Raw genomic sequence first — 72,089 nt, 5'->3', positions numbered from 1 at the left:
CACAGTAAACAAAATGAAAAATACAATATTATGAGTATTCGGCGGTGCGGTAATCACGGCTGAGTGACGTTCGCATATGGGTCTGTGCGCAAAATTATCTCGAATATTATTATCTCTACGTGACTGTTGTCCACGGGCAGGACAGGGGTTCTGATAATACTTCCATAAGTTGTCATCGTTTTCAGTAGATTATCGTCCAAACGAAGACTTATAGGACAAAAGAAGGGAAAAGGTTAGTCGTCTGTTTCTTCAATCTAGCGACAGCAGTGCAGACGGTGCACTCTTGCCGTGAAACTGCATATGGGAGTTCTACAACGATTTTCGTGCAGCGGCTGCAATGTGGACGGCGAGTTTAAATGTCGAGGAGGAATTCCCGCATTGTAGAAAGTGGAGTCAGCGCATTGTACAACCGGCGCAGCATACGTAAACATACGTATATAACAGAAAGCACGGAAACGATGAAGGAGGGGGAAATAAAAAATTACCGACGATTACGTTACTTCCTAATGCGAAATTTGAGCGCAGCAAATAAGCTGTTTCACCTTTTGGATAGATTGAGGCAAAGAAATCGAGCAACACATGTATGCGCTATCACAGAATTTTTTTTTTATTTTTCACACGTATTCCTTTAACAAAGACTCCACTAACAGTTCTTGACAGTCATGAAGGAAGCTTTGTGGTCGGAGAAATAGACTGATATATGTTCGACTTGGTACACCAATGCTTGATTCTCAAAGACGAGATCTATACAAGTGCCTCGCGAGGTTGTCACAGCCGTGGGGGAAGCAGAGGCTAAGCGCCGCCGCCGAGAAGACCCTGCCGTTCGCGCCGCCGAAGCGGAGGCTCATTGCCGCCGTCGAGAGCAACCAGCAGTAAGCGAGGCTGAAGCAGAAGCTCATCGCCGCCGCCGAGAAGACCCTGCAGTTCGCGCCGCCGAAGCGGAGGCTCATCGCCGCCGTCGAGAGCAACCAGCAGTAAGCGGAAGCGGAGGGGGGCGGCGTGTACACCCAGCGGCAAACGATGGGGGCAGAAGCGCGCGCAGCAAGCGGACAACACGATAAAGGGAGGAGGGAAGAGATAGCAGCGACTGACTGATGCCTTTGACTGATACTCTTTCTGCATGGCGGCGACGGTGTTCTATGCAGTCACGTTATCTTGACTCTCTAGCGGCGTCAGCGGCATCCAGCGGTATCAGTCGGTCGCTGCTAGCGCTGGGGGGATGAAAGGGGGGCGGAGCTGGTTACGAGGCCGACGCCGACGACGACGCCGACGACGACGCGAAACCCAGGAACGGACGCCAAAGAGCTGCGCTCTAAAAGAGAAGGTGAGTTTGTTAACCAGAAATGCCTCTGATTGGCTGCCCTACACTGGGAGACGGGGAAGAGGGAATAGAAAGATCAGGTAGAGAGAGGAGGGCGGAAGTAAATACGCGGCGAGTTCGCGTACGCGCATGGAGGGCCCATGCAGGATACCAGCAAACTATCGGAGGAGACGAAAGATCTAATCAAGAAACGCCAATGTATGAAAGCATCTAACCCTACAGCTAGAATAGAACTGGCAGAACTTTCGAAGTTAATCAACAAGCTTAAGACAGCTGACATAAGGAAGTATAATATGGATAGAATTGAACATGCTCTCAGGAACGGAGGAAGCCTAAAAACAGTGAAGAAGAAACCAGGAATTGGCAAGAATCAGATGTACGCGTTAAGAGACAAAGCCGGCAATATCATTACTAATATGGATGAGATAGTTCAAGTGGCTGAGGATTTCTATAGAGATTTATACATTACCAGTGGCACCCTCGACGATAATGGAAGAGAAATTAGTCCAGAGGAATTCGAAATCCCAAACGTAACGCCGGAAGAAGTAAAGAAAGCCTTGGGAGATATGCAAAGGGGGAAGGCAGCTGGGGAGGATCAGGTAACAACAGATTTGTTGAAGGATGGTGGACAGATTGTTCTAGAGAAACTGGCCACCCTGTATACGCAATGCCTCATGACCTCGAGCGTACCGGAATCTTGGAAGAACGCTAACATAATCCTAATCCATAAGAAAGGGGACGCCAAAGACTTGAAAAATTATAGACCGATCAGCTTACTGTCCGTTGCCTACAAACTATTTACTAAGGTAATCGCAAATAGAATCAGGAACACCTTAGACTTCTGTCAAGCAAAGGACCAGGCAGGATTCCGTAAAGGCTACTCAACAATAGGTCATATTCACACTATCAATCAGGTGATAGAGAAATGTGCGGAATATAACCAACCCTTATATATAGCGTTCATTGATTACGAGAAAGCGTTTGATTCTGTCGAAACCTCAGCAGTCATAGAGGCATTACGGAATAAAGGTGTAGACGAGCCGTATGTAAAAATACTGAAAGATATCTATAGCGGCTCCACAGCCACCGTAGTCCTCCATAAAGAAAGCAACAAAATCCCAATAAAGAAAGGCGTCAGGCAGGGAGATACGATATCTCCAATGCTATTCACAGCCTGTTTACAGGAGGTATTCAGAGACCTGGATTGGGAAGAATTGGGGATAAAAGTTAATGGAGAATACCTTAGTAACTTGCGATTCGCTGATGATATCGCCTTGCTTAGTAACTCAGGGGACCAATTGCAATGCATGCTCACTGACCTAGAGAGGCAACGCAGAAAAGTGGGTCTAAAAATTATTCTGCAGAAAACTAAAGTAACGCTTAACATTCTCGGAAGAGAACAGCAATTTGCAATAGGCAGCGAGGCACTGGAAGTCGTAAGGGAATACATCTACTTAGGGCAGGTAGTGACGGCGGATCCGGATCATGAGACAGAAATAATCACAAGAATAAGAATGGGCTGGGGTACGTTTGGCAGGCATTCTCAGATCATGAACAGCAGGTTGCCATTACCCCTCAAGAGAAAAGTATGTAATAGCTGTGTCTTACCAGTACTCACCTACGCGGCAGAAACTTGGAGGCTTACGAAAAGGGTTCTACTGAAATTGAGGACGATGCAACGAGCTATGGAAAGAAGAATGATAGGTGCAACGTTAAGGGATAAGAAAAGAGCAGATTGGGTGAGGGAACAAACGCGAGTTAATGACATCTTAGTTGAAATCAAGAAAAAGAAATGGGCATGGGCAGGACATGTAATGAGGAGGGAAGATAACCGATGGTCATCAAGGGTTACGGACTGGATCCCAAGGGAAGGGAAGCGTAGCAGGGGGCGGCAGAAAGTTAGGTGGGCGGATGAGATTAAGAAGTTTGCAGGCATGGCATGGCCACAATTAGTACATGATCGGGGTTGTTGGAGAAGTATGGGAGAGGCCTTTGCCCTGCAGTGGGCGTAACCAGGCTGATGATGATGATGATGATGATGATGATGATGATGATGATGATGATGATGATGATGATGATGATGGAGGGCCCCACCATGTCAAAGGCGTTCGCACAGGCCAGTCGCCCTCAAGAAACACAAAATTGCCTTCGCAGCCAAATGCGGGCCGAGGAGCGATGAGGACGGTACTCGAGTAGCGCCTGCACGGACAACGGCCGATGCAGTCGTCGTCGCAATGCGAGAGATAGTGTCTGTCTTTACGACTGAAATCGATGACAGTGGCACAATAAATGTTCCATATACTCTTCGACGCCGCAGACGTCGCATGCAACACTGTCGGTTATTCCAACCGATGCAGTGTAAGCATTCGTGAAAACCACTCCCAACCACAGCCGGTATAGAAGCGATGCTTCACCTCAATGAAGCCCGAGTGGTGGTCGGATTAGGAGCGAGGGCGTGCAACCCGGCGCGACTTATATTTGGGGTGTTCCAGTATTTAAGAGAGAGCTTGCATGCCAGGTGACGAAGGTGCCTTGAAACCTCTATCCTGGAAAGAGGAATGGGAACGCTGTGTTGTTCTTGACGTGACTCTCGAGCAGCTTTTTCTGCGTAATGAGTTCGAACAATGTGCAGCCGATGAAAATGCGTCAGCATAGCGAAATATCTGCATCAGAGCAATTATAATTATCATTATATAATTATGCCTCTATATCTTACGAAGAGTGCGATAAAGCCCTTATATACAGCATCGCTTTCATTGAAGTACGAGTTGCCCCAATTAGCATACAGCTGCTGACAATATTTTCTCCCTTATTCTTGTTCTCAACACCTCCTTGTTTTGACGCAAGCCCCCTGTCTACGGAGATGTACATTATGCTTCGGGGTTGTGAGCAGACAATTACAATTTGTACATAGCCTAGGTCATTTCACTCCAATAGCAGCCCCCTCAAATTTGTCTTTTTGTCACTCCTGAATATATATATCCACATGCGCATAGCGCACGGAAAAAATAACATATTTGTATAATCAGTGCCTTTTTAGCTTCATCGCCTCGGTACACAGTCCATGTCGTGGTTACAGATTTCAACAAATAAGTGCGTCTCATGGAGCGTCCTAATTCCGTTGACTTCTGCTAATATTGGTGCTGTTATTATCAGTCGAGAGAGCGCGCTTCAACGGTCACCCAACTCGGCAAGTACGCAGTTTCCCCTTGCTACCTTTTGCATAATTAGATACCTTCCATTAGGCACGGTTTATTTCTAAGGAGTAGAGTGCTTTGAATGGACAGCTCCCAAAAGCCTGCTCGGGAGAGAACTATGTTAGTGACAGGAGAGAACTATGAGAGAACAATGTTAGTGGCAGCGAAGGTGTCATTGATCGTTTCGCCTTCCTTCCGGAAAACGCTACAGGAGTGTGCGAAGCAAGACAGCTGTTTTTTTTTTCTCTAGCATCCGCTAAGTGACGCGGCTTTGTCCTTGTCTGCGGTGGTGCCACGGTATGAAGTGTTGACCAGACCGTAATTTTGCGTGACAGCCTCATGACATTCCTGAACATGTGCATTTATCCAAGCAAGTAAAAAGCAAGCCAGCAAAAAATGACATCATCATTCGCTGCTATAGAACTGTGGAATGGTTTACCCATCAGCATTAAATCTTCATCCTTTCATACATTTAGTCATGCCGTTAAGCTGTTTTATATGTGTAACTAAGTTTACGTCATTCATTACACTACATTTGTTAATTGTGTGTATTGACAGTTTTCTTTTTCTTTTGCACTATAGGCTTGTATACATTCAATTTGTTTTCATTGATATTATTTTTCTATGTCGTATTTTCACGATTGTGTGCATTTCTTTTAGTTAGCTTGCTCTTCTTTAATACTTCTCTACATTGTTATTATTAACCGAGGGTCCAGTTGCAGTCTTTGACTTTGGGACCCTCGTCTGTATATTGTCTGCTACCCATTCATTGTGCTTAAAGAATAATAAACTGAAACTGAAACTGAAGTCAGCAGCTTTTCTTCAACGCGCTACACTAGCTCCGCAGAATATTTTCACCTTTCTCAAACAAAACTTCGCGCCTGACGAAAGCTTGAACTGAGAAGTGGTGACGGCAGTGTGCGTTTATTTTTATTATTTTTGTGTAATAATTGAGAACCTTGCTATCCGCGTTTTCAAGTAAAGGAATACGGCTGTCTTTATATTCCTTGTTAGTAGATCGCGATCATGCCTACATTCCTTCTGGAAATCACGGTGGGTCACGAGATAAGCGCACACAGCGACGTACCAGGGCGAAAGAGGAAGTCATTGCTTCTTTTCTTTTTTAGCCAAAATACGGTACATACAGCTCATTACAAATATACGTACTATTCTACGCGCCTTGCCCTATTTTCCCACATAGTCCCCGCATCGGTTCAGACGATTGTCCCATGGCAGCACTAAATTTGAGATGCCCCTACCGTCACGTGGCCTCCCCGAACGCTCGTAGTCATGCATGTCTTCACGGCCTTTTGCAAACTCACAACACCACCACTTCCTCACACTTCTCAAAGCAAGACACCTTCCTCCATTGTGGATTGCATTTCCCTGTGGATTTCCATGGGTGTTCGTCTCTTGCTCCATAGAAAATGAATCACAATTCGTTGCTCGTACGCCGTGGACGTGTGAAGCACAACAGCCATCATCAACAACTGACAGCAGCACCGTGCCATGGAGCTTTTGGCAGATAAGGTCAGGCCGGTCCACGAAAAGTCAAACGATGGGAATGGATATGTTGACTTCGCATTAACAGTCATCATTTGGCTAAAAAAAATACGGGCAAACACGTTCTGATTCGCCCTCGTACTTGAACATTCTGACCCCATCTTTTTTTTCTTTTTCTTTTTTTGAAGCTGTGCAAGGAAACAAAGACGTCACCTATAAAAGCACGTGCTGGCCTCATCCTGGAGCTATGGTACCATTGGTAAGAACAGCTAAATTCTTGTCCTGATTTTCGGCGCACTGATGTAGGCTCATCAGAAATTCTTTAGGTAGCGTTACCGCACTGACGAGCTCACACCCTGCTAACACGACAAAGCAGGTTTTGGGGTACGCACAGCAGGCTACGCCGTAAGCTTGACGTTTTGCCACTGCTGCAGCGTCATTTCTGCAGTCATGGCAGCATAAGGAGCCGTCACAAGGTTTGAGATTTATTGGCAGAAATTCGTCTCTGTGTTTTTTTAACGTTCTTTCTGGACAGCTTCTGTGTTTAAATAATGTGGTAGGGTTCCCAATAGACAAAATGGTAAAATCTACATCGACATTTGAGTCTATCTTATTTTTTCTTCTTCTTTTTTTAGAAGTCTCCTTGGTCGTTTAAAATGCCGCGACTCGTCTTTCGTAGCGTCCCTTTGTAGTTGTTTCCTTCCCGTGGGAGTCCATGCGTCAAGCTGACTTCACTGGATACAGATGTCACATAGCCGCTAAAGGAGCAGCGGAAGAATACATACGCCAGTGTGCGTCGCACAGAATTAATGTGGATCAGGGCCTGCTCTGCTTAGTCGCCGGCTCACGTCTCCACGATCCTGACGGGCCAAGTCGTGCGAGGAAAGTCAACGAAACACGAATGAAAACAGGGACACCGTCCAACTGTCTCTCTCCCGCCAAAACAATCCGAATAAATGCGCATTGTTTTTTTCTTCTTTCTTTTGCATACAGAAAGGGAGATTTCCTTTTCGAAGTTTCGGACGGATGAGCACCAGCAATGTGTTGCTCCAAGAACTTTTTTCGCTTGCCCAGGCGTCCGTTTTCTTTAACGCTCTATATATATCTTCAATATACTTCTTCCAATTTCCCCTCTAGCAGCACGGATTCGCAAAGCTCTTTCATTCATGAAATCTTTTTGCAAGTAGACAACCTTTTCGCCAACATCCCGTTTCTCTAAACGGTTGGCCGGCGCTGGTTGTTATGAACCACTTTCCGTAAGGACAAGCTGATAAATCTGGGGCATCCCGCTATGTCGGAAGCATGGGCCACCCCGCTCGGAAAGAAACCGCAAATGCTGCGCTTCGAGTTCGAACAGATCAAACAGAAAGATAATTATACATGACGACTCAAGAATGATACGTTCGCTACGCCATTACTGCAGTTGCTACACTAGGAGGGCCTCCACATTTCTAGTTAAGTGCACGTGTGTGCCGCAGGGCAAACGGTACGAAGAAAAAAAACGAGAGGAAATAGAACGCTGGCGTTCACGGAACCACTTTGCTTGCTGAATTCGAAAAATATAAACACCGAGTGTTCTAAGTATAATTCATCTGAGACACTTGGTTATGGCCCCGTGTCAGTCGATTAAATTTTCACTCGGCATTCGCACTTCCATAACAAATTATTTCCCTTGCGTTTTCTTTCTTTCTTTGCGCTACAGTATGTACTTTCTGATTGTTAAGAGGAGGTTCTACGTCATACCGCACTCTGACTTCCTTACAAAACTCCGCTGAAAACCCGGCAGTGCTGGCATTAGGCGAGTCAGAAACTGGGCCAATATTCACGCACGCAAAATAAAGATCACTTGCGCTAGAATTGTTTCTATCAAGGAATTCCAACCAAACCTTATGCTGAACATGTTATGCTGGAGATGCTATTAGCGAAGATAGTTGGCGAGTGGCAAATAGAACTTACGAACGAAAAGCTTGTGAATTCGGCCCCTGGTTTCCATAAAATGCGTTGGTGCTGTGAATGGGGCCAACTTGAGGTAATCTTGAGGTAACAATACGGATACGGATACTACTGCGGATACGGATACTAATACGGTAACAATACGGATACTACTTTCAGGCAACAATACGTATACTTGAAACGCATTTAAATCATCGCCGTTGTAGTGCTATGCTGCTATGCGTGGCACGCGCGTGGACGATTAGAAAGCCTCTGAACACGCGAAGTGCCTCTGGCTCCGAAAGCGACGGACCTCAGCGGACGCAGCTTCACACCCCGCTCAATCAGCTCTTGCAGGGCCACATTTGTGCCTGCATGGCGCTGCTGGCATCGGCGTTGTGTGCACACATACGAACGTTTCTGCTGAACGGACGCGTACAGCATCACGCCGTGGTAAGTGGCAAGCCAAAGTTATGTAACATTTTCTTTGGACGCCGAGCGATATGCTGACGGCTTTCCTTCCGTCTCATCTCGTGCGCCATCGAGGTACGCAGCCAGCAGCAACGCCGCTGACGACACCCTCCGTCACGCAAGCGCTCTGAGACGCGTTCGGGGCAACGCTAAACCTTAATATATTGCCTTCAATGCGTCGCCCTGGGGAGAAACTGACAATCTTATTTTCTACTCCTATAAAGGGCACGGAAGAGAAGAATGCTTTGAGACGTATTAATAGATTGTCCTACCAAAATACAAAAAAAAAGATTTCTACTGCGAGAAGACGCCTAGTAAGCCAGAAAAGGAAACGAAAGTCTGGGGGTGGGTCACCAGTGGTGACGCCATCTTGAATTTCTTACGCCGTTTCGCCGCGACGTCTCAGATTTTGTTGCCGTGTGCTCGTGTTTATCGACTAAAATTAATTGCATTGTTTACAAAAAGAGCCATGGGTACAGACTGACCTTAGGACGTTTCAAGAACTTATGCTGAACCACAACGGCCAAAATGCGTAAACAATACTTTGCAATCCATGACGTCACGTTGACTATATATATATATATATATATATATATATATATATATATATATATATATATATATATATATATATATATATATATATATATATATATATATATATATATATATATATATATATATATATATATATAGGGGTTTTCTTCAAAGTTCAGCACGCAGGACCCAACGTAACATACGCAGGAAAGAGACGACGAACTTTTTGGGAGATCTACTTTTACTTAACGTTTTCGGCTGGTGGACCAGCCTTCGTCAGAGTACAGTGACTGTACTCTGACGAAGGCTAGTCCACCAGCCGAAAACGTTACGTAAAAGTAGATCTCCCAAAAAGTTCGTCGTCTCTTTCCTGCGTATATATATATATATATATATATATATATATATATATATATGCTTCTGACACGAAATTTAGGATTGAAACTATCAACCTCCCTCTTCTTATGATCGTACGTGGTATTGCCTAAAAAAATCAACGAAAGTAGAGTTCTTCAAGAATGATTTATCAATCGAAACCGATTGATATGCAACGTATGTAAACATACGTAACATATGCAGACAACTCATTAGTCGGCGTAATCTCTAACAAATGCACTTATATCTAATACGTGCCTGTGACTCTCAGTGAGTTTCAGTGAATTGAGCCGGACGTCAGTGGAGACCGGAATATCAATATTTACAAGCGCGAGCAAGTGTCTATTAAATTTGTGGCGCAATATGGCCATCGTATCTTCTCCTAGAACTTTGCCTGCGATCAAAAATAATAGCGAAATCGTTCCGTTACAACAAAACTCCCCTTGGCTTCGACGTGATGACGATGCGGCATTTTATTCCGGGGCCGTGGAGCAAAGAAACAAAGATGAAGAAAAACTGGGAGCTAGGACCACAGCTATAAGGTAAGGCAGATATAACAAAACGTAATAAATGAGCGGTGCGCAAGAAAGTTTAGTAAAAAAATTTGCTGCAACGGAAATTATGTACCGAGATTGAAGCCGGGCTGTCGCCATCTCTGGAGGGGCACGATAAACCATTAGCGTACAGAGAAGAGAAAAGCTTTCATTTACACTTTCCATGTGTTGACACGACCTATTTTCCCGAATAGATAATGGTCGACATATGTCTGTGTGTTACTTATTTTAAATTGAAGCTCGAACGTCTCGGTGAATTTTATTGGATAAAACATCATCAATAGCCAGCTGAAGAAAATACTTCCGTCGGGAACAACTAGGTCTTATACTTAACTGAGCCTCGTATTTACGTTAGCACCGCCAAAGCACTTGATCTCTAAGCGGACACCACCCGATAAGGCTTTTCTTCAAAGGTGAAGCAGGTGCAAGAAGCTGCGAGAGCTTCCACTCCAGCAAGTTCATTCTTTTTAACCTCTTAGGTGGTAGTTCAGTTTTCGATGCTTTTCCATTGCGAACACAAGACGTTGCGAGCTGATAAGCTTCTAGTACAACGATAACTAGGAAGCGGTCTTATTCAAGTGCGTACGCGTGCAGCATATTTACCAGAATAAATATGTGAGGCTTAGCGTCTTCGAAGCACAACGTCAGTTATAAAAGACGCAGTACAGCTGAGGCTCCTGATTCAGTTCGACAGTTGGCTGTTCTTTAATGTAAACCAGAAGTTCAGGTGTTTTCTTGCATTCCCCCCATATCGGAACGTCCCCTCCGTAATTGGGAATAGAACCTCCAGGTCTTGAGGCAACAAATAGACACAACGCTAGGCTAGGCTAGGCACGGTGCACGCGTCACCTTTTTAACGTGATACCTTTATGGAGCACGTGTCGCAGAAAATCCGGCGTCCGCGTACCGCGTCGGTGTCCTGAGTCGGCATTTGACGTCGCTTCGGCAAAAAGAATTTCAGACCAAATTCCGAACCACGCATACCCAACCACTTCTGTACCACCAGAGTTGCTCATACCTTGTCTTTCACTCTTTACAAAGTTATTCCTCGTAATTTTGAGAACGGCAGCCCACAAACAAATGTAATGGGAAGAAACACCGACAGCACATTTCCTTTACCTTAGCTCTTCTCAGAATGAAATGTTAAAAGTGCGAAACAATAACAGGAGATCAACGCAGGAAAGAGGCCGCGATTCTACCAGAAAGCTCGCCTTCGTGCATAGCGTTCGCAAACAGGGTTTCCCGGTAAACGTCACGGTTACATAAGCCGCAGTTGCCGAGAGGCATGGAAAGCAGTAAGGGGTCTTTGAACGCTATCACGTTTTATTCTTAAAGGGGAAGCCTAAGCGTCCTCTAAATTTTTATAGTGAGCGAACTAGCCTGTGAAAAATGGGCGCAAATATTGGCCGGTCCTGGAGCCGCCGGCGTGTCGTATCCGACTTTGTCGGCCGCTTCTCGCCCAATATTGGGTGTTAAACCTATTTTTTATCTATATTATAAAGATTTTATTAATGTTTGGTGCTTCCTGTGAAAAATATTTTAATGGACTTCTTATCATACAAAAATTTTGTAGTTTAGATGAAAAATTTTCGAATAGTTGCACAACAATCGTATACTACTAATGTTTCTGGAACGGTCGGGGTCTACATGTGATGTCTTATTTCATTGACTCAACCAGCAATTCCAAATAGGACTCTTTGCAAAGCCTCGTGCGTGAGCTTCCAAAGAAAACTTCTTAAACTGCTTCGTAAAGTAATTGTGTTCATCCTTCATAGGCGAACTGTAACCAGATTTAACTGCACCTGATTTTGAGTACCCACCGAAGCTTCATTTATGTGCTCATATACGCTACAGAAGTTAATAAAACGTGCCGAATTAAATAGATAAAGCAGAATTGGTCACCTTTTTAAATTATGCTACCAGAAATAAATATTCCAGTTCTCTAAACCGTAACTTCATAAAGTGTTTAAAGTGGACATACAAAACATGACAAGCAACAGTTCCCAAGTATTTCTCACCTCGCTGGCATGGAAATATTGTCCAGGTCCAAAGCTTTAATTCACAACACACCGATTTTCTCTGAAGCCAAGTATAGAACGCCAAATATGCTGCGATCAAAAGTTCTGACAACCGTAGAATGCACTATTGCAGCCCCTGCTACTATTACGGGCTCAAGAAGTCTGTAACTTCGGGCATCAATATACCCGCCGTGGTTGCTCAGTGGCTATGGTATTGGGCTGCTGAGCACGAGGTCGCGGGATCGAATCCCGGCCACGGCGGCCGCAATTCGATGGGGGCGAAAACACCCGTGTGCTTAGATTTAGGTGCACGTTAAAGAACCCCAGGTGGTCAAAATTTCCGGAGTCCTCCGCTACGGCGTGCCTCATAATCAGAAAGTGGTTTTGGCACGTAAAACCCCAAATATTGTTATTATCGGGCATCAATATTTGATTATAGTGCGAAGTTCGCCAAATATTATAACATATCTTGAGGGCGCCAGCAAAAATTTCACTGTCATCCTTCATATTTTTTTAAACTGCATTTTACGCCAAGCAGAGACAACACAGCAGCAAATCATGCAGAGGCAGCAGTTCTAAGCAGTGAGGCAGAGGCGAACCTGTTTGCAGCGTGAAAGATGAAAATACCGTATAAAGAGGGTGGTTTGCAGTCCCGTGGAGAGTTTTCTCATGCTGGCTTCCCATTTTTCATTTTCTGCGGCTACGTTGTTTGGGTGCATGTAACAATATGTTTCGCAAGTCTCCACTAGCCTTGACTACGCGCGCCCTTCCTGCTAGTTTTTATTGCACTTATGATACGTCCGTGACGCCTTCCGAGGCCTTAGAAGCGGGTCAATCACCCTAATTCGACTTACGGTTATAAGCAGCAAAAAAATCATTCGCACTTTATGAACGCCAATCATTTCGTGATGCAACATTTCGTACAGCCTGCTCCGGTTCTTCTTTGGTCACCGTCACGGTTCGTCTGCCTCTCGGAGAAACTGCTTTCGCATTACTCCGTACTTTACCGTGTATTGTGTCAAGTGACCTTCGTCCCGTAAAAAATTGCCCCTGCTGACTCCACAGTGGCTCAGCTTGGTTCCTATGTAGTTCTCGTCACACGCCTCAAACCGCTTCTTAATCACGAGTGTTTCTGGTCTTCAAATATAGGCCCCAAACCGCTTCTTAATCACGAGTCTCTCTCGTCTTCTATTCGGGGCCTTAAACTGATTCTTAATCAGGAGTGTTTCTCGTCTTCTATTCTGGCCCTAAAGCCGCTTCTTAATCACGAGTGTTTCTGGTCTTCTATTCTAGGCCTCAAACCGTTCCTTAATCACGAATGTTTCTCGTCTTCTATTCTGGGCCTCAAACTGCTTCTTAATCAGGAGTATTTTCGGTCATCTATTCTGGCCCTCAAGCCGCTTCTTAATCACGAGCGTTTGTAATCTCCTATTCTTGACATAGTCGAATTCCGCCATCATGTCGATCTCACCGTCTTGTTAGTTCTGGTTGCCTCAAAGCGCTTCTACGGTCTATCCGATTGCCCCAAAATGTTGGCCAATGCTGAATTTGACAGTATGGCGGAGTCTGACAGTATCCGGAGCTGTACCGCTGAACGTTCTGAAATTCAGAAAATGTTGTGAAATCCCGCCGTGTTCGCATTTTGAGCCAATCAGAAATGCCATAGCAGACCGGTTGGCTAATCAGAACTGACAGGACGGCGGGTCAACGATAGGACGGAATTTGGCTGTCTAAGTAGTCCCCCAGCACAGTGAACGTGCTACAGCCGCCGAGGCTCATGTCACAGTGATGACGAAGACATTGAAGATATACCCGAAAACGGTACCGACGCACTGGGTGCTGTTTGTCTTGTCAGCCGCTAAAGATATCGGGTACAGTCTGTAAATATATTACGGGCTTCTCTTCTGACCATAAAGAAAATTGAGGAATATACCTCGTTAATTATTGACTTGACAAATTCAGTTTCTTTAGCGTGACACCTTATTTGCTGTCTCTTTTTTAATGAAACAGCAATTAAGAGCCCGAAACTTGGTTCGCTCTGTTGGTTCCTCGTCTGTCCTTTCCCTGATGGAGTCGTCGTCATGCCTCCGTCGTCGGTGTCATGTCGGAGTCATACTGCCGTCGTAGTGCTTGTCATGCCACGCCTTTATTCTAAGCTATGCACACAGCTCTCTTCCAATAAAGAAAAAGACTTTGCCCACTGCGCCTACTGAGGTTCAAACTGAAGGCTCAGAGAAAGCACAGTTGAGCACCGAATTTGCTGTTCACGGAGCCATGCATAGTGAAACATTTAGGCTTGGCGATTTGTACAGAGTTTTGCGCGTCACGCTGAAGGCGGGGCTGTCTGTGCCTGCATTTTTAAGGCTGCAGCAGGGAATCATGTAACGGACAAGAACACATTGGGTGCAGCATGAACACTAGTTATAGTAATACATCTCATTTAAGCAGCAAAACAAATATGAAGCAAAACCAATTAACCTGATGGAGGGGCTGAATGGGGGAATGCGTAATATATTGCAGCCAAGCGAGTGTTACGGTTGCCGCACCAACGTAAAGTTAACAAATCCTTGAATTCTTGAAATGCGACGCGACATTGCTATTCAACAGTTATGCATATATATGACGCGCATCACATTGACTGATGGAAGTAGCACAGTGTCATTGCATACTGTCCTCTGGCACAAAAGAAGAAAGAGAGAAGTTTCTTTAAGAAACATAAACAAGAAGGATATACGAGTTACTGAAAACATCACACGCCTCTTTTGTGACAAATGAAAAGTCCTGCAATGCGGTATCATTGTATTATTGTCATACCCTTTTCGGTGAGACCTCTTTTTTGTTCAGTTAGAGATAAAAAACAAACAGACAATATATCATCAGATCCTTTTACATGAAAACTATTAGAAGGTGTTTCAAGGGGTAACAAAGACAAACAAACCGCCTTTACAAACGCCGCTCATACGAGAACCAAATCAACACGGCAAACATTGACTCGTTTTTCACGTACATAAGCGTCAGCGCAACCAGGAACGCCGAGCAAACAACCGTCATAAAATTGTCGAAGCGGGAAGCCATTGTCCCGCCGGCACCTGACGAATGGTTCGCGGCGCTGTCTTTGACGCTGTTAACAGCAGCGGCTTCGTTGAATTATCACGGGGTCCGCTGACCTTACAACACGGCCCGCCGGCGTCGTATCAGAACGTTTCTTTTTTCCGCGCTCGTTCTGTTTATTTGTGGCTGCTGCAGAAAACTAGAGGCCATTGCCCATGGTGGTGAACTTATCGTGGCAGTCGAACTCTACATTCCATTCTTCCTCCGCAGGCGCCACATTTTTTTGCATTCGTCCACACGTGGTTATACTTATGCCGGTGCTTCGTTTCGTTGTTTCGTATTCGACTGTACTATCGTCGAACTTGCCAGGATTCGCTAAAACCGAGAAAGTATGCTAGTAAGTAAAGGGAGAAAAGTGCGATGAAAGATGAGCTCGTTAGTCACAGTGCCACCCAGGGCGCGTTGACACTGTGTGTCTTTGAATAAAGTGAACGCCGCGGGTATACGCGAAGAGCGCGTCGGTGTTTTTCGCGCGTCTTACATCATTTAAGTTGGGTGCCTTTCTAACGGGCCGCAACCTCATTTGTCTTCGGCCAGTGCTCGTCGCCGCGACCGTGATTAACGAGAGCGACTTCGTCGGTGCCCAATTTTGCGCATGCGGCGCGTTACTGGCAGGCATCGTTGCCTTCTGGGCGACGGGTTCCTGCTGGTCAGCTGGAGTGCACCATCATTTCCGTTTGGTGGTACCACGTGTGCTTATTCATTGGAGTACATAAGTACTTGATACTATGATTTATTTAATTGAAAGCTTAAGAAATATATATATATATATATATATATATATATATATATATATATATATATATATATATATATATATATATATATTTAATGGCAGAAAGGTGGAGAGGTCGGCCTGAGTGAAATGCCTCTAGCCTGCTACTCCACGCTGGGGAAGGGGTTTGGGGAATAACAGAGACAGGATGTGAAGAGGAAGGAAGGTGGTGGTATGGTGAATATTATGAGGGCTGCACAGCATAATGTTTCTGTGTCATGCGTACGTGTACACTTCACAGCCCAACACAGTCATCTTCGCGGGCAGAGGTGCAAGTTAATGCAGCGTAGTGAAGAGACTGTCTATAGCGTTGATAATTTTTGCCGCTGTTGGCGCCACTGGCGTATTTAAATCGGATAGTAGCAGCTCCAGGGCGGCAATTATTTGTCGCAGCATTGCTTTGAAAACTTAAGCTTTTAAAACTGCAACCGGAAGGGCCGTGCGTAGCGAGCTGGACACATAAGTGCGAACAAGAGAGAGTCACGTAATCATCGAAATATCCTTTGATGAACACTTGATAATCCCGGTGCGATTAACAGTGGCTCAAACGAGGAATGTCGCTGGAACCAACCTTTCGACTGGTGGACTTACCTTCGTCAAGGCAGCAGTAGCTTTCCTTAGCTGCGCATACGTGCGGGCAGCTCACCCTCTCCCACTCTGAACAGAGTAGTGGTAGGAGAATAAGCTGGTGCGTATAAGGTAAAGTATAAAGGGAAGTCGAAGTGTTAAAGAGAAGAAAAATAAATAAAGGAAAGTGTCAACCAAGTGTCCACGCTAAAGAAGGCAAGGTCGGCGTACAGTGTTATTGAAATGATTCCATGAATAAATATTGGCTATAATTTTATTTTTCTATTCCCTTACTTTTCGTATTTATTATTCACATAATTCAGATATCAACTGTATCGTATTTCGCGCGGGATGTTACCGTTACAAAACCCTAAGCGGCACTTTAGAGCCTGGAGTTTTCAGCGTGACAGGCAGTGGCCGGCGAGGTAGGCAGCGTCACGCCGGCGATGCCACAATCGTCGATGATTTGCCCTCTGTATAATTCAGCGCGTTGAACGTGGGCCACGGTAGCGCGAGCGTACAAGTTCCCGTCGCACAAGGCGCAAACTTAACACGCTCGCTTCAATGTACCCGAAGAGTAGGCCAGTATAACGCCAGTATGCTGCCTGTCAGCCAAGCTATATATCGCGCGATGCAATCTGGTCTAGCAGCTTCGGCGTGACATATGTCGTGTTCTAGTGTCGCGTCCGCCGCGCCAAAACGCGCCTAACGTAGCCGGTCTCACTGACTGCGCCAGACACTGAACTATATGAGCGTCCACTTAACTGCCGGCAACTTTTGCAAGGCGGGCTCTGCCTGCAGCAAGCAGCACTCCTCCTTTTCCTCCCCTGTGACTAAGTGGCCTTATGTAGTATTCTTGCACAAATTTTTGAGGCTGACTGCCAAAAACGATCCCTCGTTCTTTTGCCAGGCTGTCCAACCTTAGCTTTGTCTTTTCCGTTATAATCTTTAACCCTACGCTCTCTTGAACTTTGTCGGTTAAGGTCCTCGATCATTTATTGCAAGTTTTCTCCAGGGTTGCTGATCAGGACGATGTCATCTGCAAACCGTAACCTTCTGATTTGCTCTCTTCCAATTGATCATCACGCCTAATCCTTGCCACTCTAACAACATGCATATTTGCAAGCATGCGGTGAATAGCATTGGAGAGATTGAATCTCCTTGCCTGACTGACCCCTTTCTTGATCGGTGTTTCTTTTTTTCTCGGTTTTCGTGTAAATAAATATTACTCAGTTCCCAAAGGACGACGATGACTGCAGGACAGGTCAAATGCAGTGACGCGAGCCTTATATGGACTGCCATTGTGATAAGAGAGAGAGGGCAAGCAGCGCAACCAGACAAGCATACGGGCTACTCTGCACTGGGGTAAATTAGGAAAAGGTCGAATAGAAAGAGACTCTCACGGAGAACGTTGGTGCTTTTGTGGGGAGACAATGTGGTGGTAACATCGTGAAGGTCGAGAGCACTATGCCGCTGCACTCTCTAGAGATAAATAAATAAATAAATAAATAAATAAATAAATAAATAAATACGAGAACGTCGTGTGTGACGTCGAGCTCCAACTCCCATGTTCTTCACACCAGCCTACGGTAACTACGACACGGGCCAACTGTGAGCATCGAGCGGTTTTATTGTTGTAGAAACTAACCTAAGTAGTACATTTTACAGGAGTTCCTTGCCCGGCTATACCAATGAACCATGCATTCACAAAAAATTGTGGATCAAATTTTGTAAGAAACAAAAAATTTTTTTGTCAACTGGTCGCTGCCTACGCGAAAACTTTACATTCGTTTCCAACTAGAAAGATTTCTAGTGTAAAACACTGAGACGATAATCTAGTGACCGTGAACAATGGGAGAATGTATACGCATCCTGATATTCTCCTGGATTCCTGGTGTCGGCTTCGATTAATTGCATCGAGGTTGCTCAAGAAGCGCCTCGCAGGAGCGGCCATCTAGCGGACACTCCGCAAACGCGCCACCTGGCGAACGTTTGCACTTTGGAATCTGCAGGCCATACCGGTGCGCCGTTGTTTCGTGGCCGCAAAGTAGTCCCAAGGTGCGCTCGACCGCACCGTAACAAGCCCTGATGTGTCTTCATGCCAGAGGGAAGCTAATTACGCGGTGTCTCGGGCGGTTTGCGCCAAAGCATGCAGAGAACGACCGTTCGTTCGTTCTGCGGAGCCTGGAGGCGGTAGTTGCGGCGCCAATTAGCGTCATGAGGCGCACGATGGGCGCTCCCCTCAGAATTCACGCTCCCCTACCTACGCTGCGGTGGCCGCATTCTCTACTACGGAGCCTGCTCCGAATAGCGTTATCCCTGCACGAGATAACGCTACTCATGCTCCGTGCTCCCAGAACTCTTTATGGCGGTTCACAAGCGCACGTGCCGGGAACCCCACTACGTTATCACTCAGACGTATCTTAAAGTTTTTTTTTGTCTTTGGAAACAGCTGACTTCTTAAGCCGCAAATGATTTATAACAAACCTTGTCATCAAGTAGAATGAATTCGTCAGGTCGGTGTTCACAGTAACCCGATGTTTTTTTTTTATTCGAGGAAAAAAAAAAGCCACATTTATTTTTCGCGGGTAAATCGCACTTCCCTGCACCACAAGCGAAGTCTATGCCAATGACATGCACTCAAATCTTGATGTCGCTTTCTGATTTGTGCCTTATTTGATAAGTCATACATCTGGACACAACATTGCGCGAAAATCTGTTGGTACGAAGCAACAAGACCAAAGTAACCACACCATATATGAGCTGGTAGTTCTAGTAAATTTAGCCATGTTGCCAGGTGGAAGTATGCTTCTTTAGTAATTTTATACCCCGAGGTACTGCATAGAATCAGGAACAGTATGATTTCTTACATAATCTACTCGTTATCATGACACCCAAGTATTCTGTATCTAAAATGTGGTCACTGCAAGTTACCTTGGCAGCCAAGAAACACTTGTCTTGTCAATTAAGCGACTCTATTCGAGCAAGTACTATTTACGAATTCGTGCCCAATAATCCCTTCGACGAAACGTTACGTCATAATGTGCTGCGGCGTCTGCGCTTTTATACAACTGCTGAGTAGTATTGAAGATGAATAATTAAATTTGACTAAATCCTGGGGTATTAGCATGCTACAACCACGACATACGTGATTATGAGGTACGCAGCAGTGAGGAACTCCAGATTAAATGGACCACCTAGGGTTCATTAACGGACGCCTAAATGTAAGTTCACAAGCGTCTTTGCATTTCACCTCCATTGAAATGTGGCCACCGCGGTGGAAGTTCAACCCGCGACCTTGTGCTTAGCAGCGCAACGCCATAGCCACTAAGCTATACCGCGGCGGGTGGTATTGAAGATGCCCCGGAACGTTGTAACGTTTTAAAAATACTCATTTATTAACGTTGAGATTGTGCACGGTTCGTGGTGCAGTATCATGCTCACCCTGTAGCAGATCGACGCTACAGTATACATAATCTTTGAGCAAAACAATATTAGGTATTTTTTTGTGGGAGACACGTGCGAAAGCAAATGTAAATTGCCGACTGTGAATATTGACACGTGTACTTATCTTTATCGGGCAACAACGTTTCGCCGCCTAAATGTAATCGCACAGCGTGGGACGCGCCTGCATGTATCCGAAGTTTCTGGAAAGTTCTCGATGCTTCTATCCGTTGTCTGTTGTCGCCGAACCTTATGCTATCTGATTTCATCACCTGACGCGAATGGTGTAGAACTTTGCGGAAGGCACGCGGGTCCGAACGATTAGTCTGGAACATTCGACGACTGCTCTATAAAAGCCGACGCACTTGACCCGCTGATCAGATTTTCGACGATCGCCGACCGTGTTCGCCGCTATCGTTGTGCTATAAGTGTAGCCTGTTTTTGTGGGCACAGGTTCGCCCAATAAAAGTTAGTTTTGTCTTTCACAGTATTTGCTACTGTGTTCTTCAACGTCACCACCACGTGACAATATACAGTACGGTCCTACGGGTCGTTACATAGTAGGAACTAGAACAGGACAAAAAAAATATTTATCTCATTGTAATGCTTTCTCTGTCTCCTTGAATGCGCATCCAGGCCAAATCATTACGGATTAGGTGCGAATCATGATGCCGCTTTTTTGCGAGATTCCGCGAGGATTTGGGCCGTGCGTTTTGCAGCATTTTATGAGCATGTAGGGCCCTATATAACGTAAAACTATTCAAATGTGTTTTTATTCCGATATCCTGACGTCAAATTTGCATAACCACCGACGCAAGCGTCGTTTGGTCACCCGCAAGGTTGTCTGAACAGACCAATCAAACGCTCTCTTAGTTCATAGGGAGTCACATTTGTTTGTTTGAAAAACGAATAACATTGCCTACACTGAGCGGCTTGTCTTACCTAATTAGCTGACAAGAGGCGAGGAGCACGCTCAAGTGGAGAGGGATTCGATGGGGCCGAGCCACTGCACTGAAAATCGATAACCGGTTGAAGAGGGTGGTTCCGGCATCTGCGATTGGTCCGCTTTCCCTTACTTAGCGCGTGGGGTGGCTGGTCGAAAACCGCGGCTGCATGCAACAGAAGCTTAAGAATGCCGCGAAACTGATCCTCAGTAATGAAGAGTTGGCAAAACGAGGTCGTAAATGTGCCGAAAGTGCTCGAATATGTTACAGAGCCATGCAAAAAAGTTTTATTATACGCAAATGAGCCCAAGCTCTCCGGCAGGTCAAATAGCCAGTGCCTGAGCGATCAGCGGCAGCCATCTTGTGCTCCTTTCGGAACGGGGCAGCATGCGGCTATTCAGAAAAAAAAAGTCAGTTTTGTTTTACATATTAATGCATTTTTAACGCGCACACGTCATTTTGACGCCGTGAGTTTTTGCGGTTTTGAGACGTCGCGTGACAGGCAGGTGAAGTGGGCGCAGTCAGAAAACGTTTGACCAATAGCCGAGGGCTAATGGCGAAAAGGCGCCGAATCAGAAATAACTATTTTACTTTTGTTCGGTCAAATGATGCATAATGAGTGAGTAGACGTCATATCAGATGGGGAGCTATCGCGATTTTCGTGACGTCGCGTGAAAGATAGGTAAAGTGGGGGCGGTCCAAAAACGTTTTTCACCAATCGCGGAGGGCGGATTGCAGAATTGGAATAGAAAAAGTTTTGAATAAATTTACGTTATAGCGCCCGTGCACTGCCAAAGTTGGTCTGTCACATATATAGCTGGGCGAATATTTTCCCCTCCTAGGCCGCAGCAAGTAGCATTCCTGTTATTTATTAATGCCAGTGTTTAGCTTCTTTATTTTTTATTTTTTCGTGTTTGTTCATGCCGGGCTTGCAAGAATAACTGTTTTGTGAGAATACCGGGAATTCAAGCTTCAACCGTATCGCATCGTACCGATTGTTCATTCAAGCTCTCTTCACACTCAGCTGCTCAAACCGTACCACTGCTTTAAAATGTTAGCATTAAGCGTGGTTAGCTCTAGCACAGACATTATTAAAGCTTCTGAAAGTAACTTACAAATTAGTTTTCACTGGTTCCGATCCAATGTCTCAGTAAGAGGAAAGGGATAGTATTGGGGCCCTATAACGTAAAACTATTCCAATATGTTTCTATTCCGATCTCCTGACGTCAAATTTGCGTAACCACCGACGCAAGCACCGGGCGGTCACCCGCAGAGTTGTCTGAACAGACCAATCAAACGCTCTCCTCGTTCATAGGAGGTCACTTTTGTTTGCTTGAAAAACGAATAACATTGCTTACACTGAGCGACTTGTCGTATCTAATTGGCTGACAAGAGGCGAGGAGAACGCTCAAGTGGAGGGGGATTGGCTGGGGCAGAGCCAGTGCACGGAAAATCGATAACCGGATAAAGAGGGTGGTGCCGGCGTCTGCGATTGGTCGGCTTTCCCTTACTTAGCTTATGGTGGCTGGTCGAAAATCGCGGTGGCATGCAACGGAGGCTTAAGAATGACCCTAAAGCTGACCCTCAGCAAAGAAGAGTTGGCAGAATGGGATGGTAAGCGTGCCGAAAGTGCTCGAAAACGTTTCACGGCCACGCAAGAACCTTTATTATACGCAAATACACCCACGCTCTCCGGCAGGTGCGAGTAGCCAGCGTCTCAGCGATCGGCGGCAGCCATCTTTTATTCCTTTCGGAACGGGGCAGCCTGCAGCTATTCAGAAGGAAATTCAGTTTTGTTCGGCATATTAATGCATCTTTATCGCGTACACGTCACTTTGACGCGGCGAGTTTGTGCGGTTTTGTTACGTCGCGTGACAGGCAGGTGAAGTGGGTGCGGCCCGAAAACTTTTTACCAATAGCCGAGTGCTAATGGCAAAAAGGGGTCAAATCAGAAATGACCGTTTATCTTTTTTCTGTCAAATCATGCATAACAAGTGTGTACACATCATATCAGATGGGGAGGTATCGCGGTTTTCGTCACGTCGCCTGACAGACAAGTCAAGTGGGGGTGGTCAAAAAAGGTTTTTGACCAATCGTGGAGGGCTGATAGCAGAATTGAAATAGAAAAGTTTGGAATAGTTTTACGTTATAGCGCCGTTGGACTCGAAGCTTAGCAAGGTTTTTTTTTCTTTTTTTGCATTCGTGGGTACCACGTTTTCTTTTTCTCTGTTCATTCCCCACGTCGATACATTTTAATTACGAAAACCCAGACCAATAACGTCAATGTTTGGTGCTGTTTTTTTGCGCAGGTGTTCTTTCTGGAGAAGTTAACTTCTTTTTTCGCAGCAGTCTCCGTACTCTTAGATTCGTCATAAGAAACTAGGTTCCGTTCACTTAATTAACTTGGAGTCGCTGTGCTTATACACAGTCTAAATTCAAATACGATCAGATTAGAAACGAAATGTCACTGCGCCGCAGGTGACGCAAAGAAAAAAAAAAAAGGACAGCCGCTCTGCCACCGAAGAATTGTTATGCGCACTGTAACAAAGGCTCTAAGGTCTAAAATCCTAAAAGTGCTTACTTTTCAAACGAGTATTCTAAGGCTGACATCCTGCATGTCTGCTATTTTACTTTTTAAGAGAGTGCAACACGCTTCGCCTCTGGCACTCTAATTAAGGCAAATGAATATGGGTGTACAGAGCGCTGACAAATTAGCTTCTAAAAATCCGTAATTTTTTAACACAAGAAATAATACTAAAAAAGGTGCAGTAAATGTTCACCGAAGCGATAGTAAAGTGGAGATCTTTATGTATAGAAAATTTCGCGTGCTGCCATAACATTTGAGAGCTACCAAGCGTAATCAGGCGACACTCATGAACCGCTTCTATTGGATGCCTCTGCGAACCTCTAATTAGAACTTTCGCAAGCACCATATCGAGACGTCAAATTAGAAGATCATCGCGATGTTTGGTAGGCACTCAGGCACATAGTGCCTTGGGGAGTTTGCTTTGGAAAGCCAGTCGTTAGTCCAACTTATCTTAGCTGCTTGCTATTCTGTGCAGCATGATGCAGGCTCTTAGATTACGACAGAGATAACGCAACCGTGAATCAATGCCGGCAACAGGAGAAGCTTTCGCAAGGTGCCTTAAAACACGCTCAAAAGTTGTTAGGGCGCCCCTAGTTTGGTTATCGACGAGCGTCATTGTACCAGGAGTACAAAATGTTTGGTCATCAAACGTGGAGTGCGTATGCAAAAAGAAGAAAGAAAAAGAGTCATAACGGCATATAAGTCAACCTTGATTTATTAAGGATATTATTCCTATCGCTTTCTAGTTCGGAAGGCAGTTTCTTGTGAGATTTACATTTCCCCTCCTGAAAGATAGCGTACATTATTACTACCTGGATAAACGACTTCATGTAGCAGTGTGCTGTAATAAAGGAGTCATTATGGTCTTGCAAAACACTAAAACATTTAAGATTGCATGCCCTCTTAGTGCGAGCAGAGGCCTTTAACCTTCATTCGTGAGCAGAAAATTTATGGCGAAGTTTATAGCAGTGCCCTGCGCATGCGACGAGTTAGAGCCGTAGTTTTATGCCACAAGTTCGGCCCATTGCAACATGCGTACTTTAAAGCTTCCACGCTGTGGCGGAAAGACCGCAGAAAAGGTTGGACAGAGCGACCACACATTTTCACCTACTTTTTCTTAATTTCAGGCAGTGTGCATAAAATTCACTTCTCAGCCAGAAGGATGTTGTGGCTGTTGATCGCTGTCATACCGCGTCTGATTTAGGGCTGTTTGTCGAACTGTGCTAGGCGCCACAGTAGTACCCAACAGCTAATGGAGCGGCCTGTTCTTAGTGTTTAGTGTTCTCAGATTCTATCATCTGATATCGCGCTTGCTTGCACCTCTGAGATAGCATTTACATGTCCTGCCACTTTCTACATGTTGCAGTTTTATCGGGGGTCTGTCTTTAGATAAAAACTCCTTTTCCGCTGTAATGAAAACAAAAGTCCAAAATCATATTTAATAACGACTTTGATTTAAGACTGTGCCCATTTTAGACTGTTTAGCGCAATAAAAAAACCTACAAAGGCATTATTCGGTCTGTGATCTTCAAAGTAAGCGATTACTTATCTAGCCTCGACGCTTACAGAAAAATCTGTAATCATAGTCAAGCGCAGTCATTTATTTGCCGCAGAAATTCATGGTCGAAATAGGTCACAATATTAAAGAAAAAAACACTGGACTTACTGAAATGTTTCGTTTTCTGGTCCGTATGAAGTGGGGCTCGCTGAGCATTCTCCACTCCGGCTGTACCACGCTCCTTTTCCCTTCTACATCTAGTACACCCTAGCACTCATTCAAAGTATGAGCCCATTGTTGCGGCGCACGTTGGATATTGTGCAGGCACAGATGCTTAGAACATGCCTAGGTTGCAGTTCCCCGTTGCAGTTCAGCTTAAGGCACACTACAGAAAACTCGTATCAACAGTGTGCCCGTTTTTCTACAATTTGAACATATTCGTGTGTTCCCGAGGCTGCTGTCCCGTCACTGATACCACCCCTTGGGCGCTATAATGTAAAGCTTCTCCAAACTTTTCTATTCAAACTCTGCATTCAGCCCTCTGCGATCGGTCAAAAACATTTTTGAACCCCCCCCCCCCTTCACATGTCTGTCACGCGACGTCCCGAAAACAGCGATAGCTCCCCATCTGATATGACGCGTACACCATGATTTTGCATCATTGGACCGAACAAAAAACATAGTTATTTCTGATCAGACGCCGTTTAGCCATTAGCCATCGGATATGTGCCAAAAGTTTTCGGGCTGCACTCCACTTCACCTGTCTGTCACGCGACGTCAGAAAACCGCAAGAACTCACCGCGTCAAAGTGACGTGTACGCGTTAAAGATACATTAATATAACCAACAAAAGTATTTTTTTTTTCTGTATAGCCGCAGGCTGCCCCATTCCGAAAGGAATAAAACATGGCTGCCGCCAATGGCTCAGGCCCTGGCTACTCGCACCTGCCGGAGAGCATGGGCTTATTTGCGTAGAATAAGCCTTTTTGCGTGGCCGTGTAACGTTTTCAAGCACCTTCGGCGCGTTTACGACCTCGTTCTACCAACTCTTCTTTGCTGAGGATCCGTCTTGGCTGCAATTAACCTTCCGTTGTACGCCGCAGTGATTTTCGACAAGCCACCTCAAGCCAAGTAACGTAAAGCGGACCAATCGCAGACGCCGGCGCAACCCTCTTCCACCGTTTATCGATTTCCAGTGCAATGGCTCGGCCCCATCGAATCTCTCTCCACTTGAGTGTGCTCCTCGCCTCTTGTCCGCCAAATAAATAAGACAAGCCACTCCCTGCAGGCAATGTTATTCGTTTTTAAAGCAAACAAAAGTAACCTCCTATAAACGAGGAGAGCGCTTGATTGGTCTGTTCAAACAACCCTGCGGGTCACCGCCCGATGTTTGCGTTGGCGGTTACGCAAACTTGACGCCAGGAGATTGGAATAAGAACATACTGGAATAGTTTTACGTTATAGGGCCCCTCATCTATACTTTCCAACATACACCAGAACTCTATATTTTTCGAGAGCCATTAAACGTCGAGAATCCGTCAAGCCACCATGCTGATCTTCCAAACATGCATCCATGGTTAGTGTTCACAATACGGGTGGGGTCTCTATTCTTGGCATTTAAAAAAAAAGGAAAAATAGGTATCCACCGCGAGCCACAAGCGACTCACACTTGAAAATATGGCTAAAGACTATGACTCCTCAGTGAACACCTGTAGAGACGGTTCTGTGTCATCGTCCGCATCGGCGGCGTCTTTTGTCGTGCGTGAACGTCGTGTCATTCGACTGTTTCCTCGACGTAACAAGGCAACATCAACATGCACAGAAATAAAAGCAATCGATGAGAGCGGCATTTCTCCTTATTTCGCGACCGCCATCTCAAGTATTGACAATATTCAGTGACACGAGAAACGTGGCTCCGCAGCTATTTATTAGTGTAATGAAAGAAAGTCCTTAAAAGGGTTGCCTCTTCGCACTTCAGAGCTACACACTCTAGCGGAAGTGAACGGTCACGATATTACACTCCAATGGATTACCGGTAACTGTGGTCTCTACATGGTAATGAAGTGGCAGATGTCGAAGTGAGGAAGGCTCTCGAAGAATCAAAGCCGCTGCTTACGGTTGTACTTCCAGAGTGCACACCAAGTTCCTTCGCTCAAGTCGCATACAAAAAAACTACATACCATCACTGGGACCCGGAGACTCTTCCACAGATTGAACACTAACGTAATGCTCGTGCTAATGTTCTGCATAAGCTTACGCTGGGAGTGACATTTACACGTCGTTACGCGCACTTAATAAGACGCTCCAAAGGCACAGCATTGTGAGCATGAATCTATAAAGCACGTGTATGGATCTTTGAAGCACGTGCTGTGTTATTGCCTTCAATATACATGGAAGAGCGACATAAGTTGATCGATAGTCTTGCCCATCTCAAGAGGCAACCGTTGACAGAGGGCGTTTTATCGGGCCCTTGACATGACGGGTTTTCAGGTCAATCAGGAATTACTTAGCTTTTGAAAGTCATAGGCCTGCGCGGCACGCCACACGGCACAGTCACAGCGTAAGCTGGAGGAGCGGCTCCACAGGAGCTCAATTCTCGGCAGCGCTACGATAAGAACGATACGAACTCCCTTTTGAGCCCGCCTCCTCGTTTTCTGTTTACCGGTTTGTTTCTTCGTCTCGCGTTGTTTTGTCTACCACATATATCTTCTTTGTACTTGTAGTCTTGCGTACTGCTTTTTAGGTGCACCAGTACGAAGGCTCCGTAGCTGTCTCTGTGCACTACAATAAACAGTTGATGATGATGATGATTATTATTATTATTATTATTATTATTATTATTATTATTATTATTATTATTATTATTATTATTATTATTATTATTATTATTATTATTATTATTATTATTATTATTATTATTATTATATCTTTTTTATTTCTTGTTCATTATTTTTGTGTTTGTTCTCCATGTCTCATAAATGTATTTATTTCATTCGCCATATGCGTCAAGTTCATAGGCGCGTTCGTACGAGACAACTGAGGTTTCGACCGGCCTGTTGGTGTTGTTCTGCATTTTTGGTGGGTGGCCATAAACTTTTGGCTGCAAAACGTTTATCATTTACCACTTCTGATTTCAGGAGCGTCGGCAGTTCTTTCGGTTATACCACACGACGAGCCCTTGATAAGTATATGTAGCAACACGTTCTCTAAGATAATTTGCTATGATTATTTATTAGTTAATGTTGAGATACAGGACGGATATGTCTTGCGGCAGAACGGATGTTCCACACCTGCCGCCAAGGTCATGAGTGGCGGCGCTGGCTAACACTTCAAGAGTTACCTCTAGTGCAGATACACAAATACCCAATATAATGGATGCGGGAACGACGACGCGGGGCTGCGCAATCGGTGAGACCATCGCACGCGTAATGCGAAGATTTGGATTTGTACACCAACTGCGGGCAGTTTCTTCGTCTATTTTCATTTTCACTTATTGATAATTTCTACATTTCAACGAAATAGATAAGTAATTCCCCCAATGTTTCCTTATTGCCATTGTCTGCTGGCTTCATGTCGCGGTAACTTACGAAAACCGGGCCCCTGAGTTTCCTGTCTTCTCGTAGGATACCTTATGTTGCAAAATATATCTTATTGAGCTTCGTTTTCGCTACCACTCGTTTCGTGGCGTGTCCCCTGCAGAGAGCTTCGCCATATCAGAGATATAGGGCCAACCAAACTGAATCGGTTGGTTGATCCTACGATCAGCCGGTCCTTGCAACTGATGCTCGCCTGCTACAGCGGCAGTGTCGAGGAGAAAAAGGCGCACAAGAAATAAAATGCACAAAACTGCAGGAATATGGCCCGACCAGCCTGCGGGCTGCGAACGGTCAATTATGTACCATAAGTACACACTTGTCTAACTTTAATATGTCGTATGACAAACCGTGCGGTCCCTGGCTAACTGAAATGTGCGTCCTTGAATACGCATTGGCACGACGTTTGGCAAATAGTTTGACACAAAAGTACAGGCCACAATGGTCCAATGTCTGTGACAGTCTACAGATAAGCACAGGCTAATGGTCACGGTTGAGCTTACGGGGGCTAGCTGTGACCGCTTTTTCATAGATGTTGAATGCAGGAAGTCTTGTGTTTTCTGACAGCAGTGCGTGTCAGTCGATCCGATGGAGGTTGCGAAAGTTAATCGTGAGACATGCACTAGGCCGTCTCAAGCAAGCCGGCGGAATAATGTGCAGTCCCCATCACAGAGAGCGCACTGTGCCATTTGTGCCGCTTGTTTCATACTCTGAATTGTGTCTCGCATTTTGCGCCTATCAACTAGATTTTAAGGCTAATAAGATAGGTAGGAGGGCGTGAGCCCAAGTTAGGCATTATACGTTTCAGTCGAACGAATTTGCGTCCCTGAAGACCCTAGCCAGAACGTTCGGACAAAACGTGCCTATTTAGGCACACCTCCAGATAGCGGTATAGAAAACGGGCTTCATTCACGGCCCTCGCATTATTCGACGACTTGCGGGCTCGAATCAGCCGAGAGTGGTATCGGTACATGATGGAACATTGAGAAAGGCACAATGTATTTACATGTGGTTCGCGGAGCTTCTCTGGCGTTGTGCAGAGGGCGTGACACTTGTCTAGAACGCGCTCCTTACAGACAAAGCAGTGTCCGAAGTACTACATGACCAGGAAGGCGAGAAGACACAATACAATTTGTAAAAGTAGTCGTCCACGGTCACATCTAGCCGGTTTTATACCACGTGTTATCGTTAATGCATCCAGCTAAATCAGAGAACGCGCCTCGCGCTTTCTAGACACAGTGTCTTAATATTATTAAACGGAAAATTAGCCATCCGCCCAATAATAGCAATTGCTGCAAAAACAACACATACCGTTTCCTCGAAAAAAGCAATTGTAGCAATTGCTACGATTGGGTGGCTGGCTAATTTTCCCTTTATTAATTACTTCTCTCCACCTTGCGGGTTTCCGCAGAACTAGTACGCCAGTTTCCTAACATGCTTCAACCTCTCTATCCAAATAATGGGCTATGCGCTAAAGCAGCGTCGAAAGGAAAGGACATCAATGAGACCCAAAATTGCGTGGCTTTGAAAAATGGAAGAGAAAATACTTTAGTCAGTCAGTTCATACATTTCCAGCGAAACAGCTTGCGCGCATCGTACATGCATGCACGCATGCGAAGAGAGAGCGCCTAATTAAACACTGAGGAGAGGAAGAAAAATTGTGTTATATATTGAGCAAAACAACCTTTCCAATCGGACGTGTTCTGCAGACACCGCGTCTGCGCTTCGACCATTAATTGACTTACGTCTTTGACCGCTGAGATATTGCACGGCGGTCTATTTGTCTACCGGCCAAGATAAACTTCATCGAAACCATTGAGGCTCGGCGGTGGCCAATCTCGTTAAGTGTTTCCCGTTCCAGCCCATGCGTGGTTTTTGTCGTCGCTGCGAGGCGCCGGTCTTCGCTGTTGACACAGTGCTTCTTTCAGGGTGAGATACACGTCTTAAGAAATGCGCCATTCTTCGGCGCGGTTCTCCTTCAGCATTTGACAGCTACAAATCCGCTTCTGAGAGGTCATTCACTTTTATTAAACGCAAGAGACGAACCTCAAGGGGCATTATTGTGCTCAAATTATTGCGCGGCCTTTTCATCGTCCTCGGTGTCATCTTCTGAGAGCCGCGTATGCTTTTGACGTGCGGCTACGTTTTTGAGAGAGATATAAAGCGTTAAGTGAAAGCTAGAGACGTCAGCTCGCCTACATTCAGAACTTCAAATTTCAAATTATGTGACTATGTCACAAAGTGCGTGCCCCGGTCCATCTCGACATGGCCGCCATTCCCGCCACAGCCGCAGCTCCACTCACACGGTGGTATAGGGAGGAAAGCTCCCTATTGTTCCTGAGCTCGCCACACCGGTTGGTCACGTGGGTCGCCAGAGCGTGACGAGGGACGAGCTAGCCGCGGCCACGGCCGCTGGATAAAAAAAAAGCGTTTAATCCAGAGGCCGCGCCGCGGCGAGCGGGGACAGTGGTCTGGAAGATGGAGCGGCGCGGTCGTTCATCGAGAAACAGCTGAAGATGTGGTCGGCAGGCTAAAACCCCAGGCCGAAGTCTTCGCCGGTAGATCAATAGACGGTTCAAGTTCGTCAAAACCTTTGGCAGCGAGGTACCAGCAGCCCGAAGCTTCTTCCGATCGGGGCGAGCACGCCACAGATGAGCCTCGGGTTCCAAGCTGCTCTAGGAACTTTCCACCGGACTCTTTTTTTTTTAATCGCGTTTCATCTTTCGTTTAATTATTCATCGCGTGTTAATTTTTGTAAGTTCTGTTAGAGTAGCATGTGCCGCGTTTATTGTCGCGTGTATTTTTCCATTTGTGCAGCCTAATTGTTTCTTAATTAACGTGCACGAGTGTTGCAAATTTCCATGTGGTGGACTGTGTTGTGTTGTGCGTGCCCCGCACACCTTCCGCGAAGTTTGCACCATCTCATTGCAGTGGAGGAGGGGGAGGAGGAGGAGGGAAAACCTTTATTCTTGTCCTGCGCAAGGTGTTGCCACCTGCCTGGCTAGTCCCATGTTGGGACCGGGAGGTCAAGCCTCCTAGCCCTATCACGGGCGTACTGGACAGCCAAGACTTGAGGGATATGAACTGTAGATCTGATCATTCCTAAAAACCGATTCCGGGAAATGCCAGGGCCGAGCGACCCACACTCCCAGAGCAGATGTTCAAGCGTGCATATCTCCTTTTTGCATGCTTTGCATATAATATTTATGTCTGCAATGTCATACCATTCCTTTATTTGTGCAGGTGAATAATAAGACCCTGTCTGTAATTGCCTAAGTGTAACTGCTTGTGCTCTGTTTAGCCTATAGTGAGGGGGTGGAAACTCTCTCCTTCCCATGTAGTAATGTTTTATAATTTCATTGTATGTAATGAGCGTATCTCTGTGTAAGTTCTCCAACCCAGCAGAATCAAAACCATATGTAAAAGCGGCCCAGTCTGTAAGGTCGCGGGCGACGCTGTTGGCCGATTCATTTGGATTGACAGGAATGCCATCAAGTGAACCAAGGTGCGCCAGGAACCAATGAATGTAACGTGTAACATTTGTTTGCCTTTTGTTAATTATTCTCGCAGCCTGTGGGGCAATCTTTCCCCTATTGAAAGCTCTAATATCTCTTTTCGAGTCGCTTTATATTTCGATGAATCTATCGTCTGTTAGTGCCAATGCAATGGCAACTTGTTCAGCATCTTCAGGTTTGTTAGTGTAGACCATGGCACAGTTGGTGCAATTGCCCTGATGATCCACTACCATTGCCGCGAACTTAGTTCGATCTTTGTAGGCAGCCGAATCGACACAGCAGGCTCCTCTGCCCCCTTTATCCATTTTCTCGATTAACGCCCTGGCTCGTGCGACTCTCCTGTTGATGTTATGTTTTGGGTGCATATTCCTGGGTAGCGGTGCGACAATTGTGTTGTCTGCGAATTCTTGATTAACTTTAACGCACTGTGCTGGATCCGTAATGGGGTTGATCATGATCTTGTGCAGGATTGATCTTCGCGTGCTGGTTGTAGATAGTCTCGCTATTTGTGATGTTTCTTGAGCCTCCCTGATCTCCATGGTCGAGTTGTGTATTCCTAACTTGAGCAATTTTGCACTGCTGGTTCGAATTAGGACCCCAATGCACTTTTAACAACCTTCTTGATCGCTGTTTCAAGCTTCTTGAGTTGAAACTGCGTCCAGTTGTACATGGTAGCGGCGTATGATATGTGACGGAGTACGAAAGAGTTGATTAACCTGATGAAGTTATCTTCCTTCATGCCCTTGTGTCTTCCTTCCAGGCGTCTGATCATCCTGCACGCGTTATCCGTTTTAAGGGTGATTTTCTTGACCTCGGTATGGTTTCCACCGTTTGCATCAATGAAAAAGCCTAGTACCACACGTTGACTCTGGGTATATTGGCACCATTTTCTGTATGTAGGTGTATATTACTTTCCGATAGAGGTTTCCAGCCTTTAGGCCTGCCCCCTTTTCAGGTCTATAAAGTAGCAATTCCAATTTATGTGGGGAGCACCTGAGTCCAGTGGGCCTCAGGTATTCTTCCACCGTCTTGATCGCTTCTGTCAGTGCGTCCTGTATCTGCCCCTCACTGCCACCAGCACACCATACAGTGAGATCATCAGCCTATATGGTATGGCCAATGCCCTTAATCTTGCCCAGCTTTCTGGACAGACCAATCATGCACAGGTTGAAAAGGACGGGAGAGATCACCGATCCTTGGGGGGTTCCTCGATCTCCGAGCTGAACCACTTCCGAGCTTTTGTCTCCGACCTTTATCTTCGCCGTGCGTGCTTCGAGAAAGGATTTGATGTACTTAAATCATCCTCAACCCGAGTCCAATGTTTTCTATCGTTCTGAGGATGTACTCATGCTTGATGCTGTCGAACGCTTTTTCCAAGTCTAATCCCAGTATGGCCTTAGTATTTCTAGAATATCCGTAAAGCTAGTGGTGTTTAATTTGCTTCGTGGCATCCTGCGTGGAAAGTGCGGACCTAAAACCTAGAATGTTGTGGGTGTATATATTATTGTCCTCTAAGTGGTCTTTTAGCCTGTTAAGGATTGCGTGTTCAGCGACCTTCCCCACGCATGATGTAAGTGATATTGGCCTTAAGTTGTCCAAGCAGTTTGCTTATTCTTTTCTTCATCATGTCTCTGGCCTGATTTTATTTTATCAAACTGAGTGTTTATTTTCACGCCGCCTCCCATCTCATGCCTCTGGTCCACGGTCGATCAGGCATGGACCTTATCGCTCGTGAGCAGTCGAACCATCCATAAATGCACGCGGGTTGGGTTTGTTGTAGCCCCATCCCCTTCGATTCGGAGATTGCGAATACATAATCACCAATCTCTGACAGACTAAAAGGACGTAAAGAGGACCAAAAAAATACAACTCAATAATGAAATAAAGAAAGACTTGTTTAGCACTGTTTACTTCTCGCCCTGTATGCTGCCGAGTAAGTTCCGGCGGCTCCACCTTCCTCGAGCAGCGTACAATTATTTATTTGTCTCCGAAGGGTGGAGTGTCAATTCGATGTGAGGCTCACGAAGGTGTATTACAGTTCTTCTCCACTGCGAGATTCGACTCTAACCTGTAATGCTTATACTCTTCACGTGATGTGATGTGTTGCGGTTTGCCTTCCTCTTCCATGTCCCTTTTTCTCCCTTCCCTTCTCTCTTTTTTTTCTTTCTTATTCAAATGGATGGGTGCTGTGCCCCTTCGAGAAAAGGATTGCTAGCCCGCGTCCATTTCTCAGTATACGTGGAGTTGATATGTGTTTACGTGATTAATAATATCACAAAGGTGCTCACCTGCGCATATTAAAACAGCCGCTGTGCCATATGCCACCCGCGTAGTGCATATATGGCTGCGATATTTGATGACCGACGCCCTGCAGCGTGTTCGATGGTGGAAGACAGTCTTCCGGTCATCTGACTTCATAAACGGCCGCTTTTTTTTAAGCGCTGGAAAGAACTGCGGCATAACCAAACAATTAAAATATACATGCCCTGCATGCGCTTCCAGGAGAAGAGGCAGCTGCGATAGTATCGCAACTGTTGGCTGAGCCTATATTATGCAGGCGTCAATCAAAAGTGGTCTACGTATTTGTTGTTGAGGTTGGTTTTTAATTATGTTGAGCCTGCTCCGTCTAGCTTAGCTTTCTTTGAGATCAGTGGTGAAATTCCGTCTTTTTCGTGAGGTCACCAAACGACGAATCGGTGGCGGCGTGTTAGTCAAGTCGCGTCCTCCGTTGGTGCTCTCCCACGTGGCAAGATTTCCAATGGCGCCTCCATTCGCACTTCAGACCCCGAAGCCGCCGAGCAAGCCGCCATCGCCCTCGCTCTGCTAGACGGTCGTAGATCCTAGATCTATAGCGACTACAAAACGGCAGTTAGGGCTTTTCAGAAGGGTTGCGTCGTGGAGCAAGCTGGTCGTCTTCTTAGCGTCTCGAGTTCGTATGCTCTCACGCATCATTTGATTCACTGGTTTCCCACTCACGTAGGGTCGGTCGAGAGTGCTCCCCCGAACCTCAATGAGTCTACTCACGAGGCTGCGCGTGACCTGACCGACCGCGCTTCCTCTGTAAGGAGCGCCGACTCCCCTCCTCCCTACGGCCACAGGTACGCTCGCGCTACTCACAACGAGGTTATGAAATTCTTCTACATGTCTAGAAGAGTCTTTCCATTCCCTCACCCCAAGTTGAATACGGCACAAGCCGTTTCTCTTAGACTGTTACAGACCGGCACATATGCGTATCTGGCCGTTCTACACGAAGTTTACCCCGACGTATATCGCGGCGATGCCTGCCCGTCCTGCGGGCAGACCTCCACTCTAGCACACATGCTTTGGGAGTGCGGGTCGAGATACCCCAAATTCAGCAAGAAACATTGGGACTCGCTTCTGCGTAGCCCCGCTCTAAACAAGCAAATCCTGGCTATCAGGCGTGCCCGCGACCGGGCCAGTGGGCTATATACCTGCCGGTCGCGATGCAGGACTAGCCGGGTGCGCGACGAGTTCGCGTCCTCGTCGAACCTCCAATAAAGTTATTTCACTCACTCACTCACTCACTCACTCACTCACTCACTCACTCACTCACTCACTCACTCACTCACTCACTCACTCACTCACTCACTCTGCCACTCTCCCACGTGGCCCGTAGGCACACGCGTCGAGGTAGTGAGACATAACGGCTGGCACGCCCAGCGCCAGCATTCGGGGGCACATTTGCAGCGTTTTTTGTTTCCAAACGCTACTCTCCACCGCCGCTTTCATCTCATTTCACTCGCGCTCCTAAGCGGGCTTCGTAGTGGGCTACTTTATACGGATCGCCAAATTGGGCGGAGCCGAGCTGGTACCGAGAATCGCCCAGAACGCGTGTGACATTCATAGCCTTCTCTCAATGCTCAGGCCTCGCAAAAGAAGGGGTTAAGAACGCTCGCGCGTCGTCTGCTCCGCGCTCCACGAGTGCGCGCACGCCCGCGCCTCGAGCGTCGATTCCCGCGTGGCCTCCCTTAGCGTAGTGGCAGTGGCAGCAGCAGCAGCGCAATGCCGCAGCAAGGCGCATGCCCGGGCCGGGCGGCCGCGCCCTCCCTCTCCCCTCGCACCCTTGGCCGAGGGGAAAGGGCGAAGGGGGATCAGCATCCGATCCCGCCGCCCGGTGCCGGTCGTTTTTCCTGCCCCGGCCGTTCCAGCCTCCGGACGCTGCTCTTGGGACTCTCGATCGCCCGCAGCTCAGCCCGCGTGCCGGCGGCCCCCGCAGTTTAGTCTCTCTCGAGCGTCGGACTGCGCGGCGTGGTTGTGTGTCTCTCTGCGATGCTCTCGCTTCTTCCGCGTGTTGTGTGACACTCGCTCTTCTTCTCGCGTTGGTGTGCCATGCGGCGACGAGATCCTGCGGCGTCGATTTGTTTCCTGTGCTGACATGTCGTGCGCGACGCGTGCGAGGCTCCCCGTTCTTCCGAGAGAAATGTGACCTCGGGATGCTGTTAGAATGAAACTGCTGCTTCTCTCGCGCCCGCAGTGAGCTGTGATGCCCGCTTTCTTCGAGCAGCGGCGACGGTGCACCGCGAAGAACCTACGCGGCTGTCTGTGCGTGTTGACGACAACGAGATAAAGAAGTTTAGAGTAGAGAGGGTCCGAATATTTGTCGGGGCCCGGAACTTGCTTTAAGTTTAGGATCTTCCCTTTCTTCGTTTCTTTTTTTTTTCGAACTATTTATTAACAATTTGCACATCTGAAGAGCTTCTCAGGGTACTATATATTTCGTGACGCCTAGTTACTTCCGCTGAAACTGAAAACACCCTCGCAGTTGCGCGACAGTTAAGTTTCTCAGTTACAAGTGCGAAGACTAAGGATACCGACTCATGAATCGAAACGCCTGCCACCGGTGAAGTCCAAATCACATCAACCTTCCTGTGAGCTCCAGTTTTTCAGTTGCTTTTTGTCAACTTCGTTGGTGCGCTGTCTTGTGCCGGAAAAAGATGATTTTCTAGTGACCCACTCATCGGTGTTGCGAACGACTAGAACAGGTTGTTGCGAGTTCATCGACCGTGCAAGCTACGAACTGCAAAGCACCTCATCAACGCCGATAGGTAAGCCCAGTTTCTTTTTATTAGAATATAGTTCCTTTATTTGCTGCCACTGAAGCATTTCCTTTACTGCTGGGTGAGGGACAAGAAAACGGCAATTTGTATCAAAACCTTCTACGCTTGTTTCTACGTCGAATAGGCATTCAGAGCTCCTTACACAATTTTATGTTCTCTATGGTTATGTAGCTAATATTGCATCCTTTGGGATCCTCTCAGTTCACTCCTCGCGGGAGTTCACAGGATCGGAGAAGATCACAAGCGTGTGCTGCCAGCGACATTCTGTGCAACATTTATTGTGCTTTATGCTACCTGTAAGTACTAAATGTAGAGAATCACGTGAGTTCTTTTTTCCTTTTTAGTTATTATTACAGCGTGATGAAGCGCGTCGCTTTTTAGCTCTTCGCGCATGATTTCACAGGACTGGGTACGTTTTGGACAAGGCTTCCCAAGATCTCGCATAATTTCGCACGACTGCACGTGTTCCGGACGTACAACATTTATTTGCTGTATATTACCCTGGGTGTACTGACACGCGCGCAGATGAGTCTTCTTTGTTTTTTCGTTACATGAAAAGTGACGCTATACATATAGAAGAAACGGAAAACACAGCATTCGTCTGACAGACTAAAAAAAATGTTCACGCCATTTGGGTGCACCTTGTCCCCAAACAACAATTGTCATCTGTTTTGCTTGCGCTTCCTCTTGAAAACTCAGCGCCCACTACTTTCCTGTCAAGAATGCTATGCCCCGCTGATAACGCGCACGCCGTTCCTGGCCTGGAAGTACGGGGCGCTCGGCGCTGAAGTAAGGAAAAGCGCCCGAGGTAGATGACGATCATTGTTTAGACACAGTTGTTAAGCGTCAAATGGGGAAAGCTTTTCTTAGAGTGTACCCGTGAAACATAATGGTAAAAAAAAAGAAACGCTGCGGGCCTTAAATAAAACTGTTATAGTGTTCTATCATCTCGATTAAGTAATGCCTATATTCTTTTAATCATGTTAATATTCATGAAGTTTTGAATCACTGTGTATTCTCGATGACGTGTCTTGAGAACACGCAGCTGAAAGAACAGTTCAAAGAGCTGTAGCATTAAAGTAATAGAACATTTCGACGCTGACCGTGTAGGCAATGAAGGCGCGAAACACGCAGGCACAGTTTGAGGCGCTACGTTGCTTTGCTGTGGAATATCGTGCCTCATGAAAACAACAGTTAGGCAGTCCACAGACTCTAAAATACATCTTTTTTGACTAACTCGCGTTTTTCACAGACTTGTGTTCTGGGTCGTTCAAACTCTATCCTTTACTATCTGCCCACGCATTCAGGAAACTAGATAATCGTCCACTGAGTGAACGGACAGTACCAGAACACTGTCCCCTACGATCGTCAGCTCAGAAGGCAGTGAAGGCGCTTTTGTGCTTTCTAAGAACGCCTGGTTTGTACGAGCGGCTTTGACTCTGGTACTGTCCGTGCACGACTCTGTGCCCCCTATCTCACTCCCTCCCTTCTCTCTCTTCCCCTTCTCCCTTATCCTATCATGGCGTAGCCAATTGGACTCTTGACTGGTTAACACCCCTGCCTTCCTTATATTCCTATTTAGGCGCACGTTAATGAAGCCCAGGTAGTCGAAATTTCCGGAGTCCTCCACTACGGCGTGCCTCATAATCAGAAAGTGGTTTTGGCACGTAAAACCCCATAATCTAATCTCCTTACATTCCTGTCTCTCTTGTCTCAGCTGGTCCGTTGTGGTCAGTTGACCTCTGTGGGTGTTGTTCGGAGGTGAACACTTATTAGTAGACAAAAAAGAGAAAAAGACAAAAGTGCCCGCTTCCTCTTGTATGTAATCTATAACCACAGGAAAAAGAAAATTTAAGCACACGGTGCACTGAAGATTCTTAGTGCGAATCTTGAAACCAAGTACAGAAGTGATTGTTCCTTTATATAATAATAATAATAATAATAATAATAATAATAATAATAATAATAATAATAATAATAATAATAATAATAAACTCTTACGGAGTCTTGCCACACGATTCTCGATCTTACAGTGAAAACTCGAAATTTCCGGCAAGGGAATCATGGGCCCAGCATTCAGACTAAAGCGATAATTCATCAGCCAAAAACAAAGACGAGAAAAAGAGACGAAGAAAGAGCCAGAATGATTGTTGAACCTGGCTAAGACATTCTGCCTTAATGCTGACGATGATTCACGGGTTTTAAGGCGAAACTACACGTACGCGAACCGGCACGGCTAGCTTGCGCCCACGCGCCTTGCGTTTGCCGCGCGCCTCGCGAGTAATGGCAGTTCGGACCTGCGGGACGCGCGCCAGCGCTCGCCTGCACTTCGCTCACTATTTTCGCCCATCGTATAGACATCAGTTCGTATTTTTATGAGGCAGCTACGGGCACCTTTCTGAGGCAATGAAGGGAAAGCCACGCGGGCGCGTGGCTGCTGCACATGTGTTACGGCGCCAAGTATAGTCCGCCAGCGTTTCACAGTGCTTTTGGGTGCTCGGAACAGACGCTGAATCGACAGAGCTTCACGTGCGACGGTTTCGTGTTGGCCCAGACGCGGAAGGGAAAAGCAGCAAAATAAGTAAACTTTTGCATTCAGTGGTGCGTTTTATCTTACTTAACTGTGGTTAATAAGGCGTTCATGTTTTCTCTTCCCCAGCTTAAAACTAACCTGGATGAAGACACGGGACTCTTTTCAGAAGCGCTCTCACTTGTGCGCGCTTTGCCTCCGTAGCTTTCCCTTCACTGCCACCGAAGAAAATTGTCCGCGTGTACAGAACGCCGATTTTTGTCTTGAGGATATCTGTGCTCGCGCCGCTCTTCGACGCGTGTCCATCTGCGCGTGGGCACGAGCCTTCGCGTGCCAGCAATATATATATATCGCTGATATATATATATATATATATATATATATATATATATATATATATATATATATATATATATATATATATATATATATATATATATATATATATATATATATATATATATATATATATATCAGCTACACGCGTCAACATAGCATGTTGAAAGTCATCGCATGTCGTGTCTTTTTCTCTTCTGTCACTGTCTAGGTGGCGTTGCCACTGCGCAGGTGACGCAGAGCAGGAACAGCTGGTTGCCCGAACGGCTCACACTCGTGCCAAGCACTGGTGATCCGGCTGGCCTTGTTCTTGGGCTCTTTTTCTTCATTTTATATATATATATAAATATATATATATATATATATATATATATATATATATATATATATATATATATATATATATATATATAGTAAAGCACGCATATAGTACGTCCCACAACACCAAATGCTGTGGTTACGAGAGTAGCCGCAGTGGAGGGCGCCAAATTAAATGCGACGGCCACCTGGCGTTTTCCACCGTGCGTTCGAATCGAAATGGAGAAGCGTTGTTCCATTTCGCTCCCTTCGAAATGCAGCCGCCCCGACGGAGGGCGAACCTGCCACCGCGTGCTCAGCAGCAAATTGCCACAGGCACTGCTCCAGCCCGCTATAGGTGCCTGAACGTTGAAACGCTTTCAAACGAAAGGCCAGTTCCCGAAGCTATTAACGACATTGTTATATAAATAGCTACAACTACTGCTTTCAATATCGATAAGCTACCGGCAGTTGCGACGAAATATCGAATTTCTCGGCGCAGAGAATGACGGGATGTTAGCAATGCGAGATTTCGTAAGAGGACGTTTAACCTTTTAGCATATTATGAAACCAACTTACCTCTTTTTTTTTATTGAAATTTTAGCACACGTTAGATTCTTATAAGAAAAAAAAAAAGAAATGCATACAATAACAGAAAATGAACGTCTCTAGAGTATCGACGTACAGCGAAAGCACGGTTGAGAAAATCGGCGGTGTTGTGGATGTATCCGGTGCGTCAATGACACGATATACTCTTTTGAAAAGTGCTGTTCTCAACGCGCGCTTTCACTATGTAGTCGTGTCTAACTGCGCCGCAGACTGATACAGCGAAACAGGCAAAAAGCTGACTGTGTAGTTAAGCCGGGTGGATATCACTTTTTCTCCACCGGAGTAAAAGATTTGCGCACATGACGTCCTTGAGCCGACGTTTCTACGATGACAACCTCCGCGCGTGCCTTCAAAAAGTCTTTCCTTATTAAGCTCGTTATCACTAATCATTGTAATTGAAATGCACTCGGGTGGAAAACTCTCAGCACTCCCCACAAACTATTGTAAAAATAATATCTCCCAAGTTATGTCAGCTTAGCTTTTAAAAAAATTGAAATGGTACGCACGTTCCCTCTGAGCTACACCCATTTTCGAAGCGTCAACATGGCATGTTGAAAGTCATGGCATGTCTCGTGTCTTTTTCGCTTTTGTCACTGTCTCCCTGGAGTTGCCACTGCCACGCCATCATGAGGCAATCGTGTTCCGTTTAGCAAATACAGGGAGGGTAGTGCGCCTATTGATTCTATTCTATTGATTCTATTCCAGGTCTCTTCCTTCTCGATCTTCGTCAGTGGCCCAAGTGGCACTTCGTCTATCACCGGGGCGGGCTAGAATCTAAATATGTACTGAATCTAGAAAAAAAATTTAGACTACAGCGGTCTACACTCTAAGAAAAGTTTACACCCTATGCGTCGTATCTTGCCACACAACAGCAAACGTCGCCCGCCTTGTCTGCATTTCCTTTCTTTAATGCTGGGAGCCCGGTACTTCCCAGTAACGAACGGCATGCGCGTTATCAGCTTGACATAGCGTTGCCGACAGGAAAGTAGCGCGACGCTTTCCAGAAAGGAAACGCTACCGATAATAATAATATTTGGGGTTTTACGTGCCAAAACCACTTTCTGATTATGAGGCACGCCGTAGTGGAGGACTCCGGAAATTTTGACCACCTGGGTTTCTTTAACGTGCGCCTAAATCTAAGCACACGGGTGTTTTCGCATTTCGCCCCCATCGAAATGCGGCCGCCGTGGCCGGGATTCGATCCCGCGACCTCGTGCTCAGCAGCCGAACACCATAGCCACTGAGCAACCACGGCGGGTAAAAAACGCTACCGATGCAGATGACGATTATTGTTTTGTGGCAGATATACACCCGAAAGGGCGTAAACTATTTTTAGAGTGTAATTTTCTTCTTGGGATAAAGGAAAAAGTACTTGCTGGCGTGGCGAAGTATTTCTGGCCTGGTAGGGCAACCAGTCAGTATCTTGATGGGCTAGTATGCAGCAAACCCCGTACAAGCGCGTCTGTACTGGCACGTTCGCTCTAGTAATAGCGCTATAGAATCGGGTCTTTGCTTTTAGAAAACTATAATTTCTCAAATCGAATCTTGTGGCGTACAAGAACGACAGTATTCGATTCACCATTCGGTGCAGTGCTATTTATTGATGTAGCGCCAGCTGATATCAGACGTCTGTACATAGTTACGCGAATATGAATAACGTTACTGGAGTGGCGTAATGATTGTTTAGGAGCGATTAAGTAGTTTGCCGGCAGGCAGTAATAGGACGACAATTCGAACCGGTGCGTGTCGTATTTCCCGCGCTCCTGCTCAAAATCTGGGCGCGCCCAATATCTTGGGCACGCCGTGGGCCATTGCGCTAAATATGTGCTTTGTGGGCTCTCAGGAAAACCATGCCTGGCGACACTGTTTTGTGCAAGTTATGTTTGCCCGTGAAAATTAGTGTGCTCTACTCACGATGCGCCCCTAAGAGGTGATGTTCTTTTTTATATACTTTGTATTTGTAACCTTTTTACGGAAGTTGTACAGCTCATCGTGCTACAACACTTCGTTTTTTTTTTTTTCAACTTTACTTAGCGCACTCTATCCACTAATTATTGTCGACGTCTTCATATACTTCTTCCTTTTCCTCCAGTGTTTTGCTTCCCAAAACATAGTTACGCGCTAATAGAATACAATAAGTCTACGTGGAAGGAGTCAAGTAATTAATTTACCTGCGCGATGCTGAAACGAAGAGTATGTCGTGGCAGCACCTGCACGAAGGAAGTGAATATTTTGATAGCAACTATTCTTGTTTTTCTTTTCCTTTTTTCTTCGAGAGACAACGACGTGATTTTTAAACTAATGGCATTTTCCCAGAATCCACGTACTTCATGGTAGGCGCACATCGCATATCGTATTTATGAGTTTAAAAGTTTATATGATCACATTAGCTTATTTCATTAGTTTCTCGCTGCCTAATTGCGGCCGTGAACAAACACATATACAACGAGGATAAAGTGTAGGGAAAATTAAGGGAAAATATATTTGCAACAGTATACAGGACGTCCCACGTAACTTGAGCCAAGCATTAAACAAATGCAAATGTCACGTAGGTGTACAGAACCAAGGTAATGCTGTGTGCCGTCGCTTGGAGGTACTCAAATTACTTTTTTCATTCTACCTAATTAGCTACTTAGTCTTAATTAATTAATAAATGGTGGTGGTGGTGGTGGTGAAGTGTAGCAACAGGCGGGTTTAGCCTGGCGAACAAGGCCGGCAATTGCTCCGCCCGAGCGTCTCGCACAATACCGCTGAAGGATTTCGCCATATGTCCATCAAACCGGTCTCTCTTAAGAAATCGATGAGGAGACGTGAAGTTTCTTTGCGGGCTATAACTGATCCCTCGGGAAATATAAGGTCTTGCAGGCGCGCATGCGGAAGGTCCTTGTTTTGCAGATTTTTCAGGAGAGTGTCTCTTTCATCTTGGAATTGCTGGCAGGACCACAAAAAGTGCTCAATGTCTCCTGTCTCGTTGCATGCCGTACAGTTCGGAGAATTGATTCGCCCCATTTTAAATAACCAGGCCAGTGTATTAGCAGATCCTGTCCTTATTCGATATAGAAGTGAGGCTTCCTCTCGGTGCAATCTCTTGGCTACGCAGGGCATATGCGGTGGAACCCAAAGCGACGCAAAGTGATTTCGAATGTCAGATTTTTGCACTTGATTACTCTTTGGAGCCTTGATTTTGGGAGGTTGATAGAGTGCTGCGTATGCAAGCGCATCAGCTTTTTCGTTTCCTGAGATGCCAATGTGGGAAGGAATCCACTGAAACTTTACTGTGAAGCCTTCGTTATTGAGTTCTCTCACGATGGCTAGTGATTTGCGTGGGAACTTGAGGGATGGCAAACCACGGTGTATTTGCTGTAATGCGGGCTTTGAGTCCGTAAGGACAACCACATTCTGCGGAGGCAAAGTCTTTAGTTTGCGCAGCGCAGAAGCTATTGCTACGCCTTCCACAACTGTCGACGAGGCTATACAATCCAGACGGCCAGACCACGTATATCTTAGAGAGGGAATATAGACTGCAGCTGCACAGCGGTCTTCGTCTGCCTTGACAGAGCCATCTGTGTATACTTGTAGGTGATTCGGGTAAATCGTGTTCAGGTGTTCCAGGACTAATGACTTCGCTTCTGCAGATGGAATGCAGCTCTTTGATTGCAATCGTGGTACACTTAAGTTGCATGTGATGTCCTCGAATGTCCAGGGTGGTTCTATCCTTTCCCTCTGTCTCGAGCAGCGAAATCCTAATACGCGAAGCGTGTTCAATGCTGCATAAAAATGTGAGCGCGGCCTGTTACCTATACGTCGTAAGAGGACTCTACCGGGCGTAGACTCACTCAATCGTAGGAGCTGGATCATCAGAGCCTGGGAAGCCTGGAGTCGTAGAGGGCGTGACTCAGCTTCGTAGAGCACTTTCTTGTTTGACGCTGGCTGAGGGACTCCAAGGCAAAGTCGGATACCTTTTCTGTGGATGGCTTCTAAGCGCTCGTATTGGCTGTCTGAGGGTGACATCAGAGGTAGCTGACTTCTCAAATATTATAGTCACATAAAAAGTGTGAATGAGATACTTGTAGAGCAACATTAAAAACTCTCTATACAGCTATTTGTTGGTCGATAGTGCTGCACAAAACTGTTTTTTCCAAGCGTGAAAGAAGCCCGCAAATACACGCAAAGCTGCCGCGCGGTTGGTGGGTCGAGGCACTTTGCGTGTACACTATTTGAGTAGTTGAATTAGTTGAGTACTTATCTAACTAAGATGAATGAAAAAAAATATATCCTAGTATCTCCAAGCAACGCACGGCAAGCAACATTATCTTGGCTCTGTCCACCTACATGGAATTTGCATTTGTTTAATGTTTGGCTCAAGTTACGTGGGATGCCCTGTATGCGGGGTGTAGCGACAGCCGCGATAGCGGCTCAACAACAAAACGAAAGCCTTTCCGATCCTCAAGCGCATCGTCTTCACAAATGCCTTCTTCAGTGCGGGTGAATGACCCGCTACACATATTAGAGGACACAGAGAAGACACTTTGTTCCCGCTGTCGCGATGTTCTTCTCAGTTTGCCAACAAGCAGTCTGCCGAGAATCCTTGCTTTAATTGCGAGCAATCATTACAAAACAGATGTACAAATGTTAGAAACATTAAAAAGGGCCATTAATAATAATAATAATAATAAGCACAAATGACAGGGAAAGCGCTGGATTGTCTTAAAAAATAACTTGCAAGCTGCAAGCACAACTTAGCACCTAGCCGTCGCGTGTAGCCTAATTGTTAAGGCATTGCGTTGCTGAAGTTGATGTCGCAGATCCTTTCGTGCCACGGCGGCCGCATTTAGATGGGGTCGAAATGTGAAAAACGCTCGTGTACTTAGGTTTAATTAGGTCCACGTTAAATACTCTCATGCGATCGATGTTAATCCGTAGTCCCCCGCTACGGCGTGCCTCGTAATCGCATCGTGCTTTTGGCGCGGAAAACCGGAAAACTATTTTAAAAAGTAAGTAGCATCGAATTGTACGTGCGTATGGTCGTGGACATAAACCGCCGCCACGTCGTCTTTGTTTTTTTCCGGTATAAAACATTCGAGCTTCTTTTCCACAATAACGAACAAAGATGTATGTCGCGACACAATGGTGTTATAGAAAGAAAAAGAAAAGAACCGTTCTTCCTTGAATGCCCTATTTTACACCATTTTACAGAGATAGCACCATCTTTAGCGCTGAACTATTTGTTTTTTGTCTAATTCTAGAACTCTCTTTTCCATTCACCATATATAACATGAAGCGACCAGAGCCTCCCCGGAATTAAAGCAACTGCATGCAACTAAGCATGGTGTTTATTACTATCCTCTCGTGGCTTTTAATGCCTTTGTGAGCACGCACGGGCAGCCCAAATCGCAAGAATTATTGGCCTGGCTTCCCATCTACAGTTTGGCGTGATGAACTGGTCGCAATTGATTGAGTCATATTCTGATTGCGTGATTTTCTTCTAATGTGCAACCTTAACGCGTGGTGTTATGACTTCGTATGCGTTAATTTTTTTATTCCTTTCTTTTATTTTTTTTATTTTTTTTAGACGTGGGTGGTTCAGGAGGCAAAACCTGGGTGAAACTTTAACATCCTTAGGGTAGCATACAACAGCACGAAATGTTTTACTGAGGTGTTGCCGTTACAAATTAAGCTTTTTCCTTTTCTAATTTTCGCTTTCGATTCATTGTACGATGCATTTAATGCATGTCGGTGTCATGCTTAACGGCACTTTTAAAGTTTACGCTCTATAACTTTGAACGGCGTCATTTACCATCGCGTTTATTTTTCTGGAAAAATTTTTTGGTATTATTCTATCATCGCTCTTCAAAAAGCGTTGGTCTTTTTCTTTTTTTCCGAAATGAAAGCTCATCGTCTTTTGTAATATAAAAAGGAATACTTTTCTTTCCTCGTTCATAACGTGCTAGAATGTTATATTATGGTTTCCTACCCGTTTGCTTTATTCACGTGTAGCACAGGCCCTCCTAAGCTTCCGGCTTGAAGAATATCACACGAGCAACCGCAAAGCTGGCTTGAACCTTGCTATGAATGGTACGATCTTTCACCCATGCTTAAAAGGCGTGGGTAGAGGTTCAACCACAGCACCTAGCTCATTAGCCGGGCTTCCCATCTGTTCGCGAAGAGGCTCCTATAAAACTTTGACGGCGACAAAAAAAAAATAAAGAACTTCCCTGTACGAAGTCGACATCACCATTCGACGCGTCGCGCCAAAGACCCTTTGGCAACACGCGCAGTTACCTCTCAATGCGCTCGCTCATGTATGGAGGGTGCAGGCTCCGATGAAAGAGCATTGATGAAACCCACATACGACCCGAAGCTGAAAATGTGGCGATGCGTCGCAAATCCTGAAGGCGTGGTTGCATTCACGGAAAATCAAATTTCATGTTGCTGTTTTCATTTCACTGTTTATTTTTTCCTTTTATTTTTCTTGCGAGATGCGTTTGTTCCGAATGCTTTGACTTGTTTATAAAAGTGTGCATGTTTGTGCATATTTATTCGCCTTTTCTGCTGGTTTTTGCACTGGCTTCCGTGGGTTCATAAATTTATGTGCAGAGCTTTGTATATCATCGGCTTTTTTTCTTTCTTTTTTTAACTGTGGTTAGGGTTTCTCGGTGCTTTCTGTGCCTTCATCTTTCGCCATGCGACGACACTTGCAGCCGGTGCCATCTAAAAGCTTCAACCTTTCCTATCAATATCACGTTATTAGAAAAAAAAAATGACGTGTAGTTCTTGGTTTTCTGCTCGGCGTTCCCGGTTTTGTGGCTCCATGTCCGCTAATTACTGCTTTGACAGCTGAAAGGAAAGCAAACGATAACACTATTTTTACCTGCTTGTGGTTCTTCGTGAATTTTTTTCTTTTCAAAATATTGCATTTTCTGAGCGCTTACACTCTAGCATTTGTTTATATTTGACAGCATCATTCATTTATTTTGTTCCGAGTAATGCAAGTAGTTAAAACAAATGAATGTCAGCGAGCAGCAAATATTGTAGGCCAAATTTAAATGCATATGGCTGTCATTCGCTTTCTTAAGTGAATATAGCCTTCCCACTGAATCGCTGAGCGATTCCAAGCGATCAAAATTTCTAATGAATTAAAAATTGGGTTTCAGTAGACTCCGACAGGTTTTAGTAGACTCTCGTTGCAAGCGCACCACAAGTCGACTCTCATCTGCAAACTATTCCGAAAGAAGTCGCCGTGCAGACATTTCGCTCCGTTATTGTGATTCCACGAGCGTCGTACTCCTTGAAAGTGTTGTTGTAAAATAGTTAGAAAAGCTCGCACAAAAAAAAAGAAAAAGAAGAAAAGAAAAACATCGATATCTCTTGTTTGACATCGCGCAATTTCTTTATTTTCCGGCAGCAGTAATGTTCGTTCGTTTACTCATTGATTTGTTTACTTGTTCTTAGTGTCGAGAAGGTCGCAAAGTTTTCCGCTACGTAATCAGGCAGAGAAAGCCTCCCGGTGTTTCTCTCTCGATTCCGCCACGGGTAGACGTCAAACGAGCACTTGCCTCGCTGACGCGCAAGACAGCTTCAACCAAGTTCGCGCTGCGCGGAAACGCTCCCGCCGCTTCGCTACTCGCTAAACGGCTCCACAGCTCGCACGGTCGCGAAGCGCTTATTATGCAAATTTTCTGCCGTCACTCACGTGCCCCGCGCAACTCTCTCTCTCTCTCTCTCTTCAATATTACTAAATACACAGAGGCACAGACGACAAAAAAGAATAACGTAAAAGCACTTAGCAGTGTTTTGTTTGGCGCCGACATGGCGCGCTGTGCCGTATATCGAGAGCCGTGCGAGTTTGAACGCGCCTACGTAGCAATCACGGCACTCGCTAGCCCTGAGGTGGCTCGTGTGCAAGCATGCAAGCGGACAGCCCGGGTCAGACGCCTAAGCGCCGAGGCAACCAACCCTCCCGGTTTGCCTCGGTGCAACGCTTTGGCGCACTGCCCCATGCGCTCGCACACACTCTCACGACTGCGTCGCAGAGGAAACAGTGCTACGTGCCCGGAGGTCTGAATGAACGAGACTTCGAGCTCCGGGCCCGGGAAGGGTTCGAATTCCTGCGCGCCGTCTTCTCTGTCAACAGGGCGTGGGTGCGGGGGCCTCAAATTAAGGCGCTTGTGTGGCGTTAAAATATTTGCGTAGGCCACGCCGGCCCTAGGCCTGAGTATTTCAGTCAACGCTAAGCAGGCTCGAGTGCTCTGTTTAGAACGCCGCACGGCGGGGTGTTGGCGTTAAGGATTTTCGAAAGAACGGCTGAAGCACATGGTGCAGCTGTAATTGTGTTTGCTGTGTGTGTGTTTTTTTTTTAATTCTTCGTTCTCGGTACTATGATGGTGAATTCAAGCTCTTTTCGGCTCAAAAGAACTTGAACCGGCCGTGTGTTATACGCGGATGTTTCTTTTTTTTTTTTTAACCAAGGGTGTAATCAGTCGAGGAGCAAATACTAGACGCAGTCAGAAACATTCGCAGTGCTTCTTTGTGATGACAATAAATCCAAAGGTTTGACCTACGTCAATATGCCGTGCTCGTGCAGTTGTATTTGCGACTTGCTACTTTCAGCATATTACAGCGAAAGCTGTATATGACTAAGCTTCCGTAGCTTTTTCGGCGTCCGGCAACAGAAAAAAATCATCATTTGGGCCGGTGCGTGTGATAGTTCACAAAGGGTCCAAACTCAAATGCAAATACCCCTGTGGACGGGCTCCGGAACCTGTAACGCGCCCTTGAACTATTCTTGTCACACGTGGAATCCAAAGAGGTCCCAAGCACACGGGTAAGAACGGATGTTTTTGAAAAAAATGTTTCGTAAACATTTTTCAAAAAGGACTTAAAGGCGCCAACCACACAAACGCGCTAGTACCACTGGTCCCACGTTCGTCGTCGTCTTCTTCTACAGCTGGCTCCGTTGCCACTCATCATTCCATCGTAGTATTCACTTCTCTTCTGTCGTTGTAATTGGGAGGCCGCGTATACGGGGGTATGAGCCTTCGATTAAGGGGGTCTGAGCCATTCAAAAGCTGCGTTATCGATGGGGCGGACACGTATAGTTCGTACACCCGAAAAACAACATGCGTATGAGGAGCGCCGGAGGGAACAGCAACGAGAATGTCAACGGCACCGGCGCGAGACGACCACCGACGAAGAACGTTCCCGCGATGCTGAACGAAAACGACACTCGCGAGCCCCGGCACCTCCGAATGAACAACGACCCCAGATTAGCAACGCAGTAAGGCGGCAGAGGTAACGGACGGACCGAGCGAATGACTTCAAAGGTTCCGGTGCCAAGTTCCGACGAGACTTTGGGGATAAACATTCCGGATTTAGTTGCGGACTGTGCGACCGTCTGTGGTTCCAGAAAGACCTGACGAGGATCGGAAATGTACGAGACGTGACTAATCGGGACCGCGCGCTACAGGTACCGTCCCGTGCGTTCCCAGACAACAATTCCACTCTGTGAAGGTGGAATGGCAGCGAAAGCACTTTGCTTTTTGTTTGACAGCTTTGAATGTCGTCAGCTTTCGCTGCCATTGCATCTTCACAGACTGGAATGGTTGTCATTTTACTTTAAGCGCTTAGCTTGCCTTGGGAACAAACGACGTTTTCTTGTGAGGGTGTAACCGTTTTCGTGAGCTCACCCCGAACAGACTGCGGTCTAACCTCGCGGTAAAAACAACACGGTGCGTTGGTAGCGGTGGTAATAGTGGTACTGCATGGAGATACCCCTAGGTGGCATGGTGGTACAGGCAGTACCGCACGGTGATACTACTAGGTGGCACGGTGGTAACGTAAGGATTCTGGCATTCTTTTCTCGCGACTGCTGGCTTTGTATAACGCTGTCGCTGAGACATTGTGCCATTACTCGTAAACGCTGCACATCGTTCCCAATTGGTCCTTGAGGATGGGACCATTGAAGTACCGGCTCGCTCACATGTCCTGCTAAGGCAGGGTGGTAAGGTAAGCGCCAGCCATAACACATAGTGCAACATAGTGCCACAAGGAACCACTTCGCAAAGTATAGTATGGGCATTCTTGGATAGCAGCCGTTGATTCTACATAAATTTTGTTATTGTATTAATACAGAACGTCCGGCCTGTCGTGTGTAACCTCAGGTAAGCATATTCTCTCTTCTATCGCGGTTGTTGCATTTGTAATAAACATTGATTGATTGATTGATTGATTGATTGATTGATTGATTGATTGATTGATTGATTGATTGATTGATTGATTGATTGATTGATTGATTGATTGATTGATTGATTGATATCTGAGGCAGACTTTCTCTAAGTAACATTTGTAACTTAGCAAAATAATAGTTAATTGGGGTAGGAATATCTTAACATTTACTTCACACGCTGCATCGTGATTCTTCAGGAATATGCGCGCTTCCGTAAAGGCGCCACGGTTCTGCTTACCATGTAAAAAAATAGAGAGAAAGTTCGTTCTAAATATATAGTTCATTATGTAATTATGGGTCAATCAGAGAAGCACTATGATAAAATCTTAGCTTTATTTCTAGTTGAGTACTGGCTAACTTTCTACTGAAATATGGGGGTTGTACAAACTTGTGGGAGGCGATGTGTAATGCATGATATATTTATTGCGAATGATGCAATTTGTCGTGGTCACCGGGAGCACGAGTGATGCTTATACAGAGATTAAGAGAGAGAGAAAGAGAGAGAGAGAGATTTCTCTCTGCCGGAACCCAACCTTTCACGATATAAATGATAGACAAACAGCTCACTCCGGTCGAATCTACAATACAATTGTAAGTTATATGAGGTGAACACGTGAAGCTTATTGAGAAATTTGACACGCAAATATTTACATGATCGGAAAGTCGGTTTTCCTTCCAAAAGATTGAGAATCATGCATGCATAGGTTGTACACATTTCAGAAGAAAAATTATTCACCCGTAGGTATACGTACAACTGGGGTATGTACTTATACAGGTGCATACATTGAGTACAATAAATTGAGTACAATAAAGAGCCCTCGGGCTGCCCGTCAGAACGCATACAGAGGACCTCCTTCGGCTCGGCATACACAACACCATGGAGGAGATGGCCGAGGCTCAGGAACGGGCCCAGCTAACTCGGCTGTCCACCACGCCAGCCGGCAGGCGTATCCTCGAGGAGATCGGACACGCACCAACCAAGAACTTGGCTGAAGACACCCAAATCCCCAGAGAAATAGGGGAGAAGATCGTGGTCGCCCCTTTGCCCCGCAACGTTCATCCCGTTCACAACGCAGGTCGTCGCAAGGCAAGAGCATTTAATATACTAAGGCAAATAAACAAAGACAATATCGCAGCAAGCTTCGTGGACGCAGCTGCATACCGAGACGGCAAGGCTTTTGCGGTTTCCGTCATTGACACGCTGGGCAAAGTCATCAACTGTGCTTCCGTCCGGACGACGAACCCAGAGGTGGCCGAGCAAGTGGCCATTGCACTCGCCATGCAAGACGGTCGGAGAGACAGGGTGTATAGCGATTCGAAAGCCGCCATCAGGGCATTCCAGAAAGGCCGGGTAGCCCGGCAGGTAGTTCAAATTCTGAAAGGCGCCAAACAGGGCAACACCTCCATGCACTCGATCCTTTGGTTCCCTGCACACGTCGGGGCGATTGAGGGGGTTCCTCTGAACCTCAACGAGTCTGCCCACGAGGCTGCGCGTGGCTTTACCGACCGCGCTGTCCTCGGATCGGGCGACTCTCTCCCCGGACACAGAGACGCTCCTCTCACACACAACGAAATCACGAAATTCTTTTACTTAGAGAGAAGGGTTTTCCCCCCGCCTCACTCCAAGCTAAGCAGGCCGCAGGCGGTCACACTAAGACTTCTGCAAACGAACTCGTACCCAAATCCGGCGTCCCTTAATAGCATATATCCAGAGATTTATCCAAATTGTTCTTGCGTGGCCTGTGGTGAGGTAGCTACGTTGCCTCATATGCTCTGGGAGTGCGGGTCGCTGGGCCCGAAGTTCACCAAGGAAGAGTGGGACGCGCTCCTGCGAAGTCCTGTCTTTGAGGATCAAATCCTGGCCGTCCAGCGCGCCCGCGATCGGGCTGGCAGACTAGATCTGTCAGTCCCGTCGTGGGATTAGCCGGGTGCGCGTTTTATCGCGCTTTGCTGGACCGAATAAAAGTTTATTCACTCACTCACTCACTTGATATAAACAAAACAGAGAATGGTGACTGCTTGACGCTGATTTTGCCATTTCCTCATCAGGAGCACTATTACATTGTACTAGTAAAAAACATTATTGTCAGCCTTGAATTCATGAATAACATCCGGGACACCAAGCAAGTACAAAGTCTCTACTCAGGCGAACACAATTTGGGCATCATTTTGGCTGTAGGGAAAATTTGCGTCGAGAGATGGCCAGGTAGTGCGTAGATCAGTGGCGAAGAAACTCGACTTCGCCGAGCTTGAACAGCTGTTCTTATAAATGGTCCCATGCTGTCACCCGTAGTTTGCGCTGTGTGGAGACATTGCTTCATCCGATTGCCGAGATCGCTCTGCAATATTGAGGAAGCGCAATAAAATGTATCTGGTGCGGTAGCAGACGAGACTTACAAACCGATCTAGCCGCTGTGGTGGCTGCATGATTCCAAACATTCTTGCAACCAGCTTCCAGAAGGTGCGTGCTACAACGCACTCCTTTACTGCATGCGTGGTGGTCTCTCTTTATGGGCAGTCTACGCATTTATCATTCGTTACCACTTCCCAACGTTCAAGCCTGTCTTTTGTAGGTAGACAGCCCCACTGATAATGTCGATGGAAATCCTTGACTTGAGACGGCAAAATAAGGTGAAACCACGGCTGTCCATGTTTGTGCAGTAGCTGTGCCTCGAGGTACACCTGTCGTACACAGTGTTTCACAAAGCCTTGAAACTGGTGTTGCACGCCACTTTTCATTTCTATAGTTGTGCAAGCTTGCTTCCTAAGCACCCAGCGCTCGCATGTTGCGGTGCTGGCGTTACTGCTGTCGGATGCGAGTTGCCTGGGCTTCGCGGCATAAGCGTACGACTATATATATGGGTGCTCATCATCATCAAGTAGGTCACATGTACTCTTAGTGAACTGCAGCCTAAAAAATGTAACTATGCACGGCAAGCTGCATCTTCTGCTACCTTTCGGCAGACGCAAAGATTTCTGCGCTATGTACTGCGACTTGTTTAGTAAGGACCATGCGAATATAAGTGTGTTTACTACGCGTACTGTTGGTGACGACGGTATGAGCTACCCTTCCAGTAAACGACAGTTTACCGTGCAATACGCTCCAAGTAAAGAAAGCCCTTTCTGCTAGAAGTAGTGGGGCCGCAGTAACTGCTTCCGACTTATGGAGCTACGCCCGACGACAGCTTTCGGTGGCAGCAAGGACAAAGCTACGCGCACGCGCTCGCACGTGCAACACTTTTGCTCTTGTATGTGTTACTACGCCAAGTAGCGCAGACGTTTTTCTGGCGGTTCCAGTTTCAGTTTTACCAGCGCGTTCAACATATGCGCAGTTTTTTTTGTTTCATGTTAGCCTGCTCGCTGTATCATTACTGCCCCTGAAATAGTGCCAAGTTAATCGGAATGTATATCGTTTTCCAAGAACGAACACAAACATCGATAGAATTAAAGAATAAAACCAATAGCTGAGTCCTTTTCCAAAACACGTTACCTCGATGATCGCTTCTCATTTGACGCTAAACCGAGCATTATTGAACTAGATGTTAAAACGCGCCAAATGCACTGCAATAATCTTATACGGCAAGCGATCCAATATTTGTTATTGCGAAGAAGCGTAGCAAGCTCTTTTGTTGAAGAAAGCATTTTTACACTGCAAAACCACAGACCGTGCAGGAAATGGGCAATTGGAACTCCAACGTAAGGAAAACAACCATTTTTGCATACTCTATGGCATACAGAGTAGGTGTTGGGGTTGTTCACTTTAGGTGATACAACTTTTCATAAGATTTGACCAGCATGCGAGGTATGTGGCACCGAAGAAAACATCGACCACCTGCTGTGCCACTGTCCACGATACACCCCAGAGAGACAAGAACTTGCCAAAGCTTTCCAAAAACTGGACAGTCAGCCGCTTTCTGTGCAGGTGCCGCTGGAACACCGCCCCCATCGACGGGCTTGTGCGACCATCTGTGACTATTAATGCAATTTCTGTGAGACCACCCACGTCAGCGAACTCACCGCAATTTCCTTCTTTCTTTCCCTCCTCTCTCTCCCCGTGATCTTTGTTTTCGCCTTTCCCATTCCCCCGGTGTAGGGTAGCCAACCGGACGTTATTCTGATTAACCTCCCTGCCTTCTACTTATCTCTTTCTCTCTTGACGCGGCGTGCAGGAAACGCGTTAGCATCTGCGGGCTGCAGTATTCCTCGCGCAGGCTAAGCACGCTGTTTTTGCACAATGGAAGGAACGCTATCGCTTGTGTAATAGACATCGAAGTGTCTGCTGCCCGAGGTGAAAATTTGCGAAGGTTGCTGTAAATCCGAATTTAGCTGAACGCCGCCATCGCCAAGTGCCAGGAACGCTTTGACCAATGGACGCTGACGTCTCCGGTGCTACGATTCCTCACGCCAAGTCTTCCGAAATTAATTATATCTGCTGCAATGAACGACCCAGATCACCGTCCCTGCATGGCCTAGAATTAGTGACAGTGCACTTTTTACTTTATTAGGCACTGCGTCTAATTGCGCGGTTGTGCTTCCGCACCTGACGGACTGCCGTACACAGACACGTGGCCGGTGTCGCGGTAGTCATCGTCTGCGCACTGGATCAGCAACGCACCGGCGCCGGTGGTGTTCAGCTCCACACAACACAGCTTTCTTCTTTTCGCGATCGTGTGCAGCCAACCAAAGACTCCTCAACACAGCGCCGTATTTGCTCCTGAAGAGTTTCGGTCAGCTTACTCAAACTTGCTCACACTCGCTGTAATCCAGAGACGCCATCTTTGACTACAGGGCCACTAAAAACCAGACAAAACCAGGGGGGTTATTCTGTAAGAGTCCACCTAGTGGACTGTCCATTATGGCCGCTGCTGATCGGCTAGGGCCGCTCGTCTCCCCCTCTTTCGTACAGCTGCATCCAATTACAGAATAACTCCCCAGAAAGCCAGAAAACTAGGAACAGCAAGAAACGGACCTCTTTTTCTTAAGCAAGCTTTTGCTTGGTTGAGAAATGTCCTGAACAAAAAAAAGAATACTTGGTTCTTTTTGTCTTACGCTACGAAGCTCCCAGATACCTACTCTCGCAGACTAGATGCAGATACGCAGTAAAAAAAAAATGTATGCTTTGATTTTCTAGTTTTCGCTCTGCTGCCAAAGAATGCTGTCGCCGGGCATAACAATGTCAAATCACGTATAAGCTACGACGCCTATTATTTCCACATGCTCGGCCTGTTTTACCTGCAATAAGGACATTTAGCGTTGTTGGAGCCGACTGCGACTACAGTGATGCCTCTATGGAGTGTTCCACGACATTCGCCCTCCCTCAGGCTAAATGCGCGTATTATCAGCAGTATTTTTCTCATTATTTAAATAAGCTGATTATAAAAGCAGCACAGGCTAAACATGACATAGCGAGGTAATGCCTTTTATGCTAATATACTTGATACATCAGACCAATAGACGAAAAAAAATCGACTATTTGATTTCTGAACCAAACTAGGTTGCCACAACAGCTGCGACCGCTCGGCGCCATAGTACCAGTGAAAGTACTAACAATTAGGTGATATTTAAATGAGAAAAGCCCTGACCCCGCAAACTCGCTCACAGTGGCATCACACCAAACAATATCGACAGCCGCGGAGCTTCTTGCACATAGTAGCACACATCCTGTACTTCGTGAGGAGCCACCCAAGAAATGGAGTGTTTTCAATTACTTCAATGAAGCTCTGCATTGTTTCCTTTCGTTTACGCCGTAGGCCATATGAAAAAAAAAGAAAGCTGGTCTCCAATTCACGCTGTGAAGGTGGTTGGACAGCGAAGCTGTGGACACCTAGAAAGATTACCCATTGCGAAGTAGCTTGAAGTTATTCACATGGCAACATTCGAAGGCGTTTTACCTAATTATTGGCCTAGTACGTTTCAACAGCCTGCCATTTGGCTTGCGCCGCTATTTCATGCGCCCACAAAAGGCAAGAAAAATGCACTTAACCACACTTGTGTTGCTTCATCTATGCAATCAGTGAATCTCTGGGATGGCAACGCAAATTTCACCCAATCTATGACTGCAATTCTGCTTAGAAAACATCACGAACACTGCCGTCAGACCAAAAAATATAACAATGCTCAAGGGGTGGCACAGACGAACGGAGTGATAAGAAGGTTGTTCTGCGTAAGACTCAAGTCACTCTCTGCACTCGCCGAGGAGGAATTCTCGGGATGTTCGCTGGACGCGTTCAATACAGAATAGTTTCAAATCTTACGTGAGCGCGACACTTACTGCTGTACTCCTTCGTGAAGCAAGCCCTAGCTCAAAAGAATCACGATCATACCCGCCGCAGCAAAGAGCAAAGGAGCATATAAGATATAAATTTTCTCTATCGCTTTAAAAAAAATTCCTCGTGCCATCTTTAACTTTGAACGAGTGTCGGCACCCTTTGTTTAACGACAAATGCGAGCGCATTTTTTCCGATCACATAACCGTCGCTGTCCAATAAAGAAAAAAGCGCGTACTATCACTCCGACACAGTTTTGCCGCAATGAACTGTTTCCGGGAGAGGCTTGTTGCCAGAATCTGTGCTAAAAGAGAACTAGAAGAAAGAATTCCCGATCTGCTTCAAAGGCAAAACTAAGCACTCTTTTATGATACTGCATGTCAAGTTTTTCCTGGTGACATAACACCCGACTGAAGCAGCGCTCAATTTATTTTCCGCGGCCACTCATTGTGCAATGTTGAACGTAGAGAAATGGCCATCGAAAGCCTGGGAAGCCAGCATGCGTTGTATGTCCATTATAGTAGGCACGAAAATATACTTATGAGAATGCAATAAGAAGATACAAAGGATTTCAAAATTTTCCAAATTTCAAAGCGCAGGCGTATGAATATTGCACCTACACGCGCGTTTTTGGCGCTCCTATCCGACCCCACCTCTCATGAAGCTTCTATATAATGGATCAATACATATGGCAGCAAGCACAACTACGCCTACACGGCCAATGGGGTTCCTCGCGCTCCGCTGAAACAAGAATCATCCTTTAAAATTCTATTGAAGCCCGTAGAGGTAACGGTGCACACGATCCTACTTCTCGTTTCCTATATACGGCCTTTTTTTTTTCCAGACCCATTCTGCAGAAAAATAAACAGAAAGAAAAGAGATGTCCATTGCAATAGCGTTAGCTAAATATATTCTTCTTCCGGATTTTTGACACGCCAAAACTGTTGTCCACTGGGCTCACGCTTTGACGAAGTAAAGGTTAGCACAACAAAAGAAGCGCGACAGGACACTGATAACTCCGCTCTCGGTGGCATTCGAAATTTCATTGGAAGAGGAAATTTTCCGTGGCCGTAGCCCCTGCTTCAGCGTTCAGCTAATTACACTACCGGTCACGGTGATATACGACTCGCAAAAGCGAAAAAAACAAGCGCCACATAGACGTTGATGAAAAACTGCTTAATTCTTACCAGCGGAATGGACTACCATTCACTCCTTATGGCTTATACCGTGCTTATAAAGATATTTTTCAGGGCATGAGCACACAGCCCTGTAGCCCAAGATATAAGTCGTGCCAACCAGTCAGGACCGGGAACGGGCTGCATGTCTCAGAACAAAGGGGAGTGCTTACCTTTGTCCACCGCTAATCCCTGCGTAAATTCTTCCATTCAGCCACTGTCACACAATGGCGGATTAGCGGCGAACAATGGAGGATGGCTGCTTCTGGTTCTTGTCGCTGTTGGTTGATGTGCACCGCGTAACGTTGGAGGGGAGGAGTGTAACCACCTACGTAGAGAAATGTTATGCAACTTCTCGTTTTTCTGTGCCTATGCGGGTATAGTTAGTGACACTCGCTTTGATGACCTATGTTTTTTTCGTTTGTTATTTAATAAATGTAGGCGAAATTCCTCGCTATGCCTAGACCTATGGGGCTTCCTGGTGACTGATAATATAAAGCGGCGTTCTGTGTAGAACTTGCACGACTGTTAGCTTTGTCACAGTGTTTCATGTTAATGGGTAAATTGACTAAAACTATAATACTTTGCTTGAACAGTTTAGTAGACCTCGAGAAACTCGTTGCTGATGTTCACATTTAACTGTGTAGCATGTAGTAATGCAAGGAGCCTGCGCTGGCTTGGAAATGCGAAGCGTTATTTTCCTCACAGAGTCCATACGTACGCTCTTAAATGCAGCAGAGTCGTGCCAAGGTGCACCATTCTACGCGCCAAGTGAACCGTGATTGTGAGAGAAAGCCACGTGTTCATGCTTGTGGAGCTTTATTTAGAAATTGAATTAATAATTAATTTTGTGGTTTTACTCGCCAAAACCACGATATGATTGTTAAGCACGCCGTATAGTGGGGGGGATTCCAGATTGGTTTTGACCACATGGTTTTCTTAACGTGCTCGTTAAACCGTGCAGAAGCATTTTCGTATTTTGCTCCGATGCTTCAAACAGCCAGGGTAGAAGAACACCAGCGATAAGTGCTGCCCGTTTTCTCGGCTTCTCTTCTTCGTGTGTCTTTACAACACGACGACACGGCTTGTAACGGTGCTCCCACAATCACGCTTTCTTTACATGCAGCACGCACATTTTAGCGATGTGAGTTACTCGACTTCTTCGCACCTTTTCTTCATCGTATTGCGGGTACTGAGGTGTCACCCGCCATGCGCAGTCGTTCGCTACTCAGTGTGTGCTGGCGCCATCGAAGCTGTGAACGCAGGGAATGTGTCAAAGGCTGTTATGCCCTCTACCCCCTTCCGCCACCCCCAACTGCGGGCAGGTTCGACCACTGGCTATGGACACACAGCTCTGAATGGCTCCATCATTGGAAGTGTGAAGATTACTGCAGACTTCGTTAAGCAGTAAATAGAGACTTTAGACCGTTTCTGAAACCCAACAAAATTGTTAAAGTGCACCAAATTATTTTAGCAGCACGCAAAAAAAAAAAACCAGGAGAAAGAAGAAAGACCAAGAAATTGGTCTGCTTACATAAGTATGAACATGCAAAAAAGAATTTCATATTCATATTGCAACATACCAAGCAAAGAACATCAACTTCTGTAGGCGTTTTTGCTTTATGGAGCTGCAAATTAAATGTGACTGAAAGACATAAGGCGCTAGAACGTTAAGTACTTAAAGTAAAATATTTATCATATTTATTTACATCAAAATGTACTGTGCATAAGGAGAATAAACATATGTCAATGTAAATTGCAGTTGTTTATTCTGTTTGAACAACAAAATAAGTTATAAAGGAAAGAACGCTTGGCACGGAAGCATGTGATGAGATAGAGTTATATTTAAAATTTTATTTAGGACGCGGGTGGGGAAGTGACCTTTGTCCTACGTTGAACTGTACAGGCTGATGCTATGCAAGGCGAGTAGCATGAATGCACAGCAGGGACATTCACATCTGTCCTATTACATATCCCCATATGTTATATATCACCCTTCGATAACTGAGCTATTATATGTTTCCAGCGACAGAAAAGTTATGACTTTCATCTAAATGAGTCCTTACAAATTACTTAAACAATAACGGCTTTGAATTTATGCACCAAAGCTAGCGTTTGTAAACATAATCTTTAATGCGAAAGCATTCTACACCCCATTACGCGAAAATCCGGCGTTGTAGTCGGCGGCGTGAAAGAATGATGGTACCAAAAATGGCCGATGGCCCAAAGAGTAAAAACACGTCAAAAAGGCTCGGAGTAACGTCGCGTTCCTCAGGGAGGTACCTGTGAAGAAAGTGAATAATACCTTTGAAAAGAATGCTACGTAAATTTTGGGGTTGAATCGAACCCGGGCCTCCAGGGTGCAAGACGAGCACGCTTCACTGACGCCACGGTGGCTCCACGGTCCCGCTTGACTAAACGTTCGGGCTAGTGCGTGCGCCGTTTGGCACGTGACGGCGCAGCCAATGGGAAGGACGTGGCGCCACGTCACGAGTGTACAAAATGAGCGCGTAAATTAAACGTTCGGCAGCGTGTTACACTCCTGCAGCACGTGAAGGCGAAAGCCTCCTGCACGCGTGGTAATGCATTAAGTTATACGATCAGAGGGGTCAGTCTTCCTGCAAGACATAGCGAGTCGCCGTGCGAAGTAAGCGTACGACGCAGTAGGTCGACCTCCTCAACGACGCATGCAAGCACCTAATACACTACGTAAAGGTTCTTTCGTTCTTTCTTTCGTTTTGTGTCTCTGTTTCTTTCCTTCTTTCTTTAGTTCTTTCTTTCTTTCTTTCTTTCTTCATTCATGTTCAGCCATTACATCTTTGCTTGCTTATGCGGGTATAGGCCATTCCTGATGAGGATATTTCTTGCATCACTGGACTAGACGCCGCTTTTTTCGAGTATGAGCCATTGCAACGAACCTTTTAAGGCCTTCGCCTTAAACATCATTAATGTCTAGTTCAATGCCCTTGAGTGGTTCTTGAGCTATGAACTCCTCGCGCGCAAGCGAGTGCTTTGAGTCGTTTGGCGCGTTTTCATTTGGCCTTACCGAGGCGCAATTAAAACGCACGCTAGAGCTTGCGCTGACGAGGAACGCACAGAAAAAAAAAATTCACCAAAGCGACTATAATGCTTTCGCATTCCCACACGTAAGCAGTCTTATGTGTCTCGGCTGGTTTTTTTTTTCTGTGTTCTCAGCATGTGCGTGCTATCCAAATCATTTTAATGCGCTACCAGAAAACTTCGAAGAGTTGTAAGCACTACCGCAAAAAAGCAACAATCATCGATTAACTATGTATTCCTGAGCGAGGTCTTATTGCGCGATGTCTCCATTCAGTGTTGCTGAATAAATACGGTGATAAAATAAATTACAAGCGAGGAATTCAACGCAGTCAGGAGGAATGCATACTTGGAATTGGCCCACAAGGAGGGCACTTTTCTTTTACCAATGGTGAGGCTATAGCCACTCCACCAGGAGCTGGATATTCCGGACCTGCATGAATAAAGCCTGCACTCTTCCTTCTTTATAGAGACATTTCCCAGCGGCATAACCAAAAAAAAAGATATCTGCATAATTTTAAAGCTTATTCGGCCCTTGAATTCGACAAATGCTTCCTCGTTTCGCTATTGATCGTCTCTTGAGAATCGCACGGGCATCGCCCTCTCCGCTTCCTTAAGAAATGAGCTCTTTTTTTAAATCTTATCACGCCACTCCACTGTTGAAGCTTGAAGTGACCACGCAAATTTGGGTAAACTGTGCTTTTCAGTTTTTAGCTCAGGTTACTTCTTTTAAGCGTGTCTCTCTTTAACTTGAAAATGTCTCAAGAATAGAAATCACGCAGGCAAGTGCACAGGCACCACATCGCGCCCGTAATACTCTATTCATGCATTGACGTGAAAGCACTGAGAACTTTGTACTAAATCTTGTTGAAAGGACAGAGAAATAAAACTATACTTACGTGTTATTCAAATGTAAGCACTGCCTATCATATATAGCCTACCTCGAGGCAATGTTTGAAATTCGAGATTCAGCCATACTTGGGGAAAATTCTTCCACGAGTGATTGGGTTACGGGACCAAACACCAGCCTTGCGAAACGTTTAAAGTACGCTAGCGTTCAGCACCCGTTATACATAATCACAGATGACTTCGCGGCTGTTATTCAAAGCGAAGCCGTGACCACGCGGTACATATTTCCGACATGGGACGTCTATATTACGCCGCGATATGAATTTATCGATGAATGAGTATACCCACTCGTTGAAGCCTCGGCCATTGTAGCCGCGTATGTATCGCGCAGCTGATAAGGATGCCAGGACGCCACGTCGTAAGTACATCGCACGCGTGTCGCCCGTTGATAGCGCCTAATTAAAATTTAGGTAGCTTTGGTGGCTAGCCCAGCCAAGTATAGATTGAACAAACATGGCGTCTCTCTGGTTTTATGAAACGTAGAGGGATGACAAAGACGGTATCACAAACCCGAAATGCACAAGACAAGCACTGCGCGTGAACTCGCTTTATTTATTGCACCAATGATTACGTGCAGGGATTCATTTGCGCAGCAAAGCGAGTTTCATGACGCCCCGTGCCGATACTGGGCAGTTCGTGCGTTTCAGTCGAGTTTACTAGCCTTCATCAGCGCGCGGCGCTGTGAAGGCACGGCCGCGTTACGTAAGAGATGAGGGATTGTGCAACAAACTGTGGCTGTATACATTGTGTGCCTTTGTATGTCACTTTGGGATGTTGACACTGGGCACGACTATGCAGTGCATTGAAAATGACTGAATGACAGCGCCCGCACAGACTGTTCGATATTTTTCACTCCTCTTGTTTTCGTCTCGTCTTTCGTACCCCTTTTCTCTTACTCAGTGGAGGGTATACCCAACATGAAATAATATCTGGCTTACCGCCTTGTCTTATGGTTCATTAAATATATATATATATATATATATATATATATATATATATATATATATGATCAGCCATTTCACTCGATGGAGGTGGATGACCAGCGTAGGTGGGGACGTATTCTGAAAAAATCCACTGCAGCGATACAATCACTGTCAAACGCGCGCTGATTGGCTGGTTGAGGTAAATCGCTTGACGTAATGCTCAAACCAGCCAACTAGCGCATCCGATTTTGCTAAAACAGCCAATCGGCGCGCGCCCGGGGTGAAGGCGTCATCAAGGCCTTTGCATGTACATATATATATATATATATATATGAATATATGATCTCCCATATAATGCTGGCCCAACTTTAAAAATGTGCTAATGTAAGGTAGCAGGCGAGCAGGCCATGTTCCCTATCTGGGTAGCAATGTTAAAGCTTGCACGAGTTGCTGATTCGATATCAACATGAATGCATAGCGCCACACCAGCGAAAAACCAAGTCAACTTGAAGAACGAACCCATAATTCCCTCTCCTCCGCAGACCGCATTTGCATAGCCCATCCATGTTATGCAATACAAAGAACGCGATCTAATTTCCGGCCATATAGCGAAGTACAACCATAAGATAAGAAACCGAAAGAAGAAGAAACAAAAGGAAGAAAGGTCACTTTCCAAGCACCATGTCCGTGCACTCAGCCATTTCGCTTCGGGAGGGAGCAGCCCCGGAATAAGAAGTGCAATGAGCGGGGGCAGTCGTTGCGTGGTGGACCGGCTAGATCGTGTGCTCTAGTCGCGGTGATTTTATCTCGTTCGTTGGTTTCACGCCCCACGGTTCCATAGGTCAGAGCCGTGTGAGACGGCGGCAGGTGTGCGCTATAGGAAGGCGCCACTGAAAGGGCGTTAGGACGGTGGACGATTTGGGCGCGCGTATAAGGTGCATGCGTAGCAGTAATTTCTTGGGACCGGCCGCGTTCACGCGCAGTAGCTCTGCATAGAAGAGGGCAAAGGTGGAGTGGAAATCTGGCTAGAATTTTGCGACATCGTCTCCTCGTTGCATTCGATCACGAGCGGAGCAGCTAGTTAAGTCCCCTATGTACACGATGCGGCTGTATACGGGCGCAACCTCCTGCTATTCCTGCTATTCGTGAGAAATGCATAAGAAGAGCTGGAGGGAGCGCGAGACACACGTGTTGCTCGCAGTAACTCCTTACACAGTAACGGCAGGCGGCGTGGCGAAATTCGGTTTCAGTTCCATCAGATGATGCCACATTTTTTTTGTTTATTTTCGTACTACGCATTCCTTGTTCTCCCACATGTGCGGCGTCGGGATATCTTGCAGTCATTAGCCTGATGCAAGGATAAATCAGTGCTCATTTGCGACAGATTGTGTCGTGCCATTGGTGCCGAACTGTGCAGCCTTTATTCATTTTTGTCGAATGTCCCAGCGGTACATTGAGACACATGCGCCTGCCGTTCTGAATCCAGGGTTGTGAATACCAAGGTAATTTCGACACAGAAAACCTATGTTTCAGGCCCGTAAATAATTTATACTTGCGCCTGTCTACCTTACCAATTCACGACTATACCATGCATTGGCCCCATCATTCGATTAGTTCAAAAAGGCGAAGCAGTAGGGCGGGAAGGCGGATTCTTTATTTAATTTCTTATTTACTCGCAGTCGCATGCCTGTGTTCGCACGCTGCTGTGTAGCTGTTTCAGGGCAGCTATGCAATGTTGCCGCATCCATCCGAATACATCGCCACATGTGTGCATTTCCACGCCCTCTTTTCGTCGAATTCGTATTTTCCACATTCGCCTCGGTATTTGACTGCCAGAATATCAAGTTGGTGTTCATATAGTGCTTTGCTGACTTACGATTGGTTTTTGTTTTCATGTTTAAGGAAAATAAAAAATAAATGTGTGATTGTGGCCTAAAGGTTAGAGCATCGGGCTCTTGCGCTGGGAAAGTGAGGCTGGGTCCCGCCATCGGACACATTTTTTTTTTTTTGAAGAGGTCCAAATTGAGGCGAGGCCGTGGCCTACCCACCTTCCGACCTAGATACCAGCTTAAAGAAAAGGTATTGCTATGATGCGATAAATGTTTCTTAATCTTCAATTTCAGCCTATTTGTACTCCATAGTTCTGCCATATAGACAGCACTAAATATATCTCAGCGCTCACACCTTGAGCTACAACGTGTACTTGGACCACAGACCAGTCCCACCTGTGCCCCCGCGCTACGAAGGCGCTTTTACTTTTTCTCCGATCCACCGGTCTCAACGCGATACTTTATTGTATATTGTATATTGTGTTGGTGTATGCATTACGTGTGTGCTAAGTGTCTTATATCCGGTGTGTAACATTCCATTTAGCATAGCATTCAACTGGAGTTGTGTGCTAGGTATGTCGGCAGGCAAACCTCTCCAAGTGTTTTTCTAAGGAGTTTCTCTCTCTTCTCTCTACCTCTCCTCACGAATAAATGTTTTCTTGTCTGTAAACCTACAGACAGAAACACCAAGACAAATCAAACAGTGTACTTTCTACTCTAGGAGAAGTAGCCCGCATGACTGTATTACACACCAAACGATTAGTTCCCTCCTTCGGCGTGATTGAAACATGCGCATTTCGCAACTGTGGAAAAGTTAGTTGAGTTGAAATGAATGCTTTTTCTCTGCACTCGCTGTTCGGTGGGTCACGTGCCTTTGAGATGCTGCAACCGGTGGGGTCTTCTTGCTCGTGGTTTCCGTGTGACCGCGTTCGTGCAGTGACTCTCTCGCCGTTTCTCAAACATACTTTTAGGACATCACCCAGCGCTAGCAGTTTGCTGCTCGAGTGCTCGAACCTGCATTCTCGTATCTATGGGCTGACCTATATTTGGGCATCCAAAATTGTTAAAGGTGTATAGGCTCTTATATTTGAATAAATAAGATATCGTCGAAGTTATGAATTTACACTGCTCGAGTATTAATAACAATAAAGTATGCCCATGAGAGATATCGCAAGGTCGCGGGTATAAAGTAACCGAAAATTCCATTATTGCTTTTTTTTTCTAAGGAAATCTAGGTGGCCCTGGGCTGGCCCCGCCCATTCAGTGGCACAGATATACAAAAACAGAAAACCGAGCACCCACTAAGAAACACCGATATAGAGCGTAATAAAAGAAGTACATTTTTTATGGAAGAGTTGGCCAAAACCAACTACACGTAAATACCACTAACAAACTTAAATGTGCACAAGCCAAATATTGTATATTTTCTGGAAACACGTACAACAGTGATCTCGGACATAATAATTCAGTACAAACTATAAGATTGGGCTCCTTTCCCAGCTTAAGTCCTACTGCTCAACATTTGCACCCTACCCAACGTTTTACCCTGCAGATCTGGAACATGGGACACGAAGTGTTCATAAGTCATCGTAATTTCAAGATTCTGTTAATTCTCCAACATTCCATTCTTAACGAGGCGTCCCGCGGCACAACTGTTTAACAACTCCTCAACCCTATTCCACGATGGGGCTAAAGAGAGACTGCTTTGCTTCGTGAAGAAAGACATCATACTCTCAACCACGCAAGACTGTCGTGCCGTCCTCGTTCCCTACTGTACACAAAAACGCTTTTTCCCGTTGCAAGGGAAGCGTGGATGCTTGCTGTGCCGGATCTGGGCAGTGAGCCGACATGAAAAAGCGAGCCCGGAAAAAGAACACGGGGCCTCGGTCCCCACGGATTCTTACCCTGTGAAAGCTTCGGTGCCGTTGCGCGCTTTCCAGCCAGGCCAACATTTTTCACAGCGCTTGCAGGAAGAACAGTTCGCTGTCAGTCCGAGCACGTCGCTTCCATCTAGCGGCTGCTTTCAGAGTCGCCTGCAATGCATGGCCAGCATGGATTCACGAAAAGGCAAAAAGAAAACTGTTTCAACCAGCAACTTGCGCTCACTCTTCGAGCGAGAACAAATGCCGAAAACTTAAACATTAAACTTGTACTCGTAAAACCCCTTAGTCCTCGGATGAATCGCGTCTGCTCGCCGCGTACCCTCTGAAAACCTCAATTTTCAACGTTTTGCACTACTCTATAGCTGACCCTTGTGTGCGAGATGGTGAATAGAGATCAACGAAAGCAAAAGGAAGGAGGTAAACTTGACTCACGGCTGCTCTGTTACCTTATTGTCAGTCTGGAGGCAGTTCGGTTTCCATGACACTATTCGTGCCACCTTAATACAGGTAACGTAATTGTCATTCGATCGCCGAGCAGTGTTGCTTTCAAACTGCGGGTCTAAAGAACGACGCGAACTCAGCTAGTTAGAAGGGCACTAACTTTCTAGCTGGCCAAGGTGACAATTGGAAGTGACATGGCTGCGCCTTTCCCGCAGTCCTCAAAGGAAGCCCTGCCACGCATCCGAGGGCAGCGCGAAGGACAATGCACGCACAAAGGATTGTCCAACGCAATGTTAGTCTGACTCCCAGACCGCTGCACCCAGCAGCTACTTGGCATTCACTTGCATTCCTGATTCGCTAATTTGCATGAAGCTTGTTAGCGGAAGGCCGCCGCTTCATTTGGAGAGCTTAGCAAGGAGCTCGCCGAATATCGGCACTTTGCCATAGCCCGCCGGTCGTTGTGATGCGTTGTTCCGTCGTATCGACTTAGCAGGCTGCTACGGTCCTCGTTGCTTCGAATTTATATATCTTATCGCCCCTGTCTCCGCCCAGGCCTTCTGGGAGTAGCGGGTTTAGCGGAGGAAACACACGCGAGCATCGAACGCATTAACCAGAAAGGGCGCTGAGTAACTCGATTCACGGGCAATACGTTATTAGCCAGCGCTCCGGATCAACAAGATGTAACCTAGTTCCTCATGTGATCTGCTGATTGATTTATTTGATGGTAATAGAAATGTTGGCAGCTTTCGGCGCCAGCATTTACACAGCATTTGGTTGTCTAATGGTTATAGAGAAATGCCACGGGGAAATGAACAATTAGAAAGGTACAAGCACATACTCACGTTGACGAGCATGCACTAAGCGCACGTGCATCCTACGTCAGCTGCTTCTTTTCTTCCTAGCAAATCAATGGCGCTTTTAACTTTATAACCAATGTAGCCAAACACTTCGGAGAACATTTTCTAACACTACTGTGAGGTTTTGAGGCGAGTTGCTCTAAAGTCAGCAAAAAAAAAACCTGCAGCTCGAATGTATTTCAAAGCAAATTTTTTTGGAGTCTCTTTCTATCTCTAAGTCAGTGGAAGCACATTGTATGTGCACCTCTCCTTTCGAGCAGGCGAATGTTGTGCTCCACCCGGATAAGTTTGCCAGCCTGTCATAAAGAAACAAAACAAAATAAGTTTCTCTGTTTTCTCTATTCACCTTTAACAGTACTAGTCTAAACATCTTTCTTTTTCACATGTGTATTTCCTGCTTTTTCTTTCTTCGTTGTTTTTTTTTTCTGTTAGCGGAGATTCTGGACTTTTGATACCGTGCTGGTAGTAAACAACAGCAACGGGTGGCTAATAAAAAAACATGAAGGAAGCAAGGAGGAAGGCTGACCGTTTCTCCGTTTCGCGTATTTTCAGCGTGTGTTGCATCGAGGCAGTTTGTATATTGATGGCTGGGGCATTACGACGGGATTTTGGGTGATGGCAATATTGCGTACCAAACCTGCACCGCGAGTATAAGCCACGCCGTGTTGGAGTAAGACAGGTCAAATTTGACCTGCTGGCACCCTGTGAAGTTTACAGTAATCACACTTTACTGGTGCCATTTTCTGTTCACGTTCGCATGCAGGCACTAGAGGCCAGATTTGAACCCACTGTCTTAAATTCAGCACTAGACGGTCAGAGTCACTGAACCCCCTTTTTGTGTGGTGTGGGGGGGGGGAGGGGAGGGTAGGGGGTTGAAGCTGCGTGTGCTATCTATATATAAAACACTTCCCCAACAAAAGCGGAGAATCAAGGGGGAAAATCAAACTGGCGTTTCTGGTCAAGCCGTGCCTGACCCCTTGACATCTCAACAGGTTGATGCCATTGACGTTTCCGTTCTGTCTTCTTGTCGATCCTTCTGCAAGGCCTTTCCTCGACGAAACAAAAAAAAAGGAAAGGACAGGAAGGACCGAGAAAGAAACATACTTCCTGTCAAGTTTACCATGTTCTTGTACAGTCTATTTTCTTGTAGAGTTGAAAATTGCTTGGATGTCGAAGTGCCAACTAGATCAACTTTCTGCATTGCATACTGCTTTTTGTCGATGGATTGGTGCCGACTTACGCAGCAGCAAAGCGGGCAGCTTCGACCACCTACAACTTTGTGTGTGTACTCACACACACAGTCCATCACACACAGTACCCGCACACCAATCAATCGAAAAAAGCAGTATGCAATGCAGAAAGTTGATCTGGTTGGCACTTCGACATCTAAGCAATTTCCAACGCTACAAGAAAACAGACTGTAGAAGAACATAGTAAACATGACAGGACGTAGGTTTCTTTCTCGGTCCTTCCAGTCCTGTCCTGTCCTTTGTGCGTGTGCGTGCGTGCGTGCGTGCGCCCTCCAGGTCTGCAGGCCCGTGAGCGTCGCATGAAAGCTGGGAGCAGCCAACGTCACGTTCACGTCATCTCGCTACGTACGCTCATGTGTTCGAGAGATGATTTGAGAGAAGTTGGCTGAACTCGAGTATGTCCCCAGTCCTCCTGCACGCATTGAGCAAGTTGAATGATTTATTTGATTATACTGGAAAGGTTAGAAACTGTCATCGCCCGATTTTACAGATTGGGTTGTCTTATGAATATACAGGTGCGTCATGCAGAAACGCGCAAATAAAGAAAACCGGGTGCTGTGAAAGAGAAGCGAAGATAGAGGTGACAATGAGCATGATGGGCCAGACGTCTATTCCGCAGTACTGATTCTGCAGCACGGTAAATTGAGGGTAACAGATGGCGATGTCGAAAGTCATACGATAATGGCTATTTCATTTCACTTTTCGGGAAAGAAAGAATAACTTGTCACAGACTGCCAGTCCCACATGTCGCGACATGATACCACGAGGCATAATTTCCTTTTATCCTGTTGTGATCTCTCCGCCATGAAAGAAAATGAATATTTGAAGTTTAACATCTCACATTTTGTGTGGGTTGATGTTCAACTGTTGTTATTCATCCTGAAACTTCCTTTCTTGGGCTGAGCGAAAGGAAATGTCCGCTACAAAGCAGACATCTAGTATACATTTTCTTCATGCCATTTTACTTCCGCTAATACCCTTTTCTCATTTCCTTTTTCATTTCCACCACAATTCTTCATGCAGTTGCATTGTTTTGAGCTATGCCAGATGTTTCGCAAATGCGTGTGAAGTAACGTCTCTTCATATCGCATTAACCAGTCTGAGTACTTGTCGTGAACTCTTATAACAACAAGAACAACAAAGATGAGCGCTTTTAGTCTTACTAATTTATTCCATACAGTTTGGTTTATCAGAATTGTCGTTTCGCGGCCCAATCATCCTGAACGGAACAAGCCAAATTATGCATTCTTGCTCAAATAACGTCTGGCAGTCCGCTGTGTACTTAAGGCATGCTGACATTCGCTGCCCTTGCATTTAGGAGCACTGATTGCGTTCTTTACGCTGTCGTCATCTTCACTGCTGGAACATATAAATTGTCTATATACCCCATGTGTATTTAACATGATATTATCAGCGTCAGCAAGGAAAGAAGCCGTGCACATTAACAAAGTATATTTAGAAAACGACTCGTACAGACCCCAAGACTCTCTCAATGCAGTTCGTGTTGGAAAATGCATGTAGACTGACGACGAATGCGGTATAGCTTTATTTTCTGATCTCAAAAGTAATACCCGGAGCCTTACTCCGGTGTCATTGTTTGCTTTCCTAATGTCAATAAAGAAAAAAAATAGTGCGCCGAATTAATTAGTCATTTACTTAATGCAGGAACGTCTATCACTTGGGCAGCTCCGGAATATTCTTTCTGCCCGGCGCTCTTAAGCAAGCGGGAATTTCAGTTTTCTGACTTTAATGTCACCGGCTCACCGTGCAATAAAGCCACACTAACCAGCCTTTTTTTTTTCTTACTCTTCAACGTCTCTCTCTCTATACCCAAACAATTCAAGCGCGCGCTGAGGCGATGGCATCTCACCCTCACCCACAGACGCGACAAGCTAAATTAAAGGTCCCTTCATTGGGAACACCACTCGCGGAGACGTGCTCAGCATCACTTGATGGTTTGGTGAGTTGGACATATTTCGTAAACAGCGTAGGAAAATACAATGAAGACAAAGTACGGACACGAGAAAACAAAGCAGACGCCACGGCCTCTGTATATATAGAACAGGGAGAGTTTGCACTGTTGGTTTGTGCAGTCCCCCCCCTTTTTTTTTTTTTACTGTCTTGCGCGTATGAAGGTTATGGCGCCACGCCGAGCAATGTGCGAAATATCAGACGAACCGGTCGAATATGGTGGGAGAGAAGAAACGGTGTGCGACACGCACGAGCGCCTCGTAGCGTTCCGTGCCAGATTTACGCGATGTATTGCATGTGTCGCTTTCCCTTCGCACCGTGTACCTTCCGAAGCTCTGTCGCTGGCAAGGCGATGGGAAGGATCAATACGCTTGACCTTCTGGGTCCTGTCACCCCCTCGCTGAACGTGTGTCGCCGCGTAGCTGTGGCATCGGAGAGCGCTTCGTTGCATCCGCGGTAGCTTCGCCTATACAGGGAGGCAGGGCAATGGGCCTTTTCCTCTCTCATATCGC

The sequence above is a fragment of the Dermacentor variabilis genome, chromosome 4 (genome assembly GCF_050947875.1).
Source record: "Dermacentor variabilis isolate Ectoservices chromosome 4, ASM5094787v1, whole genome shotgun sequence".
In the NCBI taxonomy this organism is placed as follows: Eukaryota; Metazoa; Arthropoda; class Arachnida; order Ixodida; family Ixodidae; genus Dermacentor; species Dermacentor variabilis.
Note: the sequence above shows the minus strand (reverse complement) of the source record.